The sequence below is a fragment of the Coffea arabica genome, chromosome 7c (assembly GCF_036785885.1).
Source record: "Coffea arabica cultivar ET-39 chromosome 7c, Coffea Arabica ET-39 HiFi, whole genome shotgun sequence".
Lineage (NCBI taxonomy): Eukaryota > Viridiplantae > Streptophyta > Magnoliopsida > Gentianales > Rubiaceae > Coffea > Coffea arabica.
In genome coordinates, this window is record NC_092322.1 from 26,168,931 (window position 1) to 26,241,019 (window position 72,089).

The 72,089-nt window shown below is 39.8% G+C and overlaps 2 protein-coding genes and 1 long non-coding RNA gene across 3 annotated transcripts; 1 reads left to right on the top strand and 2 right to left on the bottom strand.

Moving 5' to 3' along the window:
* Nucleotides 1-27,444: 27,444 nt before the first annotated feature.
* Nucleotides 27,445-27,977, top strand: LOC113699945 (large ribosomal subunit protein eL24-like). The gene has a single exon (XM_072056867.1). The coding sequence runs from the start codon at nt 27,478-27,480 to the stop codon at nt 27,973-27,975; it is 498 nt and encodes a 165-aa protein (XP_071912968.1). The 5' UTR covers nt 27,445-27,477; the 3' UTR covers nt 27,976-27,977.
* Nucleotides 27,978-28,882: 905 nt separating this feature from the next.
* On the bottom strand, nt 28,883-33,470 carry LOC140010630 (uncharacterized). Its single transcript, XM_072057935.1, has 8 exons — nt 33,322-33,470; nt 32,037-32,514; nt 31,724-31,781; nt 31,360-31,552; nt 31,155-31,233; nt 30,488-30,785; nt 29,860-30,193; nt 28,883-28,988 (listed from the first exon to the last, which is right to left on the bottom strand). Exons 1-8 carry the CDS (start codon nt 33,468-33,470, stop codon nt 28,883-28,885), a joined length of 1,695 nt encoding a protein of 564 aa, XP_071914036.1.
* Nucleotides 33,471-40,828: 7,358 nt separating this feature from the next.
* On the bottom strand, nt 40,829-42,594 carry LOC140010454 (uncharacterized). Its single transcript, XR_011817745.1, has 3 exons — nt 42,467-42,594; nt 42,219-42,397; nt 40,829-41,132 (listed from the first exon to the last, which is right to left on the bottom strand). It is a non-coding gene; the product is annotated as an uncharacterized lncRNA (long non-coding RNA).
* Between the last annotated feature and the right edge of the window lie 29,495 nt (nt 42,595-72,089).

Here is a 72,089-nt window from a genome sequence, read left to right on the forward strand (position 1 = left end):
ATTTAAGGAGCCTGCTAAAAACTCATCAAGTGAGGCTGAAGTGTTTGGAAATGACGCAGAATTTCCCGATATCCCTGAGGGATCAATTTCCAATTGGACAGCCGAATTTCTACCCATTCAGAAGGAGTTTCGGTAAACCTAAAGGGGGTTTGTCATTCATGCGAATTCATGAGGAAAAAACTTTTGCATCTGTAATTAGCTAATGAAAACATCTTTACTTTTGACCAAAATTTGCGCATGTAAATACTTTTAAGTTTTCATTTCCGTTTGCTTTCAATCAAAGGTTTTATGAAAATGAACAAGTCATTCTTGTCATGTTATTTTGGTCATATTGCTTGTTCATTTGTTTGTTGTGTGAGAACCCGTAATTTTCATTTTTCTAAGTTTTATTATTTTTCATGACTTGTTTTCTGCATTTTCGTGATTAGAAAATTTTTCTAGATAAATTTAAGGAGCAGATATAATTTTTAGATGATTTTTCTAGTATCGAATAGATTTTGAGAAATTAAGAGCAGATACCAGACGTGGGACCCACTAGTGCGAAAAGTCCGGAAAAATTCGGCCAAATAGATTAAGTTTTGGATACTGGAATTATTTTATCGGGTGTTAAGAGATAATTAGAGGAAGCTATTTGGATTGATGTGAGAGGGAACAAAGTGATAGACTTGCATTAAATTGGGTGACAAGTGTCACCATTTGATTGGGTTACCTTTAAGACTACTATTCCATGTCTTACCATTGACCAAATAAATCACAAAATTAACCAAAAATTGCACCATTTTCTCCTCTCAAGTGCCGGCCCTCTCTCTCAAAGGAAGAAAGAAAACCTCTTCAAGTTTTGGCTTCAATCTTGCTTCAATCATCAAAACCAACCATCCAACCTTGATTTTTCTCCATAAAACACCTTCAAGTAGTGGTGGTGAGTTGTTGTGTGAAGTTATTTGGAAGGTTAAGGTGACCCATAGCTCTTTCTCTCTTGTTTTAAAGGTAAGTTGTGAAGAACCACCCTCCTTCTTTAATTGATGCTCAAATCATGCTTAGTGGAAGTAGAAGATGCAAGTTTATGGATTAATTCTTGATTTGTGGTTGAATTGATGACTTTTTATTATTTTTGGGGAATTTTCTGTTTTAATTCAAGCATGATGGTGTGGCTCTCTATGATGTATGGAAATGATCTATAATGACTTAAGGAGGTGGGAAAAGTGATTAATTGCAACCAATTTCTGTTTTGGAAGAAAATTGGAAAATCTAGGGTTCTTAAGGGCACATTCTGTCCGAATTTTTAGGTACTAGATAGAGGCCGAATTGGCCTTAGCTCAAAACATGAAAGTTGTAGGGAATGATATTTTAAAGGTGCCTACAAAATTTCAGGTCATTTGGATTAGTGTAGAGTGAGATATGACGAAATTACTGTAGCTGTTCTGCTTTGATCAGAATGCGAAAACTGCGATAGTAATTGGCCATTTTGACTGGAATTGGTTTGGGTTTTGGAGTTGGTGTCTTCTGATGAAATGTACCTGGATGTCTTAGCTAACTTATGCCTTTGGAATTTCGGCATTTGGACTTGTATAGACTGAGTTATAGTAATTACAGTTTTGTGTGATTTGCAAACCTGTTTTGGGAATTCTGGTATAGTATTTGGCATATTTGACCTAGTTGTGTTAGGAACTGGATTGAGTGACCTTCTACATTGTTGTAGCTCTGTTTCTTGGCTTCGAAATGGTGGGTCTTACACCCCCATCCGATAATTGTAGTGAGAGTTGTGCCATTACCGCAAAATGACGTCAAAACTGTATTTTTCCGGGCCAATGCTAGTTACATTTCCGAAATTTCTGGTTTCCTCTATTGTTTGTAAATGTTTATGGAACCTTATTGGGGTCATGTTTGGCCTTGGTTTATGACTCGTTATCGAGTCTCATTGTATTTGTTTGCATGTTTTTAGGGCGTGACGGTGGTGCACAACGTTCTTTTGACTAAAGTGTTTGAAACCACATTGTGCTAGCTTGGTGAGTGTACTACTCACTTATGTGCTATTACATGGCTTTGATCTTTGTACTTGAGATGTTGAATGTTGATGGATCCAAGTGAGAGTGTACTTTATCACTTTCACTTATTGTTTCGCATGTTATTGGAAAGTTATATGAAATGTTATATGAAATGAAATACATGACTTCAAATATTATCCATGAGCTCAACCCCATTGGTTATTGATTGAATCGAGCCGGCGAGGGCTTGGTCGTGCTAATTAATGTGCCTTGGGGCAACATCATAGGGAATCTTGTAGTATGAGAGACTCTTGATTCCGGTTTACTCGAGTAATACCACAATGCAAGTGTTTGGATTTCGGGCCCGGTTGAGGAATGTTAGGAGGAAGGGAATGGAAGTTAAGAGGAATCTACGGTTGGTTACCTTTCAGACATTGACGGAGAGTCAATGAGACCTGATCAAGAATTCAAACGAGGAAAAGGGCTCTTGAGAGCCACCCGTATCCTTTTATCCTCATTATTAATGTGTGGCTTTATTTATTTTGGTAAATTGGACTATTAAGCTTGATGTATCCATGAACTTGGTTGCTTGAGTTGTATTCTCACTGGGCAATTAGCTCACCCCGTTCCTTTTGTTTTCCTTACAGGAATATGACTCTTTTGGAATGAATTTTGATAAATGGTTGCCGAATGAACTAGATGAATGACTCTTTTGTATTGTATATAAAATGGGACCCTAAATGTATCATTAGGGCCGTTTTCACTTTTGTTTTGGCAAACTATATATGTAGTGACTTTTGTATCACTTTTAAACGTCATTTTTGGCTTGTAAAGGCTAAATGTTATGTGGTATATGTAATTCGATGTTTGGTTGGGTTCGGACGAGTCGGTTACTATTCATGGCTGACTCCAGATTTCATTTTCTTTTATTTTGGGTTATTTTGCCCTTTTGCCTTATTTGTGCGCGTTATAAGTTCCGGAACGTGAAAGATCGCTCTATACTGCACCGTTAGTCCTGGCGAGAGTTGGGCAGGCAGTCCGCTAACCTCTTTGGTTCGCCTTAGGGGAAGGTGGGGCTGTCACATGTTGTATATTTGTTTGCTTATTATTCCAAATTCGTTAATTCTTTCAGATGGCCAAAAATAAAAATATTGGACCCTTTGGATATCACTTTTCTGGAATTCAATAATGGCAATCTTTATCACTCACGACTTGATAATTTTGAACTTAAATTTCAAAGCGAGAGTGATAATGAGAAAGTATTTGATTCTTTTCAAAAATCTTGAACAACATGAGGAGAAATTCGAACCAAACCTAGAAACCACAGCAATTGTTCACATTGGCACTGAGAATGAGGTCAAAAGGCCATAAATCAGCATTCGTTTGGACAAAAGCAGAAAAGGAGATGATTAAGAGTTTGACTATGTGTCAAGGTGTACAGATGGTTGGAGGCAGTCTCGTTTGCAGTAGCAGAAATTCAATCTTTGCACACTCTAATGGGAGTGCAGCCAAGAATGCCGTTTGTCATGAAATGTTACAAACATGCCTGGCCTGAGCCTACGACAAGAAGTTTCATCAGCATACATTTTGAGGAAGGCGACAAAGCACTCAAGCGAACTTTGCTAATACAAGACGAAGGCAGAGACAAATTCGCTCAAAATCAGAAAGGGCCGTTTGTTGTCCAAAAGGTATTACCTGGCGGAACAATCATTTTGGCGGAAATGGATGGTCAAACATTCCATCAACCCATCAAATCAGACATGCGCAAGAAGATTTTTATTTGATCATGCAAATTTTCCTTAGAAATTCATGCAAATGACGAAATGCAAGTCAGGCCCTTTTCTTTTACATTTAAAGCATTTTATCCCTACTTGTCCCCTTTGAGCCATCAGAATTGACAAATTTTCGTTTGGCAGCCCCTGAGAATTGCAAACCCCACACTGGGGCAAATTCATTTTTTAAAAAAAGATGATCGGAAAGAAAAGGAAAACCTCACACTGGGGCAAATTTATCTTTGAAAGAAAGATGGAAAAAGAAAGAACCCCACACTGGGGCAAATTTAGTTTTTGAGGAAAAATGCAAAAGTGAGGAAATGCAATGAAAGGCACAAAGAGAAGAATTCAATCAAACTGGGGCAAATTCTCCTCAGTTTTGCTCAAAATTTGGAGATGGTCTCAAAATGATGCAATCTCAGGTTATTTCACACCTCTCATCAAATTTACTTTCAAGCCTCAACTTTTCTTAAAAACACCCCACCTGACCTCATTACGAAAACCCAAAAGTCCTGGCTTTCGTCATTTGCTGTATTTCTATTGGAAAGTTTGCTAATCAACTGGCAGGTGATGTCCGTAATGTCTTCGCCTAATCTTATAAGGGAAGTACATTTTACTGATGCCAGAAATCTTTAATTCATGTTTCTGAGTCGATCATGGTCGAGATATTTCATTCTTCTTTTGGTGAAAACCCGAGAGGGCACACATAAAAAAAAAAAAGGGTGGGGGGCAACCTTGGTAAAAACCCGAAAGGGCGCCAAGGCAGGTTTTTTGCAACGAGCAAGCACGAGAAGAAACAGCTGGTGACCTGGTTCATTTGGGTTTTCCCTCATTTTTGTCATACTTCGGCCAATGTTGAATTCCAGAACAAAGATATCCAGAGGTTTGAATATGACATCTGTTGGCCAAAACTGTGTTGCTTTGTAAAAATATTCTTTTCCAAATACATCTTTTCTCATGTGCTTGTATTCATGGCATTTTGTAGGATTAAGCATAGTTGGATGTGTTTTACATTCTTTGACATATTCATTCCATGCATAACATAGGAAATCATCTTGCATATATTTTGATTTTTCGTGCATCATTCTTTTACCATTGGATTCGGATGAATGATAAACCCTAAGGTTTGTGCAAGAATATGGGATTCAATCATCTATTAAAGTGAGTAAAATGCAACCAAACTGCTACATGGATTTGGTGACAGGGTAAATACGCACTTTATTGGTCTCCAGAATTGAAAGGTTTCAAAATTACAAATTCAACCAAGGCAGATGCCGCAGCAAAAGTTAGCAAAGGCATCAAAAGACTCATGTTTACACGATTTTCAAGGCAAACGGGATCGAATGATGGTGGCAAGTCCATTATTTATTCTTTTCTTGCAGGAATGTTGCATTTACAAACACAAACAACCACACTTCTTTTCGTACCTAAATCGACGTCAGGAAAAAGCCCCCCAGTAAGCAAAGACGAAATGATAATTTGGCAAAGGTTGGGTCATAAGAAACAACATCAGCTATCGTTCTAGCTATAAAGATCCAAATCTCCCTCTTGGTACAAAAGTTTGAACTACTCTCAGATAAGAACTCAATTCATTGTTTAAAATTCCCCAGCGAAATCCCATTTTACATTTCTGTTCGGGTCTATCCCGTGGGTCTATCCCGTTTACATTTCTGTCCGGGTCTATCCCGTTTACATTTCTGTCCGGGTCTATCCAGTGGGGCTATCCCATTTACATTTCTGTTCGGGTCTATCCCATTTACATTTCTGTCCGGGTCTATCCCGTGGGTCTATCCCATTTACATTTCTGTCCGGGTCTATCCCGTTTACATTTCTGTCCGGGTCTATCCCGTTTACATTTCTGTCCGGGTCTATCCAGTGGGTCTATCCCATTTACATTTCTGTTCGGGTCTATCCCATTTACATTTCTGTCAGGGTCTATCCCGTGGGTCTATCCCATTTACATTTCTGTCCGGGTCTATCCCGTTTACATTTCTGTCCGGGTCTATCCCGTTTACATTTCTGTCCGGGTCTATCCAGTGGGTCTATCCCATTTACATTTCTGTTCGGGTCTATCCCATTTACATTTCTGTCCGGGTCTATCCCGTGGGTCTATCCCATTTACATTTCTGTCCGGGTCTATCCCGTTTACATTTCTGGCCGAGTCTATCCCGTGGGTCTATCCCATTTATATTTCTGTCTGGATCTATCCCGTTTACATTTCTGTCCGGGTCTATCCCGTTTACATTTCTGTCCGGGTCTATCCAGTGGATCTATCCCATTTACATTTCTGTTCGGGTCTATCCCATTTACATTTCTGTCTGGGTCTATCCCGTGGGTTTATCCCATTTACATTTCTGTCCGGATCTATTCCGTTTACATTTCTGGCCGGGTCTATCCCGTGGGTCTATCCCATTTACATTTCTGTTCGGGTCTATCCCGTGGGTCTATCCCATTTACATTTCTGTCCGGGTCTATCCCGTTTACATTTCTGTTCGGGTCTATCCCCCGTTTACATTTCTGTCCGGGTCTATCCCATTTACATTTCTGTTCGGGTCTATCCCGTGGGTCTATCCCGTTTACATTTCTGTCCGGGTCTATCCCGTTTACATTTCTGTTCGGGTCTATCCCATTTAAATTTCTGTCTGGGTCTATCCCATTTTACAGCTTCTGTTCGGGTCTAACCCGTGGGTCTATCCCATTTAAATTTCTGTCCGGGTCTATCCCGTTTGCATTTTCTGTTCGGGTCTATCCCGTGGGTCTATCCCATTTAAATTTCTGTCTGGGTCTATCCCATTTTACAGTTTCTGTTCGGGTCTATCCCATTTAAATTTCTGTCTGGGTCTATCCCATTTTACATTTTCTGTTCGGGTCTATCCCGTGGGTCTATCTCATTTTTCATTTTCTGTTCGGGTCTATCCCGTTTACGTTTCTGTTCGGGTCTATCCCATTTTACATTTTCTGTTCGGGTCAGTCCCGTTTTTTATTTTATGTTTGGGTCAGTCCCATTTTAGAATTCTTGTTCGTTGGAATCATTTTTGCAGCCAAATAATGCAGGTAAGTATTTGGTGTCTATTTCTTTGTCTCAAGTTTTTTCAAAACTCAGACAAAGAGGGGCAAACTGTAGACACCAATTTTTTGGTGTAATTTCATTTACTGTTTATTTTTATTTTTTTATTTGTCGTGTTAGTTTTATTCGATTTTTAGTTTTTAGTTTATAGTTTTTAGTTTATTTTTAAGTTTTTAGCATAGAATTTCTTGGAAAAAAAAAGAGGAAAAGGAAAAATGAATGAAAAAAAAGAGAAAAAGGAAAATCATGAAAAAATGAAATAAAGAAAAATCATAAAGAAAAAGTAAAAAAAAAAAGAGAGAGAAAAGCGTTCAAAAAATATGTTGTAGTTGTTTCAGATTTAGTTTCATTATTCAAAAATGAAAAATTGAAAAATGAAAAAAAAAGGAAAAAGAAGAAAGGAAAAAGAGGAAAATCTTAGCTTTTTATCTTTTGGTTATTAATTTTATACATTTTATATAAGTTTAAGTTTGTTTGAATTATTATTTTGTTTTTATTGTTATTTATATTATACTTAAAAAAAAAATGGAAGCATGCAAGCTGCGTATTTTGGCAGCTTGCAAAGAAGAGTGGTACATGCCCATCGGATGGCCAAGATAAGAGGCTAAGAGGAGGTTGATTGCTGGCCATTGAGAGCAGGGATTAGGAGGTTGGGGAATTGATATAAAAAGAAAAAAAGCAGCAGCCGCAGGAGCAGAGAGGGAACTGGGGAAGTGACGGAAAAGCAAAAAACCAGCAAAGGCAAAAGAAAGGGAAGAGGATCGGAAAGAAAAGAAAACAGCGGAGGGAAGACCGGAGGAAAGGAAGAGAAACCAGAAAGAGAGGATCCGAGAGAGAGAGCTAGAAAAGGTTTTGACGGCTGGAAAATCTGGGAAAACTGGGGGAAAGTTTGCGGAGAGCAGAAGGAAAACTGAGAAAGGTGGGAGCTTGAAGCTGAGAAAGAAAAAACAAGCAGGGCCGTGTGGCGGCGTCACCTGTTTCCTCCTCTTCCGAGTGCCGACGTCTCATCTGAGATTCGATCAGTAGTAGCAGCTGCAGCAAAGGCTCCCGACAGTTGCCTCAACAGCCTAGGAAGTTCATGGACCTTGGCCAACGGCAACTCCCTTCCAGTGGCCGAGAGGAGGGTCAAGGGGGATGTACTCCGTCGTTTTTCATTTCAGCCGGATTGGGTATGGCATCACACTTGTTAAAATTTCTTGCTCAACTTGTTCTTCGTTTTTTCCTTCTGAAATTTTTTGCCTTTAACTTTTGCAACTCATTTGGTTGGATTCTACTGGTTGATGAATGTTTTAAGTGTAGTTTATGGGTTTGAGTGTATAAATGTGGTGTCATCCTTGGGTCCGAACCATTTGAGAAACCCAACAAGTTGCAGTTTTGTTTAAATTCGCATGTCCTGGGCTATCGTGTTTGGTTCCTTTTAACAAGGATGAATTCATGTTCATGTGAACGTTGAAGTTTTAGGGAATCTTGGGAATAAATTTGCTGGTTTTGGTGTGGAACTGTGAGTATTGTTTGAATGTGCTATGAAAATGGTGGCTGGAAAAGTTGTAAAAACTCCACGGGAAAGATGAAGGGGATAAGAAATGTTGGGTTTGCATATTTGGGATCTGAAATACTTGAATCACATTCAAATGTTTGCTGGGAAAAATAAACAACCAAGTTGCCGAACCAAATTGTGATGTTGGTTTGAAAATTATCTAATCAAGGTTGTGCTCAAAATCTGGTTGTGAACAAACGAAATTGCAGCAGACCTTTCTTTCAATTGCAGCAGCAAATCTAGAATTGAATATAGCTTGGAATGAACCAGAAACTCCAAATTTTTTTTCGTTGTTCTGAATCTTTATGGTGTTGAGTTCATGGGGTCCTATAACAGCTTGGAAGTCGAATCTTCTTCTTGTTAAAATCTTTTGTTTCTGCCGCATGCAGTTGCTGAAGCTCCCAAAGCTTCAGCTGGCTACCGAAAGTCTCTCTTTTGCTGCAGAAATGTTTCATATGCCTTGCATGAAGTTGTTTAAGCTGTCCAAAGTTGCATGTTTATCATCTGACCTTTGATGTCTAGATCTACAAGTTTCATGTTGCAAAGTGAGAGGATTGTGTGGGAGTTTTGTTTGGATTTGATTGCATTTGAAAACCGAATTTTATGAAGTGCCGAATTGCAGAAAGCTTTCAGCAGAAATATTTTGTTGCAAAATGCTTTCACGCCACTTTTGCATGGATTTGCATGGAAATTTTCCTAAAAAATTGCCCTTTGACCCCTCATGTCCCCCTTTGCTCTATAAGGGCCCAATAATGTTTTAAATTCTTGCAATTAGGTCCTAAAACAATTGCACCTTAACCTCCATGTCTACCTTAGTTCTACTATGGCCCGATTACTTGAATTATTTGATCAATCTTGCTGCTCTATAATCTTAATTGTTGTTGGTATGTTTTGGTTTGACTCTTGGATATGATTTGTAAGAAGTTTTAGGAAGAGTTCAAAGGGTTTCAAGGACTTTATCTAGATTTATGGGGTAATTTGACTTTTATGTGGAATTTGGATGTTTTGATGATTTAATCAATAATTGGGGCATTATTTCATGAGTATGGGGTGTTTAAGCATCTAAAGGCTTCTAACAGTTCAATTCCATATTTATGTGATTGTTTGTGATTACTTGCCTTTTTCTTTGCCCCTGGACCCTTGAAGTTCCTAAAAGTGTTCGATTAGGCTTGAGTGCTTGATTAGTGTTCGCAATTGAGTCCTTGGTAGCCTCAACTTGGCAATTCGATTGCCCGTTTGCTTTCATTTGTTTAGGTGGTACCTAATGCATGAATTTGTGAACTTTATGATCAAGCGAGCTTGTGTTTGTTTATTTTCCCAAATAAAGTGGTATCTTGACCTTTTTATTGTTTTGAAGCTATTTTTCTTTCATTTGGACATCGTTCAAAGGGGGCTGTATAATTTCTTTTATCCCTTTTTGTGTCTCTCCTATGTGATCCAACGTGCTAAGTGAGAATTGCATGTCTACTTTGCTTTCCTAGCCTTTCCTTAATTCCTTTCATTTATGTCGTTTACTTTCATTTTCATTAAGTTTTTCTTTTAATGGGGTATGTGTACACCTCTTGGCTTGTAATAGATAGGGCTTTGGCGAGCAATTTGGTCCATTTTCCCCTTCCCCTTTTGTTTTAGTTAGTGAATGTAATAAGTTCATTAGCTTGGTTGCATGCCTATGTGTTACGTGTTACTTGCTTTATTAGGTTTTGCATCTAGTCAAGCATGTTAAGTGCTACGTGCTACGTGTTTATGAGTGTTTGGCATGTCTACTAGCTTTCCGTAGTGTAGATGAATGGAATGGATGAATGTACGTTTCCACTAGTCCAACGCTAGTTGGAATTCATAGAATGGGCTAGTCCAACGCTAGACCCTTAGGGATTTCCCCTCGTTAGTACATGTTTGCATGTTCATTACATGTCATGCATTCTTTTTAGTTTTATCATTTTGCATGCCCCTCGAACCCCTTTTCCCTCCATTTTAGGATTTTTGCATTTCATGCGAGTTATAGGGTTCATTTGCTTGACAGTCCCCTTAAATATGGGATATAGATGAGTGTGGCTTTTTCTAAGCCTTAGTACGCTTGTATTCCCTCTATAAAAGGGCAAATTGAGTCACGATTTAGGTCTCCCTGTAACGACCCCACTTCTCCCAAGGGCGAACCCAAGGGTATCGGCGGGCCGCCTGCCTAGCTCGCGCCAGGACTCAAAACTTAAAACAATCAAAGCCAGAAAATTCAAAAGAGTACTATATACAACCCCAAAAGAGTTATAATTACATTCTCCAAAAGTATCGAGTCAAACCACCAAAACAAAAACAAACATCCTAACTGTTCAACTATTACAAGCCAATCTTACTATACTAGTATACGAGCCAAAAGTCCCCGCGTCGGCCCCTGCTAAGGAAAACAAAAGGAATGGGGTAAGCTATATGCTTAGTAAGTAAACAGGGGCGAAAGCGTAAATTCATGTAGCAACAATTACACAATAAGAGTAAAGCAAAAGCAGAAAAGAACAACATCATATAATAAGGATACGGGTGGCTCCAAAGCTAATTCATGTGCCATGCATGATCTCCTGCCGACACTCCGTCGACCACAAATAATAGTCCGTAGAACTTCACTTGTACACCCACCGACACCTTATCACCCTCACTGGCCAGTCACCTCACAAACTTGCCCGGGCGAACGAAATCACAAACTTGAGCTTGAGTCACAAGCTCGGGTCACAAACTTGGTCACCTTCTCGGTGAACCGGATTCACAAAATTGGTTCATAACATGAACCTACAAACTTGGTGACCTCAGACTAAGTTGGACTGCCTTCGACCAAGCCCTAACCGGCTCGAATAGTCCAACCAGGTCAAGAGTTCGCCCCAAACTCACAAACTTCACAAAATTATTCAAAATCACAAACTTTGCAAACTTCACAAACTTTATTCGAAAGTCGCCCCGAGCCACAAGCTCAAGGGTTTTGGTTCCAAAAGGTTCATATACATACGCCAAGTACAATAATACATTCAAATTAGGGTTTAGGTCGAGTGCGATAAAGTACACCTTCGCCTAAGTGCCCTTTTCACATATCTCAAACACATAGCAAAGAAAACACACCAAACTGGCCTGAATACTTACCCAAAATACCGAAAGTAGTACTAAAGCAAAATCGCTTCGCGCGTTCGCTAGTAGTGGGCCCCACCGGCTCCGCCTAGCTCACCGCTGTCTGAAATGGAAGATTTTATCACATTATATCACAAACGGCTACTAACAGATCCAAAACAAGCAAAACGTCAAAATTGGCACGCGCAAGTGCGGAAACGGCAAAAAGGGGCACACGCGCACGCGCGGAACGGCAAACGGGACGGCCAAATCCGCCATCTCAAACCGTTTTGGTCAAAATTTAGGCTAGGAATATTGGATCAAGGTGAACGAGACACCGTTTCGAAGCTATGAGGAAGGCCTACAATTCTCATGAAGACACCTTAAACTAGATCCGAATCAAAACAAGTTGAAATCATGGAAAACGGTACCAGAGGTTTGCACTTTGAATGACAGACAAGGTCTGTTTACTAGACCATAACTTCTAGCTCACAAGTCAAAATCAGGAAATTCCAAAGGCATTAGAAAACTGAGACATAAGGGTAAAACTTTGATGTTTTAGCCAAGATCTGAATCCACTCAGAATAGAACGAAAATCGAGTGCCAAAATACCCGTCAGAACTGTCCAAATACAAGGCAGTTCTGACGATCGATATTGTTTTGATCATAACAGGAGCTACGGAACTCGGATTTCAATGTACTTTACACCATTTCGAAGCTGAGACCAATATCTAAATTTCTTATGAAGAAGTCGACACCTAGATCGAATGGGATAAATACGGAAAAACCCACGGTCAGAAACTGAAATTCAAAACGTACACAAACGAACGTCTAAAACAGGACTGATGGTTTTGTCCATAACTCAGGATACACTAATCCGTTTGACCTGAAATTTTACAAGTAGATTCAGGACCTAAGAGGCTACAATGTTGAAGAAGGCCACTCAGTCCAGTTCCTAGCTTAACTAGGTCAAAAATGCCAAATACTATACCAGAATTACCAAAACAGGTTTGCAAATCGCACAAAACTGTAATTACTATAACGCGGTCTATACAAGTCCAAATGCCGAAATTCCAAAGGCATATGATAGCTAAGACATCCAGCTACATTTCATCAGAAGACACCAACAACTAAATCCAAACCAATTCCCGTCAAAATGGCCAATTACCAGTACAGTTTTCGCATTCTGTCCAAAGCAGAACAGCTACAGTAATTTCGTCATAACTCATTCTACATTAATCCAAATGACCTGAAATTTTTCAGGCACCTCAAACACATCAATACCTACAATTTTCATGTTTTGAGCAAGGTCAAATTCGGCCTCTAACCCTATGATCCAAAACCGGACAGAATTAGGGATTTTCAAACCCTAACTTGCTAATTTATCTTCCAAACCAGAAATTTGCTGCAATTAACTACCATTCACACCAACTAGCTTCATTCCCAATCATTTCCAATCATCATACATAGCCACATCATAGTAATCATATGCAACCAGCAAAAATCCCAAATAAATAGAAAACTTCATCAATCTTAACCAAAATCAAGAAATAGTCCACAAAATCACACTTATAACAACCACAAGTCATTTATTAAGCATCTTTAGATAGAAGAGAGGGGTTCCATAGTCACTTACCTTAGAACCAAAGAAGAGAGACCACTTAGCACCTTAAGCTTCCAACCAACTTCACCACACAACTCACTATCACTCACTTAATGGATTTTATGGAGGAACTTGAAGATTAATCGGTTTAGTTGAGAGATTGGGCAAGATTGAAGACAAGATTGTGGAGAGTTTCTTTTCTCTTTTTGCTTGGAGAAGGTCGACCAAAGAGAGGGAAGAAATGGTGATTTTTTTGTGAAATTTTTAGATATTTAACCAATTTTGGTCAAAAGTCAAAAAATGAAATAGTAATTCATAAGTCTTCTCCAATGAAATGGTGACACTTGTCACCACCTTTAATGCATTCCTATCCTTTCTTTTCTCTCTCACATCAATCAATTCACACTCTCTACTTATCTCTTAACACCCGATAAATTTTACACAGTATCCGGAATTTAACCTAATTGGCCGAATTTTCCCGAACTTTTCGCACTAGTGGGTCCCACTTCCGATATACGTTCTTAATTTCTCAAAAAGAAACTAATCCTAGAAAAATCATCTAAAAACTCTATTTACTCAATAAAAATTATCTAGGGAATTTTCTAATAAAGAAAATGTAGAAAAGGACGGGCGATAAATATAACTCCACTTAAGCTTTCTAACATTGTGACACTAGAGGTTTACTAATCCAGAGTTTACTAACCATTTTCAAACTTGTTAAACCTCTGTAAACTATAACGAATCCTATTTTTTTTCTTGTGCCAAAACACACACTAGAATACCGCATAAACTAGGGTTTTATCGTAAGCAAAGTTAGGGTTTTCAATCTTGGCCGAGATTAGGGTTTCTCCTTAGCCCTAAAACCTTAATTTAACCGTACAAAATAATGAATAACCCTAATCTCAACGTATGAACGGACTAGGTCCTCACACTCCCCGTACCCAATATGCATGAATTCCCTAGGCTCATGCATTTTTAAATCCACTCTACCATTTTCTACCCTCATCACACTTTCATTTTTTTTCCTCCCATTTCACACACGTGCACCTTTATGTTTCTTCACTTGCACACGAACACTTTTATCATCACTTGCACACATGCACTTCATATTATCATTTCACATACCGTACCTTGCCCACTCACGTGCACATTTTCACTTATATATTATTGTCTTTTATTACTTTTTTTCAAACTCATATCCTCACATTGCATACATGCATTCCATTCATTTGCATCCCACTCGCATTATTCGTGACTTCTTCAAAGGATCGTTATTGGGCTTCACAATTAATGTGATTGGCACCACTCAACCTTTGAAGAGAAATTTCTCCCAATACCCCTAGGTCTAGGGTTTGCATTCATGTAGTGCATCCAAATGTAATAAATTCTTTGGTTAAAACAAGAAAATCTTTGATTAAATCATGCAACTAGCCTTGGCTAGGTCAAAGGGGTGCCTTGGATTTTATCCTTGCCTTCCCCTTTGTCAAATGTGACTCCCGAATCTTTTTCTTTGGTTTACGTGGACTAGGAGTCGTTTAAAAGGGGTTTCTTACTACTTTTTCCTATTTTTTCTTTAAAAATTCATTTTTTTTGGTGACTTGGTACACCTTAACTCATTACCAAGTGGCGACTCCAATTTTTATTTCAAAAACCCTTTTTAAACTATAATTTTGGGTCAAATCGTCGCATTCTCAACCCCCCATTTAGACCCAATTTTTCTTTTTAAATCACAATTCATTTTCCAATCACAAAAAATACATTTTTAAAACCATTTATTTATTTATAAAAAAATGGGACGCGACATGTGCGTGGTTCAATTATGGCTTAGTGTGAGGTTTATGCATATACATATAGATTAGCCGTAAACATGGAAACTAGAGGACAACGAAAGGGACATCATCCTAGACAACCTCGAAACCAAAGAGTAGATAATGGGTCTGATATTGATCAAAACGCCGAACCAAGGGATGGAGGAGGAAATCGACCAGTGGCATCTACAACAACATATGAAATGATCACACAATAAGGTTCAAGGTTATCTGAGGTTATGGAAGGTATGAATTTCGAGGACGGAATTCTTTTAAGCGGGGAAGGTTGTGAGGACCCGCAATTTTTCTTATTTTTGTTTTATTTTGCTGGATTAATTAATTATTTACTCACCCGTTTTCTCCGAATAATTCAATTCAACCATTTTAAACTTGTTTTCAAGGAATAATGTCCCAATTATGTTTTTAAATGTTTCGTTAGTAAATTTATTTTTTCTACGACTCGTTTAGCGAGAAATAGCGAATAAATATTTTTCAAAGTAAATTCGATCCGAGAGTATATTAGTCTTGGAGAACTAAAGTTGATTAAAAATAGACTAAGAAAAGTTAATTGAGGGATTAGATGTAAGTGAGTTTAAATTTAAGTTTATACCGCGCACACGTCGAAAGTTTTCGAAAGTCGCGCTGGTACAAACTAATTGGAGATTTAGAGAATTAATATATGTGGGGACTCGTGTTTTTATTTCCAACATAGTTATTTTTATAATTATTTACCTAAGTAGTAGTTAATTATATTATTGTTATAAGAATTTCTTTTCAATTTTGCTTTAACGCGCGCGAATTGGAAGTTCGCGTAAATCGAGTCGGAACGGCTAAGTGGAGATTTAAGAAACCAATACTAGACTACTAAGGGTGAATAATTATAGTATTAAAGGAATTATATTGGAGGTTTAGTGCACAAGTGAAACAAATCCGAGAGAAATCGGAGACGAAACTCGCGCGCACGACAACTATTAAGAGTTGACTTTTTGGCCCAACACCTATACCTACTATTTCATTCTTCCACTACAAGTTTCAGCACACAAACCTCTCTCATCTCTCTCCTTAGTACCGGCTGGAACAAGAGAAAAGAAAGGAAAGAAAGCACTTCATCATCTACTCCATTCTTGCTCCAAATCACCTCCAACTTTGCAACCAACTGCCACTTCAATTGGAGAGCAACTTAAGCTAAGGGAAAAGCATCATCTCACGGTTTTTCTTGGATTTAGAGGTGCTAAAATTTCTGGTTTATCTCAAGGAGTAGGAGGTAATCATCCAACCATTTAATCTTGGCTTTAGTGGGTTTAATTATTGCTATGAAACTTGTAGCCTCATTATGGTTGTTGTTATTTGGATTTAAATGGTTGGAATAGGCTCTATGAATTACCACATTGGATATATGGGCTAAGATGATGATATAATGATTGTTTGATGTTGTTTACATGTTATTTCAAGAGATTATGGATAGAAAATGAAAGAAAGGTTGAAGGAAATTTCCTAGGAAAGCTGACCGAAAATTTGTTCTGTTTTGCTGTGGCTTCAACTCAAATTTTTGTTGCTCAAATGACTTTGAAACTGATGTAGATATGTTGTGTATCATGTGTAGAAAGTTTTTACCAAGAATCATTTGATTTGATTGAGTAAAAGTGAAAATTTCGAAATTTTGGAAATCTGGAAAAGTGTGTTCAGATGATCTGGACAGAGCACCTTTGAACGAACATATCTCTCTGTATGGAGGTCAAAATTGAGTCCCATTAGTGGCATTCGAAACTAGACATCCGTATTTTTCTAACGGTGTAAAATACATCCCCTAATTCGAACTGAGTGAACCGTAGTAGTTCACCAAAGTTTCCTGTTCTGTTCTGCTGTTCTGTGCCTTGTCGCTTAAATTCGAACTACCTATGAACTGATTTTTGTGACGACCCCACTTCTCCCAAGGGCGAACCCAAGGGTATCGGCGGGCGGCCTGCCTAGCTCGCGCCAAGACTCAAAACTTAAAACAATAAAAGCCAGAAAATTCAAAAGAGTTCTATATACAATCCCAAAAGAGTTATAATTACATTCTCCAAAAGTACCTGCTCACACTATTACATCCTTATAATTACCACCAAAACCAAAATGTAGACCCTAAGTAGGATCCTTATACAAACCATCAAAACAAAAACAAACATACTAACTGTCCGACTATTACAATCAAACCTAACTATGCTAGTGTATGTGCCAAAAGTCCCCGCGTCGGCCCCTGCTAAGGAAAACAAAAGGAAAAGGGGAAAACAAACATACTAGCCTGAATACTTACTCAAAATACAAAAGTAGTACAAAAGCGGAAATCACTTCGTGTGTTGGCTAGTAGTGGGCCCCACCGGCTCCGCCTAGCTCACCACTGTCTGAAATAGAAGATTTTATCACATTATATCACAAACGGCTACTAACAGACCCAAAACAAGCAAAACGGCCAAATCCGACACACGCAAGTACGGAAACGGCAAAATTGGCACATGCAAGTGCGCGGAACGGCAAAAGGAAACGGCCAAATCTGTCATCTCCAACCGTTTTGATCAAAGATTAGGTTAGGAATATCGGATCAAGGTGAACGAGACACCGTTTCGAAACTATGAGGAAGGCCTACAATTCTCATGAAGACACCTTAAACTAGATCCGAACCAACACAAGTCGAAATCATGGAAAACGGTACCAGAAGTTTGCACTTTGAATGACAGACAGGGTCTGTTTACTGGACCATAACTTCTAGCTCACAAGTCCAAATCAGGAAATTCCAAAGGCATTAGAAAGCTGAGACATAAGGATAAAACTTTGATGTTTTGGCCAAGACCTGAATCCACTCAGAACAGAACGAAAATTGAGTGCCAAAGTACCCGTCAGAACTGTCCAGATACAAGGCAGTTCTGACGATCAATCTTGTTTTGGTCATAACGGAAGCTATGGAACTCGGATTTCGACGTACTTTATACCGTTTCGAAGCTGAGACCAAGATCTACATTTCTTATGAAGGAGTTGATACCCAGATCGTACGGGATCAAAACGGAAAACCCACGGTCAGAAGCTGAAATTCAAAACGTACACAAACTAATGTCTAAAACAGGCCTGAGAGTTTTGTCTATAACTCAGAATACACTACTCCGTTTGACATGAAATTTTACAGGCATATTTAGAACTTAAGGGGCTACATTTCATTAGAAGACCTCAACATCTAATTCCAAAGAAATTCCAGCCAAAACAACCAATTTCAGACGCAGTTCTTACATTCGGATGAATCCAGAACAGCAATAGTAATTTCGACTTTTCTCATTCTACACTACTCCGATTGACCTGAAATTTTACAGGCACCTCAAACACATCAATACCTACAACTTTTATGTTTTAAGTCAAGGCCAATTCGGCCTCTAACCATGAGATACAAAACCGGACAGAAATGAGGGATATGAAACCCTAGTCTTCCAAATTTTCTTCCAAACCAAGAATTGCTTGCAATTATCAATCATTTACACCTACTAGAGTTATTAAACATCATTTCCAATCATCATAGATAGCCACACCATCATGATCATATTAAACCAGAAAAATCACCAAAAATTGAAAACTTCACCAATTCATCCAAAAGCAAGAAATAACCACAAATTCATCACTTTAACTATCACTAGGCATCAATTAAGCTTCATTAGATGAAGGAGAAGGTTCATTCACTACTCACCTAGTAAAACAAGAGAGAGAGAGTTGCTTATGTGTTTCGATTTGTATGAAGAGGGTACCTAGGCGAGGGTGTACTTTATCGCACTCGACCTAGACCCTAATTTGCGTACATATCTGTACATGGCTTGTGTATATAAGCAATTTTGGAACAAAAACCCTTGAGCTTGTGGCTCAGGGTAACTTTTGAATAATTTTGTGCAATTTGTGAGTTTGGGGCTGATCTCAATACCTCGACGGACTATTCGAGCCGGTTAGGGCTTGGTCGAAGTCAGTCCAACTTGAATTGAGGTCACCAAATTTGTGAATCCGGTTCACCGAGTTGTGAACCAAGTTTGTGACCCGAGCTTGTGACTCAAGCTCAAGTTTGTGATTTCGTTCGCCCGGGCAAGTTTGTGAGGTGACTGGCCAGTGAGGGTGATAAGGTGTCTGGTGGGTGTACAAGTGAAGTTCTACGGACCTTATTTATGGTCGACGGAGTGTCGACAGGAGATCACGCATGGCAAATGACTTGGCTTTGGAGCCATATGTATCCTTATCATGTGATGTTATTTTTCTGCTTTTGCTTTACTCCTACTGTGTAAATGTGGTTACGTGAAATTTACGTTTTTACCCCTGTTTACTTACTAAGCTTCTAGCTTACCCCGTTTCCTTTATTTTCCTTAGCAGGGGACGACGCGGGGAACTTTGGGACTCTGCTGTTAGTATAGTTAGGTCTCGTTTGTAATAGTTGGACAGTTAGGATGTTTGTTTTCGTTTTGGTGGTTTGTATAAGGACCCTCCTTAGGGTCTACCTTCTACTGGTTGTTGTTATAGTATATTAGAGAGGTTTGACTTGATGCTTTTGAAGATGTAAAGAGAACTTTTGGTGGTTGTATATATTATAAGCAGTTCTCTTTTGGTTTAATATCATTTTATTAGTTTTGTGTTTCGAGTCCTGGCGCAAGCTAGGCAGGCGACCCGCCGATACCCTTGGGTTCGCCCTTGGGAGAGGTGGGGTCGTCACAATTTTCAAAACAATATCTTTTGATGAAATGTAGCCTTTTGAATCTAGTTTCCAACACCACTGACCATACTCAATTCCAAGTTGTATTGAGTGAGATATGGTAGAATTTGTAAACTGCAGCAGAGCTGGAAAACCCTTTCTTGTGTTGGCCGAATGGTTAAGCTAATTGAGGGATGCTTTGCTTTGCAAATTTTGATGTCAATTGACTACCAATTACTTTTTAAGTGTTTCTTGGATATTGGTTTTACAAATGAACCGAAATGGGACCGATTTCATTGTGCAAAATGTTCGGAAACAAACTAAAAGCAAGAAGACAGATTTACTAGGAAATATTTCCCAAATTTTGGTGGTCTTGTTAACTGTCTTTCCATACTAGTTTTTACGTGAAATTCAGTGGGATAATAGTACTCATATGGAAGCTTATGTGTACCGAATTTGGTGTTATTCTAAGACCATTTCGATACCCAAATGATGTCCCAAAGCTTGCTTTTCAAATCTGGAAAACTTTTCTTTTTCTCTTGGCCGAATGGTCAAACTTGTTTTGAAATATTTTGTTTCAAAAAATTTGATTTCAACATTTGAGTGAATTGAGGTTGATTGTGTGGGACAAAACTTTTAAAAGGAAAGAGAAACTCGAATAGGCAGATTAGTCTTGAGAGTTTCACGAACTTTGGTTATTTCGTTAACCACCTCCCTGTAAGAGTTTTTTCATAAATTTTGGTAGAGATATATTTCACATATGGAAGATTTAGTGTATCAAATTTGGTGTATTTTCAATGCCATTTCGATGGCCAAATGATACTTCAAAGATAGTTTTTCAAATCTGGAAACTCTTGGTCAGTGAGTAATTTTTAGCCGACTTTGAGCTACTATATCCTGATGCTCAAAACTCTGAATTTCATTCTGTTTGTTGCATTTGAAACCTTTATTGGAATTCATATTGTGTTATCCATTTCAAAGATTAGTTCACTTTCTATGAATTTTGCCGCATTTCCAAAATTTGCTGAAAAACAAGACTGAATCTGCCTTGCTGACTTAGATCAGCTACTTTGAGCTGAAAATTGATGCTTTCCATTTAGAATCCTGGAAAAGTGTCTTCTAGGAACTTTTACTACTTTGGAACTATTTTCCAATGGTACTAAGTTTTCCAATTTTGGACCTACTGAGTGCAAGATCCAATTTTTCAAAGATTGCTCCTTAAAACTGAAAGGGGTTTATAAACAATAGTGTGTTATAGCCAATTATTATTTGCTGAGATGATCAAGGAGACCTTCAAGAGGATCTCGAAGCAGACGCCTGAAAGTTCGTTTGAGCACTTACACTCTATTTTGAATTGGTGAGTGTTCCATATAGGAGTACGTGATTTGAATAGTTTTACGACATGTTTACTCCATGGTCATTATGTGTTTAACTGTTAAGTGCTACCGATAATTGCTCCTATGAACTTTTCCACCGTTTTAAGGTGAGTGTGTACTTTATCTCACTTGACCTACTAAAATGACAAATTTCTACCGTTAACCATGAACTACTTACCGTTTATCAATTTATTTGAACTACTTATCGTTTACCGATTTATTTGATTACTTACCATTTACCGATCTATTTGATTACTTACTGTTTACCGGTTTACTTGATTACTTTTGCATGTTGTAAGCTCTAAACTGAACTGGATCCTGCCCTTGGTTACTAACTTGCTCGAGCCAGGACTGGGTTCGATCGGGTAGGTTGGAACCCTGAGCCACCGTTTCGGTATACTCGAGTATTACCACTAGAGGGATAAGGTGATGGCCAGACAGACCGAGGGGATCTGAGTTATAAGGTGAAGTTGACCGAAATGGTTCCACTGGAACACCGTATCCTTCAATACGTGTTTATTTCTATAGAATGATAACTGTTTCATGTTAATGTGCCAATGTGCAACCTTGAACCATACATGTATTACGCTCAAATTACTTGATTTATTAGAACTGTTAGAGTGTCTTGGAACCTCACTGAACTGTTTAGCGCATTCCACGTTTTTGTTTTCCTTAACAGGGTTCAAGACTGAAAGTGCTCGTGAGTAGTACTCAGTTGTTTCCTTTTGGAGACTTTAAGTTTTAGTATAGTAGATGACTATAGTACATATTCCGTTGTGTTGTATTTAAGTTTGAAGGTTAACAAATTGTAAGTATGAAATTTTTTGGAGTACTTTATTTATATATTCAAATTATTTAAAGTATTTCTAGTATTGAATTTTGGTTTGTAGTGAGCATTGACGAGAGTTGGGCAGGCCTTCCGCGAATACCCTTGGGAGAAGTTGGGGCTTCACAATGTGCATTTCCTTATCTTTGACTGTGTGATTGAAAAATGTCTTTCTTTTGCGGCTATAGTCTATTTATTTTGTTTATGTGCTACATACCTTTTAAAAAGAAAAAGAAAAAAGGGTATGGAAGATAGACGAAATCAAGGATGAGGTGCTAGTCAGGGATGTGGGGCTAGCCATGGATATGGAGATAGGTAAGTACAAGAACCAAGAGAAACAAGAGACGCGGCAGTAGAGCAGCAACAGGAAACAAGGGCTGAAACAAGAGATCAGGTAGCGACGGCCATACAACGAATAACTGATATTTTGGTGCGTCTAGTGGAACAATAGGGTTAGACACCTGTTAACTAACCTAGGGATCCTGAGGTAAGAGAAGATAGGGCCCTAGAGCGGTTTCGAAAGTTTTCTCCACAAAGTTCCTTGGAGGGCCTAATCCGGAGATAGCTGAGCATTGGTTGGAGGCAATGATTAATTTCTTTGCGGCTTTGAACTACATGGAGGAAAGGTAGGTGAACTTTGCTGTATTTCAATTCGAAAGACCGGCCCGAGCATGGTGGAATGTTATTAAGGCAAAGTGGGAGAGAGAACAGACTGCATCAACTTGAGTAAATTTCATATGGGAATTTAATGAGAAATGCCTCCCGCCTTTGGTCCAAGAGAAAAGAGAGGACGATTTTATTAAGTTATGTCAAGGAACCCTGAGTGTGGCCGAATATGAAACACAATTCACTAAACTGTCCAAATTTACTCCGAAATTGGTGCTTACGGAGCAGAGGAGAGTGAGACGGTTTATACAGGGATTGAATCTGGAGATCCAAGAAGCTTTTGTGGCGGTTCAAGTTAATACATTTACAGAGGCACTTGAAAAAGTTCAAAGGATTGAGAATGCAAAAGCACAGGTAAAAACTTTTCACGCACGCAAAAAGAGTGCACCTAGTAGTACAATGGGGAACTTAGAGAAAATACAATGCCTTCCAAAGTAAAAAAGAGCAAACCATTCACCCCATCCATCATGGACACTAGGAATACTAGAAGAAGGTTCTACAAGAGGAAGTCAAGTAAAAAAAAGGCAACAAGAGGGAATTCTTGAAGAAGGCCAAAAGGTGGCTTCTAGCATGGCTTGTGGATACTGTGGAAAAACAAATCACACTGAGGATGATTGTTAGAGGAAGGGGCGAAAGTGCTTAGTTTGTGGGGGTACCGACCATCAAATTAGCAATTACTCGAAGAAGCAGCAACGAGGGAATAATGCTCAACAAGGGGATAAAACTAACCCTAGACAAGGTAATGAAAGAAGGAATAGATCAAGAGTGCCAGCGCGGGTATACACTATGGACAAGCAATAGGCTCCAAAGTCGTCTGAGGCAATGGAAGGTAAAAATTTCGAGGACGAAATTTTTTTAGAGGGGAGAGAGTATGAGAACTTGAAAATTTGCTTATATTTTCTTATAAGTCTCTTTTATTTTGAATAAGTTAATTTATAATTTCTTTAATACTAATTACTTCCCTTAATAGTTGTAATAAATAATAAAGTCAAGTGTTTTACTTTTACTTTTAAAGTTAGTGTAAGTTAGGGTTTTGGTGCATTGTGATAGTGTGATCAATTGGTGAGGCGTGTGTACTCAATTTGGTGGATAAGAGCGGGTATTAAGTAGGAGGAAGTATGTGATTAAAAGTGTTAAGAGTACATTAGTGAATCATAAGTTAAAACAAAAGTATAAGAGAGTTAAGAAAATAGGCGTGAACTGACTCGCGCCATTTGTTATTGGTTGAAGGCACCACTTGACCAATACTTTCTTTCCCTAACTTCTTATTTTCCTATCATTTATCCTTCCCTAAATTAACCCTAAAGTTGACTAAAATTGTTGACCAAGAGGAGGAGGAAAAGAAAAAAAAAAGGGGGGGAAACACTTGGCTTTGACAAGTGTCAACCATCAAGCCAAGACTTTGACCAAGAGAAGTGTTGTATTTATCTTCCAAATTAGCTTCAAAAACCTTTCATTTTTCCTTGCTTTGGCTGAAATTAGAGAGGAGAGAAAAAGGGAGAAAAGATGTCTTCATTTTCACCTTGATTCCTAGTAAAAAAAATTGGGAAAACAACCTCCAATCCAAAGCTAAGCCATAGGAAGTTGCTACAACGAAGAAAGGTGGGCTAGAGTGGACTTATTTTGGGAGAAAATAGGCTGCCTTTTACTACTCAGCTTGAGGATTTAAGGTATTCTTGGCTGAAAGTTATTTTACCCCTTTAATCTTGCAATCGGTTGGAGTTTTGGCTTGATTCTAGTAGGATTTGTGGCTAGTTGTGTAGTTTTAGTATGTGGGCTGTTATGTCCAGCTTTTAGTGATCATTTCTAGCTTTTATTGAGTATTTCCAGCTTTACTATGAGTCATAAACCTGCCATAATGATTTGTCCAGCTTATACGTGTAATTTTGGCTTCACTTGAGGGACTTATAGCTTTGCTGGTGATTTTCCAGCTTGGTGTGAGAACTTTTCAGCTTATGTATATGCTGATTATAGCTAGTTTTGTGGCTAAAATAAGTACTCTATATATCCTATACCTTGTGAACTTGATTTGGGGCTGTCTTGTGGTGAGAATAAAGCCTTGAAAATGGTTGGAAATTAGGGAAAATAAAGGGAAGTGCTGCTGAAAATTTTTCCCACAGGAGACTTTGAGTAGTATTGGGAAATCTGTTATATCTTGGTGTAGAAATCCAAATTGAGTTCTGTTTGTTGTATTTGAAACTACACTCATAACTCTTTTAACAGTGCAAAAATCAGGGGTTGGTTCAACTCCTATAAATACCAGCAAATTTACAAAGGTTTTTGAAAAAACCATGACTGTTCTGTTTTGAACATGAGACAGCTGTGATTTTGAACTGAAAATTTGACTAACTTATAAGTTGAATTTCATGAAAATATCTTCTAAAGTCTATTATTACTTCGAGTCTATTTTCTAACAGTGTAAAATTTGTAATTTTTTGACCTACAAAACTCAACTTATACTTTTTTAAAGAATGTCGCCAAAGCTGAGAATTTGGTCAAATGAATTGGGAGGAACTTGGAAAACTTTGAGAAAACTTTTCTAAGTTTTAAACTTTAATTTAATGTGACTTTTGGATGCTTTGGACTTAGTTTGCTTAGGCATACTTGAGTCCACCTTGGTAGTGACATATGAGCTGGAATTTTGGCAAAAAAATCATGTGTAAAGCAAGAGGAAAAGTATTGGTTTCTTCTATCATGCTCTCTAGTTTCATTGCTCAACTTTAGACTTGAGGTTGGTTTTTTTCTTCTAATAGTGGTGCGTATATCTTACGTATGTTTTGCTAAGCTTCATGAGCTATATATATATGTTCCTCTTTTGATTTCTTGCACCTTTTGAATCCAAGTGCTTTTTTTCATATTAATAACTTACTTGAACCATAGCCCTAGAATGCACTTGGACCTTCTTTGATTGGCTTTCAAGTTTTTCTTTGAGTTTTGTGTTTTGAGAGGCCGAATTTAGATAGGCGTATGGCTCATGATTAAGGTTAAAGTGAGCACCTTATTAACCTAAGTTTTGAATGATTGGACCATGACATCTTGTCTTGGTTACTTTTAGGGTTTAACGATGGGAATGAGCATGACCCGGAGTCGAATGTTTAGCGTTGCTTTACTTTAAAAGGTGAGTGTTCCTTGCATGCATGTGCAATTAGTGACTATGTGAATATTTGTGAGTGATTGTTTGAATGTTAAATGCTTTCCAATGACCGTTAAATGGATTTTCAATGGGTGAGTGTGCAGTTTATCGCACTTGACCTAAGTAAATGTGAATTTTCAATGATCAAGTGATTAAACGTTACTTGTGCATGAATGTAAGCCTTTGGCTGAACTGGGCTCTTGCCCTTCGTTGTCAGTCGACTTGAGCCAGAAACGGATTGTGTCGGGAGGCTGGTGACCCTGGGACAGTGTTTTGGTATACTCGAGTATTACCACGAAATTTGGTGAAGAACTAGCCAATGAATGAAATGCAATGAATGAAATGACTGACTAAATGAAATGAACACTGAAGGAGTTTTCATTGTTAAATATTTTTAAATATTGGAGGAATAAGGGAAATAATCGGAGACTAAATGACTGAATGAATGAATGGCTCCAAGTGAGCACTTGTCTTTCCAATGATTAAATATTTGTTTCTTGAATGACTACTTATTACTGTGCCAAGTGTGCAAAGTGCTAAATGTAAATGTTTCCGTGTATGCCCGCTTGATTGTTTATTTGAGAACCTCACTGAGTTTTTAGCTCATTCCATTAGTTTGTTTTCCTTATAGGGATGGAACTTAGAGCAAGTAGCCGTGAACTAGTGTATATAATCTCTTGTACTTGTACTTTTGTAGATGAGATGTATTTAGAATCTTTATAATGTAATCCTATATTTTACTTTTGGATTGTAAATTAAGTTTGAATTGTTGGTTGGAAATGAAACTTTTGTGTTAATTTTGAGGCTTGAAAGGCTATTTCAAGAACGTTAGTGAGTGAGTCCTGGCGAGAGTTGGGCAAGCAGTCCGCCAAACCCTTGGGTACACCTTAGGGGGAGGTGGGGTCATCACAGTATTGAGTTTAGATGTACCAAATCACCCAAAATATATTTTAAATAAAAAAAAAATAAAACCCTTTTAGATGACACCAGGTCTTTGAAAATGAGAGAAAAGAGTCTGAAAGTCATGGTTGAAGAAAGGGAAGGCAAAGGTTTGATTGACTCAAATCTAAAGCACCCTTTCAATTTAACCAAATCTAGTTGCAAGATTTAGTCAAAAATTTATCTAATCTAACCCTTAACTTATTATACTTGGATGTTTCCTTTATGGATGCAAACCTAGACCTAAGAGGCATCGAGAGGGATGAAATATCTCTTCAAAATTTAATTGGTGCAAATCATATTAATTGTGAAGCCTAAGAGTGATCCCTTAAAGAGATCATGAATACGTAAAAGATGAGACTCAAAAAAAGAAAAATTATGATATATACATGTTGTAGAAGAGGGGAATGCAATATAACGGGTATGGAAAACTAAAATTCGTGATACAATTTTCTTTCTTATAGAGGGGGTAAGAGCGTGCTAAAACTAAGAAGCTATACTCGTTCATTTTCTATATTTGAAGGGTGACTCTTCTAACCTAGACAAGCAAATGGACTAGCCTATTTTTTAACTATCTAAATGAAATGCAGGTCTAAATGATATGATTTGTGCACATAAGAATAAGGAAATAAGGGGACGTATCATGCAATTGAAAATAACCTAAAAATAGAAAAAATTCATAAGATGCAATAAATGTCATACCAAAGCATGAATCTGTCGTGTCGATGGCCTAAAGGGTCTAGCGTTGGACTAGCCTATTTCTACAAGTTCTCATTATCATTGGACTAGTAAGAAATCAGGGAGAAAAGCCACAACTAGCGTTAGACTAGTGTAGTGACGTCATGTGCTCATTATAAATAAAGCTAGGAAAGTCACAACTAGCATTAGACTAGTGTGGTGACGTCATGTGTTCATTATAAATAAAGCTATAGAGTATAATTAAAACAAATAACAGGCATCAAAACAAACACCAAATCCCATACCAACAGCTATGGTTCTTAAGATAGAAATCTGCCGTTTCAGTGGGGGAAAGATATACCCTGGGAAGGGAATTAGATTTGTTCGCTCAGATTCTCAGGTCTTTCTCTTTGCAAATTCAAAATGCAAGAGATATTTCCACAACTGTCTGAAGCCTTCCAAACTCACTTGGACAGCTATGTACAAGAAACAACATAAGAAGGATATAGCCCAAGAGGTTGTGAAAAAGAGGAGACGCACCACTAAGAAACCTTACTTGAGGTCAATTGTTGGTGCTACTTTGGAGGTTATTCAAAAAGGAAGAACTGAAAAGGCAGAAGTACGAGATGCTGCGAGGGAGGCTGCTCTTCGTGAAATTAAGGAAACGATCAAGAAGACAAAAGGCGAAAAGAAAGCAAAGAAAGCAGAGGTGATGGCTAAGGCTCAAAAGGCTGGAGGCAAGGGGAATGTGCCCAAGGGTGCCGCTGCACCTAAAGGTCCTAAGCTTGGAGGTGGTGGTGGAAAGCGTTAAAAGCTGAGTGTGAGAATCCTCAATTTAAAATACAATTTTTCCAAATTATTTGCCTTACCCTAAAATTTAAATCACTTATTATATGCCCTTGAATTATTCTACATGTGTTACAACAATTCCCTTGTCTTTCATTTCATTTCCTCTTACTTGAATTAAAACATTTCTTTGAGTTTGTTTTAGTTTATTTCACCACTTGCATTTTTACCAAATATTCTTTTATTGTGGTTGGGACTTTATGATACGGTCCTCGATCAACTTGTTTCGAGACACGTAGTACGTTTGCCCAAGGATCTAGCGAGGTTGTCCAATGCTTGGATTGTGGGTCCTAAAACCAACACGGACGACACAAATTGGTAGAAGGCGGTAGAACAACAACTCCACAGGGGTGATTACTCTAATGGATAGGTCGGTAGAACAATCTAGGACAAGACGCAAGATTGCTCAACACCTTTGCCAAGAGCAAGTAAGGCTCGAAATTCTCACAAGGAAGAAAGTCGAAAAACTAAGTAATTTTATTCATAAAACGTCTACCTTAAACCCTTACAAAGCAAGCCTTTTTATAGGCTAAGGGTTACTAAAACCCTAGGGAAACAGGGAAGGGAAGTTTGACCATCTTGGGGTCAAGATCGGCCGGCCATGCTCTACTAAATAACTAATCTGACTCTATTAGTTACTAAGGCCTAAGGCCCTACTCGGCCAACTCTCTTGGGGGTCCACTTGTCTCTTCATGAGCTTGGATCATGGTATAGATAACTTGATTGTCTCCTTCTAAGCCTTCAATATCTCTATGGACTCCATGTTGGTCTTGGACAATCCGGATAAGGCCTTGGAGGGATTCTTTGAAGAGTTTGGCCGGTGCACGTATGACTGGGCCTAATGGAACTCGGACTGGGTCATTGCATGGGTTCTAATCCGTGCATACATCAGCCCCCTCCTCTTGAGAAGGATTTGCCTTCAAATCTGAATCCTCCTCGTCAAGAAGTGGGCTCAAATCCACGACATTGAAGGTCACACTAACATTGTACTCCCCAGGTAGCTCCAATTTGTAAGCGTTGTCATTAACTCGTTGGAGCACTCGAAAGGATCCATCACCTCTTGGGGATAACTTGCTTTGACGCTGCTTGGGGAATCTCTCTTTTCTCAAGTGTAGCTAAACCCAATTTCCAGGCTCGAAAACCATCTTACAATGGTGCTTGATTGCTAAGTACGCCTCTCAATGTTTGCTCGAACGGCTTCATGTAACCGGCGCACAAAATCGGCTTTCTTTTCGCATCTAAGCTTGTGTGCTTAGAGGAAGCTAAGGGCACTAAATCCAGGGGGGTCAGGGGGTTAAAGTCATAGACGATCTCAAACAGTGAGTAGTGTGTTGCACTATGAACAGTTCGATTGTAAGCAAATTCAACGTGAGGCAAACACTCTTTCCAAGATTTAAGATTCTTTTTAATAAGAGCCCGAAGTAGAGTACCAAGTGTGCGATTGACAACTTCCGTTTGTCCATCGCTTTGTGGATAACTAGTGGTGGAGAATAACAATCTAGTGCCAAGTTTAGACCACAAAGTCTTCCAAAAGTAAGTCAAGAACTTTACATCTCTAATCACTAACAATGGTTTTAGGCATGCCATGCAGACGGACAATTTCTTTGAAGAACAAATTAGCAATGTGAGATGCATCGTCAGTTTTGTGACAGGGGATAAAATGTGTCATCTTAGAGAATCTATCAACTACGACAAAGATGGAATCATTACCCCTTGGTGACCTAGGTAGTCCTAAGACAAAGTCCATAGACAAGTCTACCCAAAGATAGTGAGGAATAGGCAATGGGGTATATAGGCCGTATGGATTTGTTTTGGACTTCGCCTTATGACAAGTGACACATCTACCAACCATGCGTTCAACATCTCTACGCATCTGAGGCCAGTAAAGTGCTCTTGTAACATGGCTAGAGTTTTAACAATGCCAAAATATCCCATGAGACCACCACTATGTGCCTCTTGAATCAAAAGATCATGAATGGAAGAGTTAGGGACACACAACTTATCCACATAAAACAAAAATCCATTGTGCAAGAAATACTTTCCATGTGGATTATTTATACAAGATGCATAGACTTCCCCAAAGTTATGGTCATGGGCATATATCTCCTTAAGCATCTCAAACCCTAACAACTTGGCATCAAGAACAACAAGCAAAGAATGTCTACGAGATAAGGCATCAGCTACTACATTCGTTTTGCCAGTTTTGTATTTAATGACATAGGAGAAGGTGTCGATGAAACTTACCCATTTGGCATGGCGCTTGCTTAACTTTGGTTGGCCCTTGAGAAATTTCAAGGACTCATGATCAGTGTGTATCACGAACTCCCTTGGGCGGAGGTAGTGTTGCCAGGTCTCCAATGCTCGTACAAGTGCGTAAAACTTTTTGTCGTACGTGGGGTAATTCAGGGCAGCACCTCCCAACTTCTCACTAAAGAATGCACAAGGCCTCTTGTCTTGCATGAGGACAGCGCCAATACCTACACCAAAATCATCAGATTCAATTTCAAAAGTCTTGTTAAAATTAGGTAATGCTAGAATAGGTGCATGTGTGAGTTTGTCTTTGAGGGTAAGAAATGTTTGTCCTTGGGCTTCTCCCCAATGGAATTTGTCATTCTTCTTTGTTACGGCAGTCAATGGGGTGGCAATGGTGCTGAAATCTTTGACAAAACGCTGGTAGAAGCCCGCCAATCCATGAAAGCTGCGCACCTCATGGACGGATGTTGGAGTTGGCCATTGCTTGATGGCCTCAATCATGGATTCATCTACATTGATACCCTATAAACTCACAACATAACCTAAAAACACGAGCTCATTAGTACAAAAGGTGCACTTCTTAAGGGTGGCGTATAGACAAGCCTCACGAAGTGTGTTAAGAACTAGTTTCAAATGCTCCATGTGCTCATGTTCACTGCGACTATAGATTAGAATATCATCAAAGTAAACAATGACAAATTTTCCAATAAAATGCCTTAAGACATGGTTCATTAGTCGCATGAATGTACTAGGGGCGTTAGTCAACCCAAAAGGCATAACTAGCCACTCATAGAGACCATGTTTGGTTTTGAAGATCGTTTTCCATTCATCGCCTTCTTTCATCTTAATTTGATGATAGTCACTCCTTAAATCAATTTTAGTGAATATAACAGCACCATCGAGCTCATCAAGCATATCATCTAGTTTAGGAATGAGATGACGATATTTAACAGTAATAACATTGACGGCCCTACAGTCAGTGCACATGCGCCAAGTACCACTTTTTTTGGGGATAAGTATCACAGGCACAACACAAGAACTTAGACTTTCTTTCACCCAACCCTTACCTAATAGGCTATCAACTTGTCATTAAAACTCCTTTGTCTCCTCTGGACCCATGCGGTAAGCCGGTTTGTTGGGTAGCGGTGCTCCAAGAATTAGGTCTATTTGGTGCTCAATCCCTCGAATGGGTGGTAAACCATCAGGGATCTCATCAGGGAACACATTCTTGAATTCCTGCAAAAGAGCAACTATACTCGCAAGCAATGCCTTGTCGAGCTCAACAACATCTAAAAACACATATTTGCAAATCATGAGAAGTACAGACTAATTAGAATTCACAACTTTTCCAACGTCCTTAGCCTTAATGATCATGTTTTGCTTCCTAGTGGTAGGTGTAATGGGTGAATTGTCATGCGTAACACTAGGTGTGCTCACTTGACCCTTGGTCGATTACTCACTTGTAGAAATGGAGCTTTTGCCAGGGTCGACCGCCTTTTGTTTCCTCCTTTGACAGTCCTGTTCACACTTTTTTTGCAGTTTAAGTTGGTCCTCATACACTTGTGCAGATGTGAGTGGTGTGAGCACCTTACGTTTGCTATCGTGTAAAAGTGTGTACTTATTTGCCCGTCCATCGAATGTGACGTGTTTGTCAAATTGCCAAGGTCTCCCCAAGATGACATGTGTAGCATGCATAGGCACTACGTCACACACGACTTCATCAACATAAGTACCAATTGAGAAGGGAACGCATACCTATTTGAAGACACGTACCTCTCCATCCTCACTTAGCCATTGGAGGCAGTAAGGGTGTGGATATCTAGTAGTTGGGAGTGCTAAACTCTCAACCATGAGCAAGCTCACCACATTCGTGCAACTCCCACTGTCGATGATGAGGCTACACACTTTGTCACCTACTTTACAACGAGTGTAAAATAAGTTCTCTCGTTGTAGTTGCTCATCTTCCTTAACTCGGGCGGTTAGCACTCGTCGTGTCACCAAGCAACGTACTTCTCCTTGTGTAGGAGAGCAATCTTTCTCAACCGAGTCTTCCTCCAAGCAGTCACCTTTGATCAATCCAGGCATCTCCTCACAATCGTCATCATCGAACACGATCTCGTCATTGTGAGTGATTAATATGACCCTTTGGTTGGGACATTGAGATTGAATATGTCCAAATCCTTGGCATTTAAAACACTTGATGTCCCTACTCCTAGTCTTAGGAGTCTCAAGCAGTGCCTTAGAAGTAGACCTGGATGCATCAACAGATTTGTTAGGGGTAAAAATGGAATTACGGTTAGAGGTATTACCTTGAATTCGGCTAGAAGGAGTTGGTGTAGCCGAAATTCCAACTTCGTGGGTTGTTCTCCGTGGTAGGTTTTCCTTCCAGGAAGGCAAGTTGGAAGTTTGGAAGGTACTGGTCCCACGCCTCAATTTCGTTCCCCTCTCGGCCTTGATGGCTAGTTCAAGAAGGTCATGGATATCCAACTAATGTTGGAGCTCCAAGGCTTCTTGAAGGTCAAGGTTAAGGCCTTTAAGAAACCTGGCCATGGTCGCTTCACCATCTTCTTGAATGTTCGCCCTCATCATGGCCATCTCGATCTCCTTGTAATAGTCCTTCGCACTCATGTTGCCTTGAGTGAGGGTTTGCAGTTTGGAGTGGAGATCTCGATTGTAGCAGGTTGGAACGAATCTTTTAAACATCAATGCCTTGAGTTCTCGCCAAGTTCGGACTCATGGTTCTCCCATTCTCCTCCTATGGGTCCTCATTTGGTCCCACCAGACTAAGCCATAGTCGGTGAACTCAACGGTGGCAACTTTCACTTTTTGTTCCTCACTATAATCGTAGCAGTCGACGACAATCTCGATGCGGCCTTCCCATTCCAAGTAAGCTTCAGAGTCACTTTTGCCTTTGAACATAGGCACTTGAATTTTAATTCCCTTGAGTTCGTTCTTGGACGTGTCCCCTCTAGGCTTCTCGGGTCTTTCCTCATCCTCACTAGCGGAGTAGCCCTCGCTATTTGCCTCTTTGGTGCCATGGTTACTCCGGTTGTGAGACCTTGAACGGGAGTCTCGTGTGAGACTCTTGGATAGTTCGTCAAACAGCGAGTGCAACTCCTCTATTTGTTGCTCACTGATTCGCCTGAGCTTGTTCTTCATGACGGTGAATATCAAGGTGTAATCTGCGGTTGGGTGTTGTTGCTCCATGTCCCTCTTTGTGCCCTGCAAAAGATTAGTAACATGAAAAATAATACAAGTATATCCTCACTTCACTCCCTTAGTGTATCACTCTCTCTCGTGTTTATCACTCAAAGCACTCTTTAAAGATCTTACCCAATGCCTTTATCTGTCAGTTTAGGTAGGTGAGAAATGCTGCTCAAGTCCAATAATCGTCATCAACTTTTTTCACAAGAGTAATCAAATAAGCAAAACACAAATGGTAGTAGAGGATAAAATAGAAAGGGCAAATTTGTAAAAGATAGGGGGCGGACAGCAAGGATAGGCGCCAATGTGAACACAAGGACAAAGAAACCCTAGCTTCCTAAAAGGTACGAATAGATTCCTAAAATGTAGGAGTGGTTTCCTAAAACGTAGGAGAGAAAGTAGGGGAATAGCCAAGTGGAAAACAAAGGAGTTATCCAAGTGTTTTACTTAGTTTCCTAAAGTGATTTTGGAAAACAAGTTAAGTTTGGAAACTCTTTAGAAAACCCTTTCTCGAATAACTTTTAGAAACTCCCAAATTCCTCTACAAGTGGACTTGCAAATCAGATTTGGTTTCTAACTCCTTCTGACCGAAATTTCAAATTTTTTCCTCCTTCCCAAACACCCTCTCAAAGGTCGGTTGGGACTCTATAAACCCTTCTTCACAGCCGCACCTTCATGCACAAATCAATTTCGGTCTTTTTACTCTCAAGAGGCAAGCAATTCGATTCTTCCTCCCTTGTGCAACACACTCCAACAGTCTCGGCAATGGGGTCCAAACAAGAAGAGGTAAGTGATCTCACACAAATCTCTTCCCCACAGGTCGCTCAAGATCCTCCGAAGAAATCTACTCCCACTCCACGGAAATCCTTCACCATCGCAAGAGAATATAAGAAGTTGTTTATTCGAAGGGAGGTTCAAGTTTTCAAGAAACAAGGTGGCTAAGAAACTCAAGAACCTCGAAGGGTGGTTCAAGTGATCAAGAATTTCAAGAAGAGGTAGGTCAAAACTTTTGAGTTCCTTTCCTTGTGCAATTTTCTGGTTTGGTTTAGAAACAAGATGTAATGGTAGTTGTCTTGGCAATAAAAGAATCTAGTTCTTCCTCTTCCTTGTTCGGCCCTCTTGTCCTAGCCGAATGGCCTTCTTTCTTTTCTTTTCATTTCTTTTTTTTTTTTGACTTAAAGAACAACTCAAAGACTTGGCCGAATGAGTAAAATTTCCAGCAACCTGGTCGGCTCTTCAATGTACTCCTTCAATCCTCCAAGAACTAGCAAGATACGTTTCAATGTTTCAAGAACTTCAAGGTAGTAACCAGGAACTTTAAGAACCTTAAAATCTTGTAGATTCTATTCAAGATTCTCAACCCCAACAAGTTTTTAACCAAAAACCAGATTACAAAAATTAAATAAAACAACTTGGATAATCGAAATAAACTTGGACAGAATTGGAAACAAGAAACCTAGCACAAAATACAAACCCTAGCCGCGCAAGAGTGGGTATTCATGTTGCCCAAACGACGACCGACTAACCAAAACAGGTTTGGGGACTCCCACTAGAATTTTGTATGTTCCATGTAACATCCCGAATATTAGGAGGTTATTTGTGAAGAAAATATTAAAGTGTATTTCTTTGGGTTTGATTTAAAACCTTATTTTGTTTTAAAAGACTAGAAACCCTAATGTTTTAATCAAAAAACCCTAGTTTACTTGTGACTACACGGTTTCTTAAATCTCTCATATTTTACTAGAGATCCTACTGTTAATTATTGAAATTTTAAATTCCTCACGTTTTCTTAAAAAATTTCCTTTTATTTGAAAATTATTATTTATTAAGGCCCTACTACCCAATCGTTCAACAATAAGTGCAGATGAACCTGGAAATAGGGTTTTATACTTCGGTCTCAAGATTTGAGCAAAATTAGGGTTTTGCGATTTTTCCGCCGGATAAATTTCCGGTACTGGCCGAGGATCAATTTGATGATTAAAAGTGACTTTTAAGTGAGAAATAATATGTGACTAGTAGCAATGAGATAAGGTTAGTGAATGGGAAGTAAAAACCCTAGTACGTGAGTTTTTAAGAAAAACGGCGCGAACCGGCGGGTCCCGCGCACTACCGTTTGAACGCACCACTGGACCACCACTTTCTTGCACCACAAGCTTATTGATATTTGAGCCAAAATATCTTCTTATATTATAGCTAAGGGGACCGAAATTTGTGGCTTATAAGCAAGGGGAAGAAAGAGAAAAATTAGTGGCTAAGAATTGTCCAAGTGTTAGCCAAATTGTGGTCTTAATTAACTCTAACCTTCTTACTCCTTATAAGACAAAAATCAGCTTCATTTCTCTTCATTTTCTGCTGCTAAGAGCATAGAGAGAGAGAGAGTAAGAACAAGAGAGGAAAAACAAAACTCTTCTCCATTTCTTCTTCAATCCACCAACAAAGTGAGAAATCAAACAAAAGAAACCGATTAATCTTGTCTTTGAGTGGTTAGTTAGTGTTTGGTGGTGAAAGTTTGGAAAAGGAAAGCTTGGGGCTGCTTTTAGAGACTTCTAACCAAGGTAAGAGAACTCATCTCTCTAAGTTTTGCTTTTGATTTTGTTAAATTAAGTTAGTAGTTTGATTATAGTGGTGGAATCATGGATGATTAGCATGATTTAGAGGTTTTCCCCAATTTATTTGATGAACTAGGGGTTCTGATTTTCTGCTCAATGTGATGTATGATGTGTAAATGTTGCAATTAAGGTTATATAAGGTTGTTTAGTGGTGATTAGAACCAGAAATTTGAGGAAATTACACTTAGAGCTAAAAATTTCAGATTTCTGGAAAATTTCCCAAGCATTCTGTCCGAATTTGTATCGGTGTGTTAGAGGCCGAATTGGCCTTGGGTCAAAGAAGGAAAGTTGTAGATAATGGTATTTTGTAGGTGCCTGTAAAATTTCAGCTCAATCGGAGCAACGTAGGTTGTGAAAAGTCCAAAATACCCTTACTGTTTTAAGTTTTTCCTCAGCAGTCCGTGTGTTCAGTTTGTCCAGTTAATCACGATTTTTGACCAGGATCCATTCTGATTTAGCTCTGGACCAAAACATGAAAGTTGTAGTGCTCTGAAGTAGCTTTAAAATGCCTCTAAGAACACCTGATTCGGACTTGTGTACACTGAGTTTTGTCCATTACAGTGTTCTGCGTTTAAACAGCCGACGATTTGGTTTCTGGTTTAGTAATCCGAGAATTTGACCAAGTTACATTAGAAACTGGACTAAGTGACCTTCATGAATATTGTAGCCCTGTGTCTTAGCTTCGAAACGGCATAGGTTATGCCTCAATCCAATAAGCGTAGCCTCGGATATGTTATTTCCGCAATTGTACGTCAAATCTGTCTTGTACTAAGTTAAATTTCTGCACTTGTACTTAATGCAATTCTTGTTATTATGATATTGTGAGCCTATGGAACGGCTCTTGACATAAATTGCTGATTTGTATGATGTTGGGATGTTGTTGAAGAAATATAATGAAGCCTAAATGGCTGGAAATTAGGTAAACACAAAGGGCATGCTGCTCAAATTTTTACTCGAGGTCTAGAAAACTATCTTTGCAACTTGAGTATGAGTTAAGAGTGATTACTGCTTGAACCATCTAGAGTACTTGAGTCTTCTTGTTTCGAGGTATATAAGTAAGGACTTGGCCGAACTTGTACCCTTGAGAAAGGAAATAATGATTGCTCGGAGTATGTTTTCCTTATACTTTCGACTTGCATGGCATTTTCAAGTATAAATGTTACAAAGTTTTACTATTTAAAAAGCGAGCAAGTGTTTCACGACTACCATCCGAGTGAATTTCAATTTCTTGATTTTATTGAACGAAACGTCTAAGTTTCGAATCTTAGTCATGTTTCAAAGTTCTCAAACTGAGTTTTATCGCAGATTTGGACTCCGAACCCGGAGTATAACCTGAAAGTGACCAGTAAAGGCACTATATCTTTTGGTGAGTGCTTTCAAATACCGAATTGCACTAGATACTTGAACTTGATACGTGACCAATATGAGTACATGTTATATACGTGAATTGATAGGGCAAGAGTGTACTTTATCGCACTTGCCCTTACGTGATATACTTGTTTATTGTTGCAATTGACTTGATATACTTGATTATGATGCGCGCACTTCCTGGAATTCCAGAAACCCTGTGGCGAGTTACTCTAGTCGAGCCGGCAAGGGCTTGGTCGATTGGGTAACGAACCCTGGGTCTCTTGTATTGTCGAGTGGAGTGATATCTCCTCGACTAATCGGTATACTCGAGTATTACCACCCATGTTCTTGAGGATTTTGGGCCCAGCTGGGGGTTGAACGGTGGACGGAGAGTCGTTTAAGTGGTGTTCTACTGGATTGGTTACTTACTTGAAAGTTGACGGAGTGTCAACTACTACGGGATCAAGCTTCTGGTAATGTAATGGGAATTTGGCTCCTGAGAGTCATCCGTATCCTTATACTTTGGAGTAATTATTGTTTATTGGATTATTGTTTCTTTTGAAAAATTTTCTACATTCGTTCATTTTAAGATTGCTACTTGACGTGTTATTGCTCACCTTTATGAACTCTTCATGCTTGTTACTTTGCTATACCGAAAACTTGTACTTCTAAATAATGGTCAATTTGCTATTTGGAACCTCACTGGGCTTTTAGCTCATTCCACTCCATTTGTTTTCCTTTCAGGGATACGAGTGACGCATGAGACTTGTAAAAGACTAGCGTAGCCTTTTGTTTTGACTTTTGACTTTTTGGTCTTGTACTCGCGCTATTCCTCGAATGGAACATGTTGTACTTGGATTGTATACGTTTTGAACTAGTTGGGTGTGTTGAGACTTTGTACCTCGATTTCTATTAATGTAAATTATAAGCTTGAATTGGGAATGTTATTTATGGTTCATGGATGTGTGTACGTGACTCGATTAAGATAGTGAGTGAGTCCTGGCGAGAGCTGGGCAGGCGGTCCGCCGAACCCTTTGGTACGCCTTAGGGGGAGGTGGGGTCGTCACATTCCAAGTGCGCACAAACCACAGCCAACTTGACACAAAAACAACGCACAAGACTACGGACAGGTTTGACCCAAAACAAGCAACACAATCACGGACAGATTTAGAAGCAACGATGTGATGCGAAACGGCCAGAAATTTTACACAACAAAAGATGAATAACGGACCGAATGTATTAACAATGAGACACAACAGCCATAGACAGATTGGGCACAACTATGACCAGAAATTTGACGCAACAACGGACACAAGGCACGGACAGAAATTTTTGTTTTTTTGTAACGATGTGCAACAAGGGCGGACAGATTAGCAACAAGGTTCAATGACACAAAGGCGGACAGATTTGGACTCAAATGTCACGGACAGAATCAAGACAATGAAGTAATACAAATGGACAGAATTTTTTTAACGAAAACGACGCAGCAAGAACAACTACGATAACGAAAAGAATTTTTTTTTCATGCAAAACAAGGCAGCGGAACAAGGAAAACAAAGACAAAAACTATGGATATAACGAAAGATACCTCCACCAAAGCTCTGAAGCCAATTGATACGGTCCTCGATTAACTTGTTTCGAGACACGTAGCACATTTGCCCAAGGATCTAGCGAGGTTGTCCAACGCTTGAATTGCGGGTCCTAAAACCAACACAGACGGCATGAATTGGTAGAAGGCGGTAGAACAACGACTCCACAGGGGCGATTACTCTAATGGATAGGTCGGTAGAACAATCTAGGACAAGACGCAAGATTGCTCAACACCTTTGCCAAGAGCAAGTAAGGCTCGAAATTCTCACGAGGAAGAAAGTCGAAAAACTAAGTAACTTTATTCATAAAACGTCTACCTTAAACCCTTACAAAGCAAGCCTTTTTATAGGCTAAGGGTTACTAAAACCCTAGGGAAACAGGGAAGGGAAGTTCGGCCATCTTGGGGTCAAGATGGGCCGACCCATGTTCTACTAAATAACTTATCCGACTCTATTAGGTACTAAGGCCTAAGGCCCTACTCGGCCAACTCTCTTAGAGGTCCACTTGTCTCTTCATGGGCTTGAATCATGGTGTAGATAACTTGATTGTCTCCTTCTAAGCCTTCAATATTTCTATGGATTCCATGTTGGTCTTGGACAATCTGGATAAGGCCTTGGAGGGATTCTTTGAAGAGCTTGACTCGTGAACGTGTGACTGGGCCCAATGAAACTCGGACTGGATCATTGCGTGGGCTCTAATCCGTGCACACATCCCTTTATATGATAGTTTAGAGGTGTTAAATAGGTATTGGAACATATGGAAGGCTTGAAACATCATTAGTCAAAGATTAAGGAAGAAATGGACAAGAATTGGGTCAAGTGGCCAAACCCTAGCCATGTATCTTGTTTGACCAAAGGATTAGAGGAATTTTAACCAACTTTTCTTCATATTTTTCCTCCAAAATTTCAGCCACCTTGAAGCTTCCAAGGGAAGGAAGAAAACTCCATTTCCTTGCTTTCTAAACCTAGTTTGATCTTGAGAGAAAAATCAAAGTGATGGACTTGAGTTAGTGAGCAAACTACTTCCAATCGAGTGTGTGATTTTCAAGCTTGATGCTCTTGGTTTGGTGGTTGTTTTGGGCGACTCAAGCTTCTTACAAGAGAGGTAAATAATCTTTAAATCTTGGTTTTATGGTGTTATATCATGTACTTTAAGTTTTAATGGCAAACTACAAGTTATTTGGATGAGATTTGTGGTTAATTTTCTTGAACTAAACAAGTGGTAGTAGGGTTAGTTAGTTTGCCTACCATGTGTTTGATGAACTATTTGAACTTTGTTCATGGTGGTTTTTGAAGTATTAACAAGTTTTAGACCCTTTTGAGTTAGATTCACTACAAGAAAATTGCGTTTCTGTGACAGGCGAAAGTCGTCACTAAAAATTCAGAAGTCGTCACAAAAAAAGTCAGTGACGACTTTTACTGCTGTCACAGAGCTGTCACTAGTTCTATGTCTCAAAAGGGGGTCCATGTGACGACTTTTGAAAGTCGTCACAAACGATTTCGCTTTTGTGATGACTCTTGTCGTCACTCATTGTTGTACATTGTGTGACGACTTTTATTGTCACTAAGCTGACTAAATTCTTGTCATAGTCAACCCTTGGAATTGTCACATTATGCTTCCGTTCAGTGACGACTTTTGTTGTCATTGTTTTCCAGCCATAAAAAGTGACGACTTTCTAGTGTCACTAGTAAAACTTGTTGGCAGTGACAACTTTTTATTGTCATTTATTTTTTGTAAAAAGCAATTACGCAACATAGCTGCCAATAATCACAAAACGTTCATTGAGTACCAAGGAGAAAAAAAAAGCCAACATACGAAAAGAAAACCAACATTCATTTCCAATAGAAGATCAACCCAAATACATATATATATATATATATATATATAAATGTTGCCTCAAATGAGTCATAAACCATGCACCATCCAAAATAAGCCATTCAGTTACAATACTAGTGATTTCCCATCCACAATAGAGAGTAGTAACTTTCTATACAAAAATATGAGCACGATTCCCATCTAGAACAAAACATGAGCACGATAGGCCTTGTAGTCTTCAATTCAAAAACCATCTTCACAGCAATGACTGGCTTCTTCTTCTTGGGAATCGTGTTAGAACCTACACGTTACCAAAATTGAAGCAATGAGCACTGGTGTTAAAACTGGAACTACACTTCTAGATAGGCACCATATTATAAAAACTAATGTCACTCTAATTTGAAATTATAGCAATCTAAGTAAATTGCTTAACACAAAAATAGAGTGAAATTATATATTTTGAATAGTAAGCAAGAACAAACCATTGACAGTTAATTGCGTACTACGAAAGTATACAACTAATCTATTTCTCTATTGAATCTTTCTTGTGGACCAAGAATAAAAGCGTAGCTTGATAAAGGCACTATTAAACTTTGTACAACTATAAAATCTCGAAAGTTACCCAAAGTATAAATCAAACAACATTGTTGTGATTATTATTCTGCATTTTCATGAAGAGCATGTCCGAACCTCAAACTTTTAACTATTCTTGATCACAGATGAAACAGGAAGCTAAAAAACCAACTTTTTTTTAGGGTGGATCACTTAAAAAATGGAATGACAATTGATTTAGGGGTGCAAAGTTTATTATTTATTGAAAGATTTTCTTCAGAGCTTAGGCAACTTCAGCTGTTAGTATTATGAGGTCCATTAATTGTGGATGAGATACAACATGTGGTAGTAGCTTGGTGGAAGATTCCACTAACACAGTAACCTTGGAAATTAGCTCTGGAATGGGACCTGTCCCAGAAGTGTTTTTGCTGATCTACTTGTATCTAGTATAGGCTTTGCTTTACTATGTAAATCTACATTGCCCCCCCCCCCAAAAACACACAAAACACCAAAAACGCCACCAAAAGAAAGGATCAACTAAGCAAATGCATATATTCATTTAGCCCAATCCGCCATATTTTTTGTTTCAAGAAAGCTCCAATGTGGTGGAGTACAACTGAACCACGTTCAAGAGTTCTAAGAGAACTTTCTAGTTTACATTGGATATTATGTGCACATCAAAACTCCTTAATCTCTATTAACAAGAACATGTTCACTTAAGAATGAGAAAGTATTATGTGCATATCTAATCTCAGATATAGATTTTCAGTGATAAAAGGATTAGGCCCTAACAATAAACTAACCACAGAATGAGATGCATTCAGGACAAACTTACTTCAGGACTAATGTACCACTTGCTATCAGGACTTCGATGAGGATGTGAATCAGAATTAATGAGCCCAAAAGCAAACCACGGCTCACATTAATCCTATTCAAGGAGGCCAAAATTTCATCCACCCGAACAAATGCATCATCGTCTGTCTTCATGACAAATTTTGCTGAAACAACCTGTGTCTGTTCAAAAGATTTAAGTCAAAGAGGCACTTGAAACTTTCCATGAGCTTTAAAGAGACAGGACATTACCCCAAATACGCATATAGCTAAAGTCTTCCATGTGATAAGGCTATAGTAGTCAACAAATGGCATCAGTTGGATGTCACCATAAGTTTTCGCCTCGTTCCATAGCTCCTCATTCACCACCTGGTTTTTATTCTACAAAGCAGAGGTGACACTTTCATCATATTGTCCAACAAATGGCAGGTTAAAATTCAGAAGTCAAATGCTTGGGACATGACTGAAAAAAATGGTATATGTTTAACTAATACAATGAACCGCTCTTCCATGAAGCAACAATTCTTTTGTAAAAAGAGACAAAGTTGTTCCCTTTAATAGTGCCTATCAAAGAATCTCATCTCTTCATTATGGCTCACCTGTGCTGTTAATGCTATATTCTAGAATCAAGCATGTAAACTCAAGAACTACAGTGTGCAAATGAATTGCTAAAAATTGGTAGAGTTTCAGGATTTGGGCATGTCCTAATCCTGTTTCTAGAAGTAATAGTTCACATCAATGGCTGCAGATATGCATGCAGCAGTACTTGTGATACTTTCTCCCATTTTGTAGGGCAGAGCATGTCATACCCTTCGGGGAAAAAAAAATCTTCCTGTGAGAACCCGTAATTTTTCCAATTTCTAGGTTTTATTATATTTCTAGGTTTTCTTATTTTCAATGATTTGTTTTCTGCACTTTCTGTATCCGAAAAATTTTCTAGATAAATTTTATGAGTAAATATAATTTTTAGATGATTTTTCTAGTATTGAAAAGGTTCTGAGAAATTAAGAGTGAATACCGGACGTGGGACCCACTAGTGCGAAAAGTTCGGAAAAATTCGGCCAACTGAATTAAGTTTTGGATACTGGAATTATTTGATCGGGTGTTATGAGATATTTAGAGGCTGCAAATTTGGATTGATGTGAGAGGAAACAAAGTGATAGACTTGCATTAAATTAGGTGACAAGTGTCACCATTTGATTGGGCTACCTTAAGACTTTCTTACCATTGACTTAAATAACCAAAAAAGACCCAAATATCTTCCAAATCTCTTCAAGAAGAGCCGGCCCTCTCAAGCTTTCTTTCTCTCTTTCTTATTCCAAGTACAAGGAAGAAAACACTTCAATATTGCTCCAAATCATCAAAACTAACCATCCAACCTTGAAATTACTCCATAAAACCTCTTCAATTAGAGTTAGTAAGTGGATTTGTGGAGTTGTTTGGAAAGTTAAGGTGGTCAATAGCTCTCTCTCTCTTGTTTTAAAGGTAAGTTGTGAAGAACTACCCCCCCCTCCTTTAATTGATGCTTAAATCATGCTTAGTGAAAGTAGAAGATGCAAGTTTATGGATTATTTCTTGATTTGTGGTTGAAATGATGAAGTTTTATTATTTTTGGGGATTTTTCTGTTTTAATATGAACATGATTGTGTGGCTATATATGATGATTGAAAATGGTATATAATGATTCTAGAAGGTGGAAAAAGTGGAAGATTGGAAGTAATTTCTGTTTTGGAAGAAATCTGGAAAATTAGGGTTCCTTGGTTCTTCATTCTGTCCGAAATTTTAGGTCATAGATAGAGGCCGAATTGGCCTTAGCTCAAAACATGAAAGTTGTAGGGAATAATATTTTATAGGTGCCTACAAAATTGTAGGTCAATCGGAGTAGTGTAGAGTGAGATAAGTCGAAATTACTATTGCTGTTCTGGTTTTCCCCGAAATTGAGATTTGCGACTGTAATTGGGTGTTTTGGTCTGGATTGCTTCCGAATTGGTTGTTGAGGCCTTCTGATGAAATTTAGCCCTGTTGCTTAGCTTTCAGATGGTTTTGGAATTTCTGGATTTGGACTTGTAGAGCCTGAGTTATGATGTTTCTGCTAGAATGCGTTTTGGTGAATCTGTTTTACATTTTTGATGTGGTATCTTGCATTTTTGACCTGTTTTCACTCAAAACTGGGTTGAGTATCCTTCTGTGATGTTGTAGCCCTGTCTTTTAGCTTCGAAATGGTGGGTCTTACACCTTCATCCGATAATCATAGGGCATTTGGTGCCATTACCGCAAAAAGAGGTCAAAAACTGTTTTTTCAAGGCCAAAGCTAATTGCATTTCCGAATTTTCTGGTTTTGTCTAATGTTTGTATTTGTTTATGGAACCCTATTGGGGTCATATTTGGCATTGATTTATGATTAGTTATCGAGTCTCATTGTACTTGTTTGCATGTTTTAAGGCTTACTTTCATTCCGGTCATTTCCTAGCTAACTTTTGTACTTGTACTACTTTGAGCCTAGTGAACGGCTTTTGGGAAATGAGATGACTTTTGTGTGAAATGTTGGCACTGATTTGAGGAAATAATGAAGCCTTAATGGCTGGAAAAGTAAGAATTTTGGGGGAGGTGCTGCCCGATTTTCTAGGCCGTTTGGTTCCTTTAAGTTGGATTTGCCTTTTGGTGGAAATGAAAGGCTTTTGGGTTGTTTGCGCCTAAGTCTTCATGTTACCTTTTCGTTTCCAAGAAAATCATGTTTTCCACCCTTGCATTAGTATTTCTTTGGCAAGGCGTACGACGTGTAGCCGAGCCTCATTTGTGCATTCCGTTTATTCGATTATGGATGTGAAACCTTCAATTGGTTTATTTTGATTATTTTAGGGTTTCTTGGCGATTAAGGCCAATCTGAAGTAAAAACTTTTGAAGTTGAGCCGGTAAGTGTACCACTCCCCTCCATTGCTGTTTAACTTGATTTCTGCTCTGCAATCTGTTTAATTTGTTTGAGACGAGGGTGTACTTTATCACACTCGTTCTCTTGTCTGTTCATATGCCAATTTACTATGCAAAATTTGAATCTGTTATTTGTATATATTCGGATGTCGTTTGGAGGTTAGTATCCAACGACCTTTCTGTGACCTATGAGCTCAAATCCTGTGGCTAAGTTATTCGAGTCGGGCCGGCAAGGGCCTGGACGATTAGATAACGAACCACGGTAGTCTGTTTTGGGATCTTTGGGTATTGAGACCCTTGATTCCGGGTATACTCGAGTATTACCATTTTGTTCGTTTGAGGTGAGCGGGCCCGGTAAAGGGGTGTTTGGTGGACGGAATTCGGTGTGAAGTGGGTCTACGGATGCGTTGGTTCTATATACGTTGACGGAGAGTCAACCGGTTTGGATCAAGTACTGCGCTGGAAATTTGGCCCCTGAGAGCCACCTGTATCGTTCCTATGTGAATCATTAGTTACTTTACTTTACATCTGGCATGTGTATCTGATTTGTTAAATTGAAATACCATGATTTTTCTGCTATATGTTTGGTACCTCATTGAGCGCAAGCTCACCCCTTTCTGTTCCTTTTGTTTTCCTTACAAGAAAATAAATACTTTTGGACTGGATTTGACAAATGGCTGCCAAATTGAGCTAGTTGAACATATCTTTTGTATAGCTCATGTATTAAAATCCTACATGTACTTTTGGGAACTGTTTTCCTTTTGATTTGGCAAACCGGACATGTATCCACTTTTGAATACTTTTGTATGCTACTTTGGCTTGTAAATGCTAAGTTTCAAGATGGGAATGTTTGCTTGGTATTTGGTTGGGTTCTGACGGGTCGGTTACTATTCATAGCCGACTTCGATTTTAATTTTTATTTATTTATTTTTTACCCGCGTTGGTAAGTTTCGGGATGTATTAGCTCGTTCTATACCGAACCGTTAGTCCTGGCGAGAGGTGGGCAGGCGGTCCGCCGAACCCTTTGGTTCGCCTTAGGGTAAGGTGGGGCTGTCACACTCACAATGTGTAGTTATTAGAAAGAAGCTATGAAATTCAGAGGCAGTCCTGATATGCTAATCAGATTTACAAGTTCATCAACCAAAACTTGAGACAGGGATAGGGAAAGATAAAATGCAGCAATGAGCATTGAACGAATGCCCTGTTACGGCCTGCTGTTAGACCACTTGGGCATTTCAACAAACAGTAAACGAACATGAAAAATTCCAGCAATTCTTTGCTCAAATGAAGCCACAGTTGGCCCCAAAATCATCAGAAGTACAAGGGATTTCAAATTCAATCATGATATAACATGCGCATGCTAAAATTTGAACAATCAACGGGGCAATTGCAATAAACGAATCCATGGCAGACATGCTTAGAGGACTTGGGAAGGAACTGAAATTCAAAGAAAAAGGGGCGACTTATAGTGCTCTTACTTGAGCGGTGGCGACGGCGATAATGACGAAGCCAAAGACGGTGAGTTGGAATTGGAAGATGACTAGGTTTGATTTCGTTCGAGAGCCTTCATCTAGTGTTACAGAGAACGGCAGCAGCCCAGGAGGTTGTGCGCGGTGTTGGCGATGGCAGACAGCAGCAGAGCGGACGCGGACTGGTGGTGACCTGGTTCTTCCTCCTCTGTCCGTTGCCACGTCTTTCTCTGCTGATCTTCCCGTCAGCCGCCACTCTTCCTTCACTCTGTTTTTTTTCTTTTCACGCTCAAGGCCTCCCTTCCAAGAACCCTAGCTGCTTCTCTGCTCTTCTGTTTCTCTTTTTCTCCTCTAAAACCTAGCCGCCCTTTCTCAGGCTTCCCCCTCAGCTTTTCTTGCTCACTTGTGCGCCGCCCTTTTTTTCTCCTCTATTTTGTTCTTTTTTTCTTGTTTTGTTCTTTTCCCTCTGTTTTGTTCTACTGCCAAAGCCCTCCTCTATTTTCCTTCACTTGAGCTGGTGCTAAAGAGCTCGACGCGGTTGCGGGTCAATAGAGGGGAGAAAGGGCTATCGTCAGTGGTAAAGGAAATGCTGAAGAATAAATTATGGTGCTGGATAGGTCGGACTTCAGCGGCTGATGGTGGTGGATTGCGGCGGACTTCAGCGGCTAACGGTGGCGAGCGGCATTTTGAATCTACAGGAAGGAAGGGTTAGTTCACCATAGGAAGGAAAGACTGAGAATGAAATTTGTCTAAGTGTTGGAAGAGAGAAGCGGCGAGACTTTTGTTTGTGTGTGAACAACCAAAACGACGTCGTTTTGTAGAGATTTCAGCCACCCGCCTCGCGCCTCTTTCAGATTTCAGACTGGCGCTTTTTTTTTTTGACATCTAAGCACGTCTTTGAGATTCCAGGATTCACGCCTTTAGCTTCATACATCTTTTTTCTTTTTTTTTTAGCCAAATTTTTTTTTCAGGTTTCTTTTTTCATACTTAATCTCTTTTTTTTTTCCTTAATCTCATCTATAAATATAAAATAAATTATTTGATATTGGTTTCTTTTTTGTGCATGTATATATATGTATGCTTGTTAGTGTCCATATACATCTTTTTGGGTTTGGATAACTCAATATACAAATTATTTAAGAAATTACCTTACAATAAAACTTACACAATAAAACATGTTTCAAAAATTTAACATGCATAGAATCGCTTATATACAGTATAGCACTTCTTACTCATGCTTATCCTACTCTTTGTCTATTACTTAGTTTTTATAATAAATTAAAAGAAACATGTAATCAAATAATCTGTTAAATGTGTTACAACTCTCAATCTTATTGCACGACAGATATTTTACTGAATAATTTTAATTTCGTATATACCCATTCCATATAAAAATAATTATTACTTATGATGTATTACACGTTATACTAATCTTTCACAGTGCTAACATTAGACTACAAATTATATTCAATTACACTTTTTCAAATTATTTCAGTTATTGATTTTTGGGGGTTGTTATAAGGAATAATAAACAATTCGTGAAAACATTTTTATGCTCAGACATGTCTATTATGTCAACTTAGCAAAAATTACAAATATCTAAAAATAGTTTGTACTAGTTTCTACTCCATAAAATCCCTCCCTTTGGTGCTAGTAAGTGTTTTTGTGGAAGTGTTCAAGGAAACTAAGGTGTTCTACAACTCATTTTCTCTTGTTTACTAGGTAAGTGGTGCTTGAACTTCCTCCTACACCTAATGATGCTTAATTGGTGCCTAGTGGTGGCTAAAGTGCTGAAATTTGTGGTTTATTTCTTGGTTTGAGATGAATTGGTGAAGTTTTTATTTTATTGATGAATTTTCTGGTTTAATGTGATCATGATGTTGTGGTCATTTATGATGGTTGGTAATGAGGGGTAATGACTCTAGTAGGTGTAAATGATTGGTAATTGCAACCAATTTTGGGTTTGGAAGGAATTTGAGGAAGTTAGGGTTTCATAACCCCCTTTTCTGTCCGGTTTTGTATCATATGGTTAGCGGCCGAATTTGCCTTTGCTTAAAACATGAAAGTTGTAGGTATTGATGTGTTTGAGGTGTCTGTAAAATATCAGGTCATTTGAAGTATTGTAGAGTGAGATATGTCGATTTTACTGTTGCTGTTCTGGGTTGATCAGAATGTACGAACTGCGCTTGTAATCGTCTATTTTGACTGGAATTGCTTTGGATTTGGATGTTGGTGTCTTCTGATGAAATGTAGCTGGATGTCTTGGCTACCGTATGCCTTTGGAATCAATGCATTTGGACCTGTATAGACTGAGTTGGACTAATTACAGCATAGTGTGATTTGTAAACCTGCAATTACGGTTCTGGTTTGGTATTCTGCATTTTTGACCTAGTTGTGCTAGGATTTGGACTGAGTGGCCTTCTACATTGTTGTATCCCTGTCTTTTAGCTTCGAGATGGTGGGTCTTACACCCTCATCCGATAAGCGTAGCGCATTTTGTACCATTACTGCATAAGGAGGCCAAAACTGTTTTGTTGTTAGGGCTAATATAGTTACATTTCTTGATTTTCTGGTTTGCTATTGTGCTTATATATGCATATGAAACCCTATTGGGGTTGTGATTGGCATGGCTTTATGACTAGTTATCGAATCTCATGGTATTTGTTTACGTGTTCTAGGGCGTACTTTGGACGGTGGACGGTGGTGCATGAAACCTCACCTACGTGAGTGGTGAGTATACTACTCACTTGGATGTTTATAATGTGGCTTTGCTATATGTGATTGTGATGCCTTGAAGGCTTGTTTGGCTATTGGAAATGATTAGGGTGAGGGTGTACTTGACCGCCCTCATTTCTTTTATTCCTGTGAATGACTGTTTACCGTTTCACTGTATTACTGTACTTACTATATGAGTTATTGGATTCCATTCATGGGATATTGTTTGGGTGTCGGTTGGACGAGTATCCCACGGCCCTACTGTATTACTGAGCTCGACCCCGTTGGTAGTCACTTGAATCGAGCCAGCGAGAGCTTGGTCGTGAAAATTGACTAGCCACTGGGACTGAAATGGGAATCTGGTGGTAATGAGACCCATGGTTCCGGTGTACTCGAGTATCACTTAAAGTTACTGCTTGGAGTGTGGGCCCGGTTGGGGTATGTTGGGTGGAAGGAATGGAAGTAAAGTGAGGTCTACGGTTTGGTACTTTTAACATTGACGGAGGGTCAATGAGGTTGGATCAAGAATATAAGCGAGGAAATGGGCTCTTGAGAGCCATCCGTATCCTTTTACATTTTTTGTTTCATTCCTTAATTGTGTACTTTAATTGAAAGGACATGCTATATGCTCTTTGTTGCTTATGTGGTAGTAACTACTGGGCTTAAGCTCATTCCGTTCCATTTGTTTTCCTTACAGGAAAATGATCACTTTTGGAAAGGTTGTACTAGCAAGTTGAGCTCATGTAAATGTATCTTTTGAATAGCTCTTTGAATGAAACCCTAATGTGTATTGGGTTCGTTTTCTTTTGATTGGCAAACCAAACATGTATATTCATGATGAATGGTTTTTGTGGCATGCCATTTGGTTGTAAATGTTGAATTTCATTGTATGGTTCAACTCCGGATTCTGACGTGTCCGGCATTGTTCATCGTCGGCGCGTTTTTCATTTTTTTTCTATTTTATTTTATTTTGTGATTTTGGCTTGTTTGCGAGCGTGGGTATGTTCCGGAATGTATTAGATCGACGTACACTGACCCGTTAGTCCTGGCAAGAGCTGGGCAGGCAGTCCACTGACCTCTTTGGTTTGCCTTAGGGAAAGGTTGGGCTGTCACAGGTGGTATCAGAGCCTAGGTTTGAATTAGCCTGGGTGTTATAGGACCGCTTGATTTGAGGATTTGTTGTTTATGGCCTGTAAGCTTATATTTATGGTTAATTGTTCTTGTGGTGTAGGATGGCCGGACAGGGTGACCCTAGTGCTAGTCCTTCGGGAGTGAGACCTCGCAGAGCACTCCCCGTGATCCCATATCAGATACGGCCAGGAGAGGCCGTTATTCGTTGGAGCCCGTCTAACCGTCTCCGACGGTGCGCGTGTAAAGAGAAGTATGCCTATCCGAACGCTCTCGTGTTTGCTCTGGACAAGGAGCGTAAGGTGTTGGCTAGAGAGAATGCTCGACTTGAGGTCGAGGCGATCCAGGATAGGGCGACCAACGAGAAGCAAGCTGCACGTATTAAAGAGTTAGAATACGACGTGCTTGAGGTCGAAGATAGGGTTGACGACCTATGCAACCAACTGAGAGAGGCACGAGAGCGCGAGCTCAAGCGAGCTCGCAAAGTCAGGGGTCGCGCTGAGGTGATCCTTAACCTATGTGATGATGGGCTGGAGGAAGATAGTGATGAAGCTTCGTGTGCGGGGGCCGAGGCCGGGGAGGACTCTACCCCGTCGCCTGGGTCCCAGAGCCCAGCGACTGACTAGGCCTTGACTTCTAGGCTTCTTTTGGGATAGTTGGTGGTTTTGTATGTACATAGGGATAGGGATAGAGCCTTAGCTAACCGTTTTGGATGTTGGGTTAGCTACGTGTAAATCTCTTTTGATAGGCCAATCCTCGGGGGGATCGTTTATGTTCGTACGTGCCTTGGCCGTACTTGACTTGACTGATTGTATATATGTGTGTGGCTTGATCTTGCTTGGCTTGTATATAGATGTTTGTGATCATGTTTGCAATGTATCAATATGTGTTATTGTGAAAGTTTTGCGTATTACTTACATGCCTTGTTACTACTTTGGTTTAGTACTCTTGCCTAGACCAAGTAAAACTTATGGAAGGTACTCGGAGTGGTCGGGGACGTGGATGCGGAACTAGACAACCCACACCGGTTAGGGGTACGGGGGAAACCTCGACTGGACCCGATCTTGAACTACAAGCCGACCCCAATGTGCAAATAGCTGCTGCTATGCAGCAAATGACAAACCTGCTAGCACAAGTAGTGCAGCAACAAGCCCAGAACCCAAACCTTAACCCTGGAAACCCCGGAAACCCTGGCCATCATATCGAGAGCGAAGATAGAGCTCTCGAACGTTTTCAAAAGTTCGCTCCGCCAAAGTTTGTTGGGGGACCCGACCCGGACGTTGCCAAAAGATGGCTTGAAAAGATGGTTGATATATTTGCAGCCCTACACTACCCTGATGAATGGCATGTGACTTTTGCCGTATTTCAACTTGAGGGGGCAGCCCATTCCTGGTGGAACGTAATTAGACAGAAATGGGAAAGGGAGCAGACACCCAGGACTTGGGTGAACTTCATTAGAGAGTTTAACGCAAAGTTTTTCCCTCCTCTAGTCCAGGAGAGGAAGGAGGACGAGTTTATTAGGCTTCGCCAAGGGACTCAAACTGTGGCGGAATATGAGAGTCAGTTCACCCGCCTGTCCAAGTTTGCACCTGAGTTAATCATGACTGAGCAAAGACGGATTAGGCGCTTTATTCAGGGTTTGAATGTTGAGATTCAGAAAGACCTTGCGGTGGCTCAAATCACTGCGTTTAGCGAGGTTGTGGAAAAGGCCCAACGAGTTGAAAGTGCACGGTTGCAAGTCCGGAACTTCCAGGCGAAGAAGCGTGGCTTTCCTGGGAGTAGTTCTGGACAGGGTGAAAAGAGTACTCCCTCTAAATTTGGACGAGGAACGGGTGGTGGTCGACAATCTGGTTCAGGCAGAGGGACTCCATTCAGGGGTGGTCAAGTTGGGCGAGAACAAAGGGGAAATGCTCAGAGTGGCTCGGCTTCAGCATCTCGCGGTCCCTGCTGACATTGCGGGAAGTCAAACCACAACGAAGATAACTGCTGGAGGAAACAGGGTAAATGTCTGCGATGTGGAAGCGCAGACCACCAATTGGCCACTTGTCCAGTTCTGAAACAAGATGGAAAAGGAAGCCAACCACCGCCAAGGACCAATACTGGACCAGCAAAAGGAGATGGGTCCAAACCTAAAGTTCCAGCTAAGGTGTATTCCTTAGAGCCCCATCAGGTCCCAGAGTCTTCAGAGGTCGTAGAAGGTACGATCCCTATTTTCCACCGCTTTGCCAAAGTTTTAATTGATCCCGGTGCCACTCATTCGTTTGTTAACCCTGATTTTATGTGTGGCATCGATATAAAACCTGCTAGTTTACCATATGACCTAGAAGTTAGTACACCTACGGGAAATCAACGTTTGGTGACTAGTATGGTTTATAGGGATTGTGATGTGTGGGTAGGTGAAAGGAGATTTTTAGGAGACCTGATTAGCTTGTCCATTAAGGGGTATGACGTGATTCTGGGTATGGACTAGCTAGCCAAATATAACGCCCAACTGGATTGTAAAACAAAAGTAGTAGAATTTCGCATTCCTGGCGAGGCAACCTTAAGGTTAGATATAAGGGGTAGGTTAGCCTCATCTGCATTAATTTTGGGCATTCGAGCTAGGAAACTGATTAGTAGAGGGACGCAAGGATTTTTGGCCTTTTTGATTAACACCCCTATGGATAAGTTAAAAGTGGAAGATGTGGCCATAGTGAGGGAATTTCCGGATGTATTCCCTGATGAGTTAGTAGCCTTACCTCCGGAAAGGGAGATAGAATTTCGAATAGACCTGTTACCTGGAACCTCACCTATCTCAAAAACCCCTTATCGAATGGCGCCTGCAGAACTTAAGGAGCTTAAGTTGCAATTACAAGACCTTTTGGAGCGGGGATTCATTCATGAGAGTGGGTCTCCTTGGGGAGCTCCTGTCCTATTTGAGAAGAAAAAGGACGGAACCTAGAGAATGTGTATTGACTACCGGGGCTTGAACAACGTTACGATCAAGAATAGATATCCACTGCCCCACATTGACGAGTTGTTTGACCAGCTGCAAGGAGCAGTGGTCTTCTCCAAGTTGGACCTCCGACAGGGATACTATCAGTTGTTAATAAGGAAGGAGGATATTCCGAAAATTGCTTTCAACTCAAGATACGGGCATTACGAGTTCGCCGTTATGCCCTTTGGACTGACCAATGCTCCCGCCGCCTTCATGGACCTAATGCATAGGGTTTTTAAACCCTATCTGTACCGATTTGTCGTTGTGTTCATTGACGACATTTTGGTCTACTCTAAGACACGCGAGGAGCATGAGGAGCATTTAAGGGTGGTGTTGCAGACTTTAAGGGAACATAAGTTGTACGCCAAGTTTAGTAAATGTGAGTTCTGGTTGGAGAAAGTAGCATTCCTAGGGCACGTAATCTCCCACGAAGGCATTTCGGTGGACCCGGCGAAGGTAGAGGCCGTGACAAATTGGAAGAGGCCAGAAAATCCCACGGAAATTCGCAGCCTTCTAGGGCTAGCTGGGTACTACCGAAGGTTCATTAAAGATTTCTCCAAATTAGCAGGACCTTTAACTGACCTGACAAAGAAGCATGGTCGATTTATTTGGAACGCCCGATGCAAAACAAGTTTTCAGGAACTAAAGAGAAGATTGACCATGGCTCCAGTGCTAGTTTTGCCAAATGGAGTGGACGGGTTTGCGGTGTATGCCGACGCGTCGCGAGAAGGATTGGGGTGCGTATTGATGCAGAACCGGAATGTGATTTCTTTCGCCTCTAGGAAATTGAAGCTTCACGAGCAGAACTACCCGACTCACGATCTGGAACTAGCCGCAGTTGTCTTTGCACTGAAAAAGTGGAGGCATTACCTATATGGGGTGACCTTCGAAGTGTATTCGGATCACAAAAGTCTTAGGTACCTTTTCTCCCAGAAGGAATTGAACATGAGGCAACGAAGGTGGATGGAATTCCTGGAAGATTACGACTGCACAATCAATTACCATCGGGGAAAGGCAAATGTGGTAGTAGATGCTTTGAGTCGTAAGGTGCAAGTAGCAGGGTTGATGATTAAGGAGTGGGATTTATTGGAATCCGTGTGTGAGTGGAGACCCTGTCTTGGGAGTCATAAGGTGATATTTAGCAATGTTAGGGTAACCTCCACTCTATTGGAACATATTAAAGAGACGCAAAACGAAGATTTGATGGTACGGAAGTGGGGAGAGAAAGTGAAAAAGGGAGAAACAATGGACTTCAATTTTAGTCCTGAGGGCATTTTGAAGTATCGAAACCGAATAGTGGTACCAAAGGATGAGTCGTTGAAAGCAGAGATTCTGGAGGAAGCTCATCGGTCTAAGTATACAATCCATCCGGGCAGCAGCAAAATGTATCAGGACCTGAAAGGAACCTATTGGTGGGACAATATGAAGAAGGAAATCGCTCAATACGTACAAAAGTGTCTCGTTTGCCAACAGGTGAAAGCCGAACATCAAAAACCATCGGGCCTGTTACAACCCTTGGAGATACCCGAATGGAAGTGGGAAAACATCACAATGGACTTCGTTTCAGGTTTACCGAGGACGCAAAGAGGGCATGATGCCGTTTGGGTGATCGTGGATCGATTAACCAAATCGGCCCATTTCTTGCCGGTGAACATGAAGTATTCACTGGGCAAGTTGGCCCGACTGTACATGGACGAGATAGTAAGGCTACACGGTGTTCCTGTGAGCATCATCTCCGACCGGGATCCACGGTTCGTATCTCGGTTTTGGCAGAAGTTTCAGGAAACCCTGGGACTAAACTCAATTTGAGCACGACCTATCACCCTCAGACGGATGGCTAGTCAGAACGGACGATTCAAACTCTCGAGAACATGCTACGAACGTGCATTTTGGACTTTGGAGGCAGCTGGGGTCAGCACATGAGCTTGGTAGAGTTTGCGTACAACAACAGCTTCCATTCGTCGATTCAAATGGCTCCGTATGAAGCCCTCTACGGACGCAAGTGCCGGTCGCCGATTTACTGGGACGAAGTTGACGAAAAGAAAGCACTAGACCCAGCAACTATTCCATGGATGGAAGAGGCTCAAGAGAAGGTCAAGTTAATACGGCAATGAATCCAAACAGCTCAAAGCCGACAAAAGAGTTACGCGGATAAATCGAAGAAAAGACTTGGAGTTTGAAGTTGGGGATCACGTATTTCTTAAGATCACACCCTTACGAAGTATCACAGTGGGCAAAGGAAAGAAACTTCAACCGCGGTACGTCGGACCCTACAAGATCCTTCAGAGGGTAGGAGCAGTCGCGTATCGATTGGAACTACCATCCAGTCTCTCTCGAATCCACGATGTGTTCCACGTTTCGATGCTAAAGAAGTATCATCCAGACCCATCCCATGTCTTACAACCGGAGGAGATTGAAGTAGACGAATCGCTTGCCTATGAAGAGAAACCGGTCCAAGTGCTCGATCGGAAAGTCAAAGAGCTCAGAAACAAGCGGATTCCGCTAGTAAAGGTGCTATGGAGAAACCATGGAGTAGAGGAAGCTACTTGGGAAGTGGAAGAAGAAATGCGAAAGAAGTATCCAAACCTTTTCAGGAATTAAGGTGAGAAATTTCGAGGACGAAATTCTTTTAAGGGGGAGAGAGTGTGAGAACCCGTAAATCCCTAATAATTTTCTTAGGGTTTTTCCCATTTAAAGGCATAATTTTTGCATTTTCTAGCTTAGGAAAATTCTCCTGGTAAATTTTATGAGTAATTATAGTTTTTAGATGATTTTTCTAGTATTGGAGAGTTTTTGAAAAATTAAGAGTATATAATGGACGTGGGACCCACTAGTGCGAAAAGTTCGGAAAAAATTCGGCCAATTAGGTTAAATTCCGGATACTGTGTGAAATTTATCGGGTGTTAAGAGATAAGAAGAGGAGGTGATTTGATTGATGTGAGAAGGAACCAAGTGATAAAAATGCATTTATGAAGTGCCAAGTGTCACTATATCCTTGGTTGGACTTTGTTGGACACTATTCACCCTTTTTGACTTTTTACCATTGAGTTAAATATCTCTAAAAAAAATCACTAAAATTCACTCTTTTCTTCTCCTCCATGGCTGGTTCTCTCTTGAGCAAAGAAGAAACAAACTCTTCAACATTTTAGCTTCCATTTAGCTCAATCTTCCAAAACCAATCACATAAACTAGTTTCTACTCCATAAAATCCCTCCCTTTGGTGCTAGTAAGTGTTTTTGTGGAAGTGTTCAAGGAAGCTAAGGTGTTCTACAACTCCTTTTCTCTTGTTTACTAGGTAAGTGGTGCTTGAACTTCCTCCTACACCTAATGATGCTTAATTGGTGCCTAGTGGTGGCTAAAGTGCTGAAATTTGTGGTTTATTTCTTGGTTTGAGATGAATTGGTGAAGTTTTAATTTTATTGATGAATTTTCTGGTTTAATGTGATCATGATGTTGTGGTTATTTATGATGGTTGGTAATGAGGGGTAATGACTCTAGTAGGTGTAAATGATTGGTAATTGCAACCAATTTTTGGTTTGGAAGGAATTTGAGGAAGTTAGGGTTTCATAACCCCCTTTTCTGTCTGGTTTTGTATCATATGGTTAGAGGCCGAATTGGCCTTTGCTTAAAGCATGAAAGTTGTAGGTATTGATGTGTTTGAGGTACCTGTAAAATTTCAGGTCATTTGGAGTAGTGTAGAGTGAGATATGTCGATTTTACTGTTGCTGTTCTGGGTTGATCAGAACGTGCGAACTGCACTTGTAATCGTCTGTTTTGACTGGAATTGATTTGGATTTGGATGTTGGTGTCTTCTGATGAAATGTAGCTGGATGTCTTGGCTACCGTATGCCTTTGGAATCAATGCATTTGGACCTGCATAGACTGAGTTGGACTAATTACAGCATAGTGTGATTTGTAAACCTGCAATTACGGTTCTGGTTTGGTATTCTGCATTTTTGACCTAGTTGTGCCAGTATTTGGACTGAGTGGCCTTCTACATTGTTGTAGCCCTGTCGTTTAGCTTCGAGATGGTGGATCTTACACCCTCATCCGATAAGCGTAACGTATTTTGTGCCATTACCGCATAAGGAGGCCAAAACTGTTTTGTTGTTAGGGCTAATATAGTTACATTTCTTGATTTTCTGGTTTGCTATTGTGCTTATATATGCATATGAAACCCTATTGGGGTTGTGATTGGCATGGCTTTATGACTCGTTATCGAGTCTCATGGTATTTGTTTACGTGTTCTAGGGCGTGACGTTAGTGCCCGACGTACTTTGGACGGTGGTGCATGAAACCTCACCTACGTGAGTGGTGAGTATACTACTCACTTGGATGTTTATAATGTGGCTTTGCTATATGTGATTGTGATGCCTTGAATGCTTGTTTGGCTATTGGAAATGATTAGGGTGAGGGTGTACTTGACCGCCCTCATTCCTTTTATTCCTGTGAATGACTGTTTACCGTTTCACTGTATTACTGTACTTGCTATATGAGTTATTGGATTCCATTCATGGGATATTGTTTGGGTGTCGGTTGGATGAGTATCCCACGGCCCTACTGTATTACTGAGCTCGACCCCGTTGGTAGTCACTTGAATCGAGCCAGCAAGGGCTTGGTCGTGAAAATTGACTAGCCACTGGGACTGAAATGGGAATCTGGTGGTAATGAGACCCTTGGTTCTGGTGTACTCGAGTATCACCTAAAGTTACTGCTTGGAGTGCGGGCCCGGTTGGGGTATGTTGGGTGGAAGGAATGGAAGTAAAGTGAGGTCTACGGTTTGGTACTTTTAACATTGACGGAGGGTCAATGAGGTTGGATCAAGAATATAAGCGAGGAAATGGGCTCTTGAGAGCCGTCCGTATCCTTTTACCGTTTTGTTTCATTCCTTAATTGTGTACTTTAATTGAAAGGACATGCTATATGCTCTTTGTTGCTTATGTGGTAGTAACTCACTGGGATTAAGCTCATTCCGTTCCATTTGTTTTCCTTACAGGAAAATGATCACTTTTGGAAAGGTTGTACTAGCAAGTTGAGCTCATGTAAATGTATCTTTTGAATAGCTCTTTGAATGAAACCCTAATGTGTATTGGGTTCGTTTTCTTTTGATTGGCAAACCAAACATGTATATTCATGATGAATGGTTTTTGTGGCATGCCATTTGGTTGTAAATGTTGAATTTCAATGTATGGTTGAACTCCGGATTCTGACGTGTCCGACATTGTTCATCGTCGGTGCGTTTTTCATTTTTTTTCTATTTTATTTTATTTTGTGATTTTGGCTTGTTTGCGCGCGTGGGTATGTTCCGGAACGTATTAGATCGACGTACACTGACCCGTTAGTCCTGGCGAGAGCTAGGCAGGCAGTCCGCTGACCTCTTTGGTTCTCCTTAGGGGAAGGTGGGGCTATCACATGCACGCCAACTATTTCGTGACGAGTTGAGAATGACAACTTCCAATGTTGTCACTGATTATGCTTGTGCTGTACTCATCTGTGATGACACCTAATGTCGTCACTGAAAGTGGAACCTTCAATTGTTTTCCTTGGATTATTTTAGGGTTTATTGGTGATTAAAGCTCTCTTTTGGGAGGTATCTGCACTGACCCTGGTGAGTGTACTACTCACTTGTGTGTTACTATATGGCTTTGAATGTAAATTGCTTGAAGTGAATTGAATGTGACTTGATTGCAGTGAAAGTGTACTTTATCACTCTCACTTATATGCCTTATATCATTGTTGTCATGTTATTGTAATGTTACATGAAATGAAAGTACTCGACTTGGTGTCGATTGGGCGAGTATCCAACGACTACAAATGTTATCAATGAGCTCAACCCCATTGGTAGTTGATTGAATCGAGCCGGCGAGGGCTTGGTCGTGCCAATTAATGAACCTTGGGTAAAGTTATATGGAATCTTGTAGTATGCGAGACTCTCGATTCCGGTATACTCGAGTAATACCAAAGTGCAAGTGTTTGGAGTTCGGGCCCGGTAGGGGGATGTTAGGTGGAAGGAGTGGAGGTAAAGTGGAGTCTACGGTTGGTTACTTTTGAACATTGACGGAGGGTCAATGACGTCCGATCAAGAAATGCAAACGAGGAAAGGGCTCTTGAGAGCCATCTGTATCCTTTTATCACCATATTTGAAGTGTGCCTTTGCTTATTTTTACTAAATTGAATAAAAGCTTGATGCTTATATGCACTTGGGTGCGTAAGTGATAGTATATCACTGGGCAATTAGCTCACACCGTTCTTTTGTTTTCCTTACAGGAATATGACTCTTTTTGGAATGAATCTTGATAGATGGTTACCGAATGAACTAGATGTATATTTCTTTTGTATTGTATATGAAGGGAAACCCTAAATGTATCTTTAGGGCCGATTTCACTTTCAATTTGGCAAACCGTGTATATATTCACTTTTGAAAACTTTTGTAAGCTGCTTTGGGTTGTAATTGCTCAAATTCCATATGTTAATGTTTACTTGATAGTTGGTTGGGTTCTGACGGGTCGGTTACTATTCATGGCCGACTCCGAATTTCATTTTTTTTATTTTGGATTATTTTGCCCTTTTGCCTTGTTTACGCGCGTTATAAGTTCTGGAATAAAATAGATCGCTCTAAACTGCACCGTTAGTCCTGGCGAGAGCTGGGCAGGCAGTCCGCTAACCTCTTTGGTTCGCCTTAGGGAAAGGTGGGGCTGTCACATATCCGTACTTAAACCTGTGAGTGTACCACTCCCCTCACTTGTTGTTTAACTCGGTTTCTGTACATGCAATCTGTGATATGAACGACTGAACTATCTATTTATTTTGTTTGAGACGAGGGTGTACTTTATCACACTCGTTCTCTGTCTATTCATATGCCAATTTTGGTGCGAATCTGAATCTGTCATCTGTATCTGTTATCTGTATCTGTATCTTTATCTGTTCGGACGTCGATTGGAAACTTGTATCCAACAACCTTTCTGTGACCTCTGAGCTTAACACCTGTGGCCTAGTTACTCGAATTGGGCTGGCAAGGGCCTAGTCGATTAGATAACGAACCATGGTAGTCTGTTTTGGGATCTTTGGGTATTGAGACCCTTGATTCCGGTATACTCGAGTATTACCATTTCTGAACTGATTGGAGTTCGGGCTTGGTAGGGGTATGTGAGGGGGAAGGAATCGGAGAAAGTTGAGTCTACAGTATTGGTTATTTCTTTAGCGTTGATGGAGTGTCAACTATTATTTCGATCAAGCTTTGGTAAAGCAAATGGGAATTTGGCTCCTGAGAGCCACCCGTATCCTTTCTATCTATGGTGTTTCTTCATTTCTTTATTTGATTCGCATATGTGACTAATTGAATATGAAGGCCACGTTTCTTACTTGCTATTATTTTGGTACCTCATTGAGCGTAAGCTCACCCCCTTCCCATTATCTTTGTTTTCCTTACAGGGGACAAATTTTGAAACCATGATTTTGGAAGAAAAGAGGTCGAGCTAATGTATATGTTATTTTGTTTAGTTCCTTTGTAACCGAAACCCTAATTGTATTTTGTGTAGCGTGAATACTTCGGCTTGTATTTTGGTTCACTTGTTCAAGACTCCGATGTAAAAAAAATGTATAAGTGTTTAACCGACGTTCCGTACTTCCGTATGGTTTGGTAAGCTCTGTTGTAACTGTTGGTGGCCTGCAATTGTTTGTTTTCTTAGATCCTTTCGCGCATACTATATTGGGTTTGTGTGAATTGACTCCGTAGTCATGGGAGAGCTGGGCAGGCGGTCTGCTGAACCCTTTGGTTCGCCTTAGGGTGAGGTGGGGCTGTCACAGGTGGTATCAGAGCTGCTTCATGTGGTCTTTGCGCGGAGTGAGCTTGTGCCAAGTGGTGTTATGGTCCTGCTTTTGGTGACGGTGTTTAAAGGGTTAAGTGCTCCTTTGAGCATAAGCTATGAACCGTGCATGTTATAAGTGTAAAGATCTTTATCATGGGACTTGAGGAAGTTAGGTATGTATGTCGGGTAGGAATCTTTAATATGGTGATTTATGCTCGGAACCGGCCAGCTCGAGTTGTGAATTATCTTAGATGGGATTCTTGCGCCCGGGTATGAAAGAGATGAGAGCCTAGGTTAGAAAGGATTGGGTGAACTAGAAATGCAATTCTATGGAACTTTGTGTGGTTTGTTCGGGTGTGGTTAAGCGTGATCAACCTTGATTAAGATATAAACGGTGTTGTTCTTGTAGATTATGGACGGAGCCCTAAAGGGGGGAAAGCTTTTCGTGAGTTATTTTTGTACTCGTGACCTAGTCTGTCTATAGTACTTTTGGATGACCCCGCTACCTTCATGGACCCCTTTTGGTTGTATCTAATTAATTGCTACTGTGTGACTGGTTCGGTACAGTTGTGTGTATATATGCTCTTGATCTGTGTGTACCTCTTGTTATTTGCTTATGTTTATAATTATCTTTAATATTATCTTTGCACCTCGACCTTAGATTGACTTAGATCAATGGAGGGCACACGTAGTGGCCGGGGACATGGGCGCGGGCGTAGGCAACCCATGCCGGACAAGGGTGCTGGGGAAACCTCATCTGGACCCAACCCTGAATCGAGGGTTGACCCCAACGTTCAAATAGCTGCCACCATGCAGTAAATGACTAACCTGCTGGCACAAGTGGTGCAGCAACAGGGCCAAAACCCGAACCCTAACCCTGGAAACCCTGGCAACCACGTCGAGAGCGACGATAGGGCTCTTGAGAGATTCCAGAAGTTCGCCCCACCGAAGTTCATTGGGGGGCCCGATCCGAATGTCGCCGAAAGGTGGCTCGAGAAAATGGTAGATATTTTTGCTGCCTTGCACTATACCGAGGAGAGGCAGGTAACCTTCGCCATCTTTCAGTTGGAAGGGGCGGCCCGTTCCTGGTGGAACGTTATTCGGCAAAAATGGGAACGGGAACAAACGCCCAGGACTTGGGTGAATTTTATGCGGGAGTTCAACGCGAAATTCTTCCCTCCTCTAGTCCAGGAGCGGAAGGAAGACGATTTTATCCGACTTCGCCAAGGGACCCAATCTGTAGCGGAATATGAAAGCCAGTTCACCCGCCTATCCAAATTTGCCCCTGAATTGATTATGACCGAGCAACGGCGGATCAGGCGTTTTATCCAGGGCTTGAACGTAGAGATCCAGAAAGATCTAGCCATAGCCCAAATTAACGCCTTCAGCAATGCCGTAGAGAAGGCGCAACGAGTAGAGAAAAAAAAGTAAATTTCATACTAAATTTTATTATTATTATCCAGGGCTTTATTTTATTATTATTATTATTATTATTTATTTTATTTTATTTTATTTTTTGTCTTCATACTAAATTTCAGAAAAAAAAAGTAAAAAAATGACAAGTGGAGGGGGCATGCAGGGGGACAAGTGTCCCTTTGATTTTTTAACAACACGTCACCTAGGTGGCAAGGTGCTGTGACACTTGTAGGATAGGGATTTTGAAAAGGAGAAAAAAAGGAAAAGGATGAGATGGCCGACGGAAAAAGAAAAAAAGGAAAAGACTCACGGGGGAAAAAGGGGGGAGGTTTTCTGGTCTGGAAGAGAGGCGAGAGAAAAATCCAGGGGGCAGAGGAGAGGAGAGCAAAGGACGGCTGGGCTGAATAGAAGGATAGGGGGGAAAAGAAAGGGGTTTAGGGGTGAGAATTGATAGCCGAGGGAGAGTGAAGAAGGAAAGCGGCTAGGGAGCGAGAGAGAGAGAAGAAAAAGCCACGGGAATGAGGAGGGCAGCAGAGAGTAAGTGACGGCTGGAAATCTGGTTTTTTGGTTGGAAAGGAGAGTAACGACTGGGATTTGGAAATAGATGGGAGGGGCTAAGAGGAAAGGTGAGGTTTTTAGGCAAGGAGAGAACCACCTGCAGAGGGAGAAATAGTCGGATGAAGGTTGGGGACTGAGCGAAAAAGGAAAGAACGACGGGACGGCTGAGGAAGAAAAAACAAAGCAAAAACGCAAGGGGAAAACAGAGAGGGGAGGCTTCGGCTTCAATGATCAGTGAGGAAAAATTTCCAACCACCATAGCAACCATCTCAACTCCCGCTGCCACCGTAGCCGTCGAAACAGCAGGGGCTTCTACTGCCACCTTCATCAGGCCGTCTACCATCAGCGCCTCCATAGCCAAGGCACAACTCTAATACCCCACTGACCAGCAAGGGAAAGTCTCGGGTCGCTCTCTCTCTCCTTCGAACTGAGAAAAACCCAGAACGGATACTCGACAGTTTGCCACTGCCACCACCGAAATCCGCCGTCATCCACGAATCCTCATCACAAGAGGCCACTGTAAGTTGCTCTTTTCCTTACATTTCTTTACAGCATGTCTGTCGTAGGCTGCTATGGCAGAGGTTCTATGTCGATTATTCATAATTTTGAGAACATACGTGCTTTGTACATTGATGGAGCTGAATGTTTTGATTTTCAATCATTTTTGGGGCAAGTTGTGATTTCAATTTGAGCAAGAATCTTGTGGGATCTTGATACCTACAACCTGTTCGATGAAATACCTGATTGGGAATTCTAATTAAAAGCTGATTTGTCTGCAATTTTGTGTGTGAAGAATCTGGATAAGTTAGCAAGTTTCGTTCCCTTGTGATTGGGGAGATTTTGATGTATTGGTGTCTTACATTTCTCTGTTTTTTCACTCCCGTATGCTTCCCCTCGTATGAACTTGAATTTATGTGAAGAGTTTGAATTCGAAGTGGCCAGAGTTGAACTTTCTAGTTCTTTTCGTTGGCAAAAATAGTAGGAAAACAGCAGCGGATGGCTAGTCCATTGGAGAAGACGACTGCTTGGCCAGTTTTACATTTTTCTCTGCTTTGTAATTTAACCCCAGAGTTTTAGAATTTCATAATTCGACCCCAAAACTGTCATAAGTCCTTCAATCAGGTCTTTAATTTGGTTGTGTTTGAACCTCTCACATTTTCCATTATTCTGCTATGGCCCAAAACTTGGAAGAATTGAACTAATTTTGTCCTTTTAAGTTTAATCCTCTGTTTGCATATTTTATGTGATTTTGTGGATAGATTAATTCTTGGTTGTGGGTCATAATTGTGGCTTAATAATTTTTGTTGATTTATTTATCTTGTTGGGTTTAGTGAAATAAGTGTTTTGGATTAAGAGGTTATTTTGTTTGGACTTAAGGAAATGGTTTAGTTTATTTTGTTGAATTTTTTACTTGGGCTTAGGAAGATAGAGCCCAACATTTTTGGTTGGGTTTTTAGCACCGGGTTTGTGATTAATTTAGTTGGATTCAATTGGTAAGAACAATTAGGCTAGCCCATTTTTTTGCTTGGGTTTCGTTTGGGCTAGGGAAGGTTTTGGCCCAAACAAATAAATACAAAGGCCCAATGGCCTGTCTGACTAAGAATCTAGTAACCAAATTTGCCGATCAGTCCCTGTACTTTTCTTTAATTTCACTACAGTCCTACAGACTTTCAATGCTTTCAATTGGGCCCTTAATGTAATTGCACATAGGTCCCTAAACTTTATTATTCTTTAATTTTGACCCCAAAACTTTGTTAATGTTTGCAATGAAGTCTTTTATTCTTTTCACTTCTTGAATGGGGGTTGTTTATATGATTTGATTGATTCAATTTCACGATTCATTTTTATCTTTTGTGATTATTCGTTAATTAAAATGATGCCTTGACCTTTTCTTTGTATTTTGGAGGGCAAATAAGTGATTTCATTTCATTAGGGCCCCAATTCAAGGGAGGTACACCCTTTCCCTCATTTCTTACTTTATTTGACTCTACGTGCCTTATGTGATGTTACGTGCTTAATTGCATGCCTCATAAATGTTTTATTATTTATTGATTGATTTATTTATTTCATTTATTTATTTATTCGCTTTATTGGCTTTAGTTTGTATATTTATTTTTAGTTCAATTTTGATCATTTGAAAGGCACTTGAATGCCAAATTTGTAATAGTTAGGTATTTATTTATTTCCCCTTTTAGATTGTAGTAGGCTTCCCCCGAATGTAATAGTTAGGGTTTTATTTGCTTTATTTGCCTTATGTGTGATTTGCATGTCTATGTGCTATGTGTTACCGCTTTCTTAGGGTCTTGCATCTAGATATCATGCTTATGTGTTATGTGCTATATGTGATTTATGTGTTCACATGATTTTATTAGCTCTTACGTGATTTATTTGATTGTAACCGATGCGTGACGTCACCACACTAGTCCAATGCTAGTTGTGGTCAATTTCTCGAATCCACACTAGTCCAACGCTAGTTGTGGCCCTTTGTTCCAACTTTTTTCAACTAGTCCAATGTTAGTGGGAAATTGTAGATAAGGGCTAGTCCAATGCTAGATCCTTAAGAGCCCTTCGAGCGTTAGATCATGTTTGTATGGTTACATTACACTTCATGCATATTTTTCCATTTTTTAGGATCTTTATCTGTGAAGCCCCAGTTCGTTCTACGTTGTTATATTCATTATTTGGGCGGTAACGTTTGTTTTTGGGAGTATTTCGAAAACCTTAAGTAGGGATTAAGATTTAAACCCTAAGTTCCGGTTAAGATTGAAAACCCGCCTTTTCTACATTTTCTTTATTAGAAAATTCCCCAGATAATTTTTATTGAGTAAATAGAGTTTTTAGATGATTTTTCTAGTATTAGTTTGTTTTTGAGAAATTAAGAACGTATATCGGACGTGGGACCTGCTAATGCGAAAAGTTCGGGAATTTCGGCCAGTTAGGTTAAATTCCGGATACTGTGTGAAATTTATCGGGTGTTAAGAGATAAGTAGAGAGTATGAATTGATTGATGTGAGAGAGAAAAGAAAGGATAGGAATGCATTAAAGGTGGTGACAAGTGTCACCATTTCATTGGAGAAGACTTATGAATTACTATTTCATTTTTTGACTTTTGACCAAATTGGTTAAATATCTAAAAAATTAACCAAAAATCACCATTTTCTTTCACCTTGTGGCCGGCCCTCTCTCCCTCTCTTTCTCTCTCTCTTACTCCAAGTACAAGGAAGAAACACTTCAATCTTGTTCCAAATCATCAAAACCAACCATCCAACCTTGATTTTGCTCCATAAAACACCTTCAAGTGGTGGTTGTGAGTTGTTTTGTGGATTTGTTTGGAAGAGCTAAGGTGTCCTACAACTTCCCCTCTCTTGTTTAATAGGTAAGTGATGCTTAAACTTTCTCCTATACTTAATGATGGTTAATTTGTGCCTATTGTGGGCTAAAGTGATGGATTATGTGAATTATTTCTTGATTTGTGATGAATTGGTGAAGTTTTTATATTTTTGAGGAATTTTCTGGTTTAATATGAATGTGTTGTTGTGGTCATCTATGATGGTTGATAATGAGGGGGAAAGACTCTAGTAGGTGTGAATTAGTGATAATTGCAACCAATTTTGGGTTTGGATTGAATTGTGGAAAGTTAGGGTTTTATCACCCCTTATTCTGTCCGGTTTTGGATCATAGGGTTAGAGGCCGAATTGGACTTTGTTTAAAACATGAAATTTGTAGGTATTGATGTGTTGGAGGTGCCTGTAAACTTTCAGGTCATTTGGATTAGTGTAGAGTGAGATATGTCGATTTTACTGTGACTGTTCTGGGTTGATCAGGATGGCAGAACTGCGTTTGTATTTGGCTATTTTGACTGGAATTACTTTGGATTTGGATGTTGGTGTCTTCTTATGAAATATAGAGGAATGTCTTAGCTACCATATGCCTTTGGAATCAATGCATTTGGACTTGTATAGACTGAGTTGGACTCATTACAGTATTATGTGATTTACAAACCTGTTTTGGTAATTCTGGTTTCGTATTTTGCATATTTGACCTAGTTGTGCTAGGATTTGGACTGAGTGGCCTTTACATTGTTGTATCCCTGTTTCTAAGCTTTTGGATGGCTTTGGAATTTCTGAATTTGGACTTGTGTAGGCTGAGTTATGATGTTTGTACTAGAATACGGTTTGTGATCCTGTTTTGCGATTCTGGTATAGTGTCTTGAATTTTTGACCTTGTTACATTCAAAATTGGACAAAGTTTCCTTCTTCAACATTGTAACCCCTTAAGTCCTGGATATCTCTGTAAATTTTCAGGTTAAACAGATTAGTATATCCTGAGTTCTAAATGATATACTCAGACCTGTTTTGACCGTCAAATTCTATTACGTTTTTGGAAAGTTTCTGACCGTGACTTTTCGATTTTGATAGAGTACGATCTGGGTGTTGACTTCTTCATAAGAAATTTAGATCTTGGCCACAGCTTCTAAACGCTATAAAGTGCGTCAAAATCCGAGTCCCGTAGCTATAGTTATGATCGAAATAAGAATTCATGTCAGGACTGTCCTTATATCCGGACAGTTTACGACTGGAACTTTGGCTTCACATTTGACTGGGTTACAAGCTGTTTGGGCTTGCGACCAAAACACCAAACTTATAGCCTTATATCAGAGCTTTCTAACGCCCTTGGAATTTCATGAATCGGATTTATAAAACCTGAGATATAGCCGAGCAAATAAGGCCTGGCCGTGAAGATGACCATTTTCTGGTCAGATCTGTTTTGGTCCTGATGACCAATTTGCATTCCGAATTTGGATTGCTGACCTTCATGAAAGTTGTTCCATTTGGAATGAACTATCTAACTGCCAATTTTCAGCTCTTTTGACCATGTGTAGCATAGAAAACAGTTTGCACTCAAAACTGACCATTTGTGCATTGGCCAGATTTCGTAAGTGATTGTGTTTGGTTCCTTTGGGACTGAAGCCTCCAGTTTCAATTCTGGATGTCTTCATAACAGTTGTTGTTCATCCTTTAAGCTTCGATATGGCATCTCATACGCCTTAATCTGATATTCGTAGCTCAACTTATGAGTAAACTAGAAACGAGTGTCAAATCTGCCGTTTCCGCTAACGGCCGTTTCCGTTTCCGTCCGTCCTATTTACGTGCGCGCGTGTCGTTTTTGCTGTTTTGCTTGTTTTAGGCACGATAGTAGCCGTTTGCGATATTATGTGACACAATCTTCTATTTCAGACGGTGGTGAGGTGGGCGGAACTGGTGGGGCCCACTACTAGCTGTTCATTTCGATCCGACTTCGTACTTTTGCTATTTCAGTTTCTGGGTAAGTATTCAGGCCAGTTTGATGTGTTTTCTTTGCTATGTGTTTGAGATATGTGAAAAGGGTACTTAGGCGAGGGTGTACTTTATCGCACTCGACCTAAACCCTAATTTGAATGTATAATTGTACTTGGCATATGTATATGAACCTTTTGGAACCAAAACCCTTGAGCTTGTGGCTCGGGGCGACTTTCGAGTAAAGTTTGTGAAGTTTGCAAAGTTTGTGAGTTCGTGGGCCCGATCTAAGACCTGTTGGGACTATTCGAGCCGGTTAGGGCTTGGTCGAAGTCAGTCCAACTTAGTCTGAGGTCACCAAGTTTGTAGGTTCATGTTATGAACCAATTTTGTGAATCCGGTTCACCGAGAAGGTGACCAAGTTTGTGACCCGAGCTTGTGACTCAATCTCAAGTTTGTGATTTCGTTCGCCCGGGCAAGTTTGTGAGGTGACTGGCCAGTGAGGGTGATAAGGTGTCGGTGGGTGTACAAGTGAAGTTCTACGGACTATTATTTGCGGTCGACGGAGTGTCGGCAGGAGATCATACATGGCACATGAATTGGCTTTGGAGCCACCCGTATCCTTATTATATGATGTTGTTCTTTTCTGCTTTTGCTTTACTCTTATTGTGTAATTGTTGCTACGTGAATTTATGCTTTCACCCCTGTTTACTTACTAAGCATTTAGCTTACCCCTTTTCTTTTGTTTTCCTTAGCAGGGGCCGACGCGGGGATTTTGGCACTTACACTAGTGTAGTTAAGTTTGTTTGTAATAGTTGAACAGTTAGGATGTTTGTTTTTGTTTTGGTGGTTTGTATAAGAACCCTTCTTAGGGTCTATCTTCTGCTGGTTGTGGTTATAATGTATTAGAGTGGTTTGACTAGAGACTTTTGCAGATGTAAATATAACTTTTGGGATTGTATATATTGTATTTAGTGCTCTTTCGAACTTTAAGTTTTGAGTCCTGGCGCGAGCTAGGCAGGCGGCCCGCCGATACCCTTGGGTTCGCCCTTGGGAGAAGTGGGGTCGTCACATTATCACTTTCACCTAATATTTCCCCTAATAAAATATCCCTTACCCCTATGTATATATAACATTTAGATTGCATCTCATTTAGGAAATTAGGGGGTAGATTAGTGCATTTTGCCTAATTAGACTAGAGATAACCCCTTGGATATGGGATATGGACGAGTTTGGCTTCTCTAGCCTTAGCACGCTCGTATTCCCTCTATTAAAGGGAACATTGAGTCACGAACATTAGTCCCCCGCACCCGATATGATGCATTCCTTTAGGTCACGTATATTTGTACAATTATTTTTATTTTCCTTTTCTTTTCTTAGAGTCTCATATTTTTGCATTATTCATGACCTCTCTAAAGAGTCTTTATTGGGCATCACAATTAATGTGATTAGCACCAAATTGAGCTTTGAAGAGAAATTTCGACCCGCCGATACCCTCTTAGGTCTAGGGTTTGCATTCATATAGTACATCCAAATGTGATAAATTTTTAGGTTAAAATAAGAAAATCTTTGACTAAGTCACCCAACTAGCCTTGGCTAGGTTGAAAGGGTGCCTTGGATTCTTATCCTTGCCTTCCCTTTCTTCAAATGTGACTCCCGAATCTTTTTCTCTGATTTTTGTAGACTTGGAGTCGTTTAAAAAGGGTTTTCTACTTCTTTTCTTTAAAAATTCATTTTTAGGTGATTTTGTACACCTTAACTCTATACCAAGTGGCGACTCCATTTTTCATTCAAAAAATCCTTTTCAAACTATATTTTGGGTCAAATCGTCGCATTTTCAAGTCCCATTTAGACCCGTGTTTTTTCATTTTCTTTTTAAATCAAAAATTCATTTTTTAATAAAAATTGACTCAAAAGCCATTTTTCTAAACTCGTCTTTTATTTTTCTTATTTTAAAAAATGGGGCGCGACATTATTTATTCGAAAAATTGTGAAAATAATTTTTATAAGTAAAGATGGTTTTGAAATCATTTTTTCTAGTATAAATTAGTTTATAAGGTTTTAAGAGTGTATACCGGATATGGGACCCACTAGTGCGGTAAGTTTGATAAAAAAATCGGCCAATTAGGTTAAGTTGTGTATACTGGGTTTAATTTATCAGGTGTGAAGAGATAATTAGAAGTTACTAAATGGATTAATGTGAGAGAGACAAAAGGATAACTTTGCATTTAATGAGAGGGACAAGTGTCACTTGGAGATTTATTCTTACCTTTTGACCACTATTTACTACTTTACTAATTAATACAAAAAATTGACTCAAAAATCACCCAAATTCCAAGCTTCTTGGCCGGCCACCTTGAAGGAAAAGAAAGGAAAACCTCTTCAAATTTCTTGCTCCAACCTTGCTCAATCCAACAAACCAACCGATTAAACTTGAAAGTTCTCCATAAAAATCCTTCTCTTAGTAGTTGTGAGGTAATTAGTGAAGTGGTTTGGAAGACTAAGGTGCTAAATTGCTTCCTTTCTTGGGTTGATAAGGTGAGTGGCTAAGGAACCCCTCTTTTCTATCTAATGATGTTTAATTAGTGGCTTGTGGTAGCCTAAGAGGTGATTTCGTGGGTTATTTCATGATTTTGGTTGAGATTGGTGAATTTTTCTATTTATTCATGATTTTTCTGATTTTATCTGTTTATTATTGTGTGGCCATGGATGATGGTTGGGAATGGTTTAGAATGAAGTGATAGTGCGTAAATTGTGGCTATTTGCGGAAAATTTCCGCTTTGAAAGGAAATTTCCAGATTAGGGTTTCATTTTTCCCCAATTCTGCCTGGTACTATTACACCTAGTTAGAGGCCGATTTAGCCTTAGCACAAAACATGAAAGTTGTAGAGAATGATGTTTTATAGTAGTTTGAAAAATTTCAGCTCAATCAGAGTAACGTAGCATATAAAAAGACCAAAATACCCCTGTTGCCCTGTTTCTATCCGAACATGTTAATCAGCTTCTGTAATTGGTTGTTTTGACCAGGAATACTACTGATTTGGTTGTCGATATCTTCTTAAGAATTATATCCTTGTATCTTAGATTTCAAATGGCTTTGGAATTACCTGAATTGGAGTTGTGTGTGCTGAGATATGAGTGAATAAAGCAGGACTGCAAGTTGATTTCCGCGGTGAGTTTCGAACTGAAAAATCTGGAGTTATTTTGGTAAATTTGATCTAGTTAGGATAAGAACTGGACTTAGTAGTCTTCATCAAAGTTATAGCTCTCTGTCTTAGCTTCAAAATGGTATAAATTACACCCCAATCCGATAAGTGTAGCTCCAGTTGTGTCCGTTCCGCTAAATGATGTCAAAACTATCTTTTGGTTTAGGGCATAAACTTCATTTCCGGACCATTGTCCTAGCTTGAATTTGTACTTGTACCACTTGGAGCCTATTGAACGGCTATTACAATGAGGTTATTTTTGTGTGTGACTTTGGGATTGGTTGAGGAAAATAATGAAGCCATAAATGGCTGGAAAATAGATAAATACAGAGGGTATGCTGCCCAAAATTTTAGGGCTACGTGATTCTTTCAAGTTGAGTTGATCTTGGTAAAA

Excerpts from the sequence above, each read along its gene's own strand:
- LOC113699945 (XM_072056867.1), top strand. The coding sequence starts at position 27,478 with ATGGTTCTTAAGATAGAAATCTGCCGTTTCAGTGGGGGAAAGATATAC.
- LOC140010630 (XM_072057935.1), bottom strand. The coding sequence starts at position 33,470 with ATGGAGCAACAACACCCAACCGCAGATTACACCTTGATATTCACCGTC. Across the intron at positions 31,782-32,036 it reads GGCTAAGTGAGGATGGAGAG|GACTGTCAAAGGAGGAAACA; the intron begins GTACGTGTCTTC and ends AAGTGTGAACAG. Across the intron at positions 31,553-31,723 it reads CAAAAGCTCCATTTCTACAA|ATGTTGTTGAGCTCGACAAG; the intron begins GTGAGTAATCGA and ends ATGTGTTTTTAG.